This window comes from Myotis yumanensis, unplaced genomic scaffold (genome assembly GCF_028538775.1).
Source record: "Myotis yumanensis isolate MYYU_CA2020_CCGP unplaced genomic scaffold, mMyoYum1.0.hap1 SCAF_21, whole genome shotgun sequence".
NCBI classification, from domain to species: Eukaryota; Metazoa; Chordata; class Mammalia; order Chiroptera; family Vespertilionidae; genus Myotis; species Myotis yumanensis.
Genome location: NW_027223772.1, coordinates 3,444,040 through 3,516,128, shown reverse-complemented (window position 1 = coordinate 3,516,128; position 72,089 = coordinate 3,444,040). Strand labels below are relative to the sequence as shown.

Below are 72,089 nucleotides of genomic sequence, written 5' to 3'. Positions count from 1 at the left end.
AAAAGGTTATACCAGTATTAAGAAACACAGAACTTTAGGACTGAAAGATATATTCCATGTCATCAAATCTATCTACACATTCATTATTTAAACCATGTCCCCCAAATTGTCACTCTACAATATCAGTTCCATGTAGTACCCCTATTTCCAGTGAGATCCCTCGCTATGTATTAACTCACTACATCTATTCTGTCTTTGGATATCTATAACTGTTCTACTTAGAGTGAAACCAATTCCTTTTGATTAATCCCTAACCATATCTTTTGAACTTAGATTTAACTAATTTTATGGTTGAAAGGAACACAAAATAATATTTTTTCTGCCATAGTTTCTAGAAGGATAAATGTTCTCCTAAAACAGAGATGGCATGGTTTTATTGTCCTATAGGAGTGGCTTTAACAGGGAATTTGGTTTTGGTATCTGCCTCCTGATAGAAACTATGGTCCCTGTTCACTAGATTAAATCCTTGTCATTGGCAAACACTCCCCAATTTGCTTGCTAATATTAAGAGACAAGTCATGTCCTTCAGTTACCTGGGGATCACTTTTGCAGCTAACTCATTCTGGCAGGTGCCATGGTTGTCCATTCATTCTGCGTAGAGCCAGCTGTTCTGTTTGAGTGTAATGGAGGCATTCCCATGGCCACAGCAGGTGACTGGTAAGACATATAAGGAAGTATTTTCAGACCAAGAAATGAGTCCATCTCTCTCATGGTTTCAGTGGGTACTCCTCAAACTCCATCAAGCCCTTGATTAAATGCTTGGCTCTATCAGTCCAAAGCTGAGACAAATTTTTGTGAAAACATCTTACAGATATGTTCTTTCTATCTGCTACAACGGGGATCTGGGATGGTCTTTCATTCTAGAAGGACTACTGGTTAATTGAGTCAATAAATTTTAATAGGAAGGATAGCAACTCTACTACCTTTTTGTTTAAAAAATAAAACCCACAAGTAGATTTTGTTCATCCCATTCAATCTTTTTAAATGTAAATCCTCACCCACTCACACAAATGCCAGTGGCATGCAAAACTGCAGGCCTGCCTTAGCTCCCACTCTCTGGTGTTCATCTCTGCCATCTCCCTGTCATAATTTCCAACAAATTTCTTCCACTTACTCTCATCCTTTCTGTATTATGAATCCATTTTTGGATTGGTTTGGGCCTCATTCGTCTCCTGGTCTCTTTTGGACAAGTTTCTACTTTAGCTCTTTCTCTAAGTATTTGACCTCTGGCCCTCTGGATTAGAATCACCACTTATAAGGCACATGCTCATTCACTGCCCTTGCCAGAGTGAGGCATTTGACAGGACCTCAATCTGTTACAGGAAATAGTAGTTATGTAGCTTTTGGTAAGCAAATGGTATGATCACATGAGCTACTATTGTACTGGGCTGAAGAAAATACCATTGTTCCCTAGGGGCATAAGATCTTACCTGTATGTTTTTGGGTTAATTAACTGGGGGAAACTAACATCATAATAAATTGCAAAGTCTCATTGAACGCTTATCTTGTAATAGTATAGACTCAGAAAGTTAATGTTTTTAAATCCTCTCCCGAGGATATATTTTCCATTGAATTTTCTTTTTTAGAGAGAGTGGAAGGGGTGGAAGGAGAGAAACATAGATGTGAGAGAAACACATTGGTTGGTTGCCTTCGGCATACAACCTGACAGGGGCCGGGGATAGAGCCTGCAACCCAGGTATGTGCCCTCAACTGGGATTCGAACCCATGATCCTTTGGTGCACAGGATGGTATTCTAACCACTGAGAAACACTGGCCAGGGCTTTCCATTGATTTTTAGAGGGAGTAGAAGGGAGGGAGGGGGAGAGAGAGAAGGACAGAAACATCGATGTGAGAGAAACACATAGATTGGTTGCCACCCACATGCACCCCAACAGGGCTGGGAACAGAAATACAACCCAGGTACGTGCCCTTCACTGGGAATCAAACCTGAGACCCTTAGTTGCACAGGGTGATGCTCTATCACTGAGCCACACTGGCTAGGGCTCAGTAAATAATTTTATACATTATCTCATTGAAGACTTATGAATTAAATTTAGTGGTGAATATTATTAGCCCCATTTACTAAAGACAAAACTGAGGTTCAGGGAAGTAAGATAATTTGCCTGGGGGCACACTTTTAAGTAAAGAAATTTGGATTTAATATCAGGCTTGTATTCTTAACTACCTCCTCTCCATGAAATAGGGAGAAATTGGAATGGAAATAGAGTCATTTCAACTGCACAGAAATGTGTCTAAGAGTGGGATTGCTGATGTTGCATATGAAATGGTAGACTGTGGAGGAGGATTGGGATCTAGGAAGTGATAGAGTTAGACAAAGCCTGTAAACTTTTCAGTCCTTTGAATTGAAATGTAGGCCTTAAGTTATAATATAGATTGAAGTAGACCAGAGAACCTTGAAACATGTTTATAGAAGAGTATAACCATCTTCATGCATCTGTCTCAGCACTAACAATATAAGATGTTAAAAATCTGTTTATAAATCTGCTTCCTTCACTAGATTCTAAGCTCGTGGAAAAGTGCATATAGTATATAGAGACAGTTAATATATGTCTATAAAACTACATAGAAAGGAATTGCACTTTATTCTTTGTTGACTCTTTGCTTATTTCCACATTGTTTCCCCTAATTTTCATTTATAAAGTTTCTTCAAATTTCCAGTGTGCTCTAAATGAAACCAAGGTATGGGATCTCTTTATCTTTCTTAGCCCAGTACATAAAAAGAGGGAGAAGCATATTTTTGAATTTGCATTTCATGGTTGTAATGGTCTTGGCGGGAGAATCTAGCAGGAAGATCAATCACAGGAGAATGGAGGCAATATGCTCTGATGGCCCCTAGAGACAGACAGAATCTTTGTCCAAAATACTGTAGGTATCCTTCTGCAATAAGAATTTGGAAGGAGGAATTCAGCCATTCACCTGTATAGTTAGAAAGCTGTTAGAACCTTAATGACTTTATGTTCTTTAAGGTAACCAATTTATTGTATTGTTGTGACACTTTATTTGTTTTTACAGTTGACACATGGTTAAAATTAACCATAGACTGAAAGGATTCAGGTAGAACACTATTAAAAATACATTTAACCCATATTTAATTAAATCTATGATGCCATTGCTTGAAAGACACATATGATAGCTAATTTCTTTTGTACACATCATTTAAAAAATTATTAAAATTTTTTTAAAATTACAGTAGTTGACATACAATATTATATTACTTTCCGGTATATACCCCAGTGATTAGACATTACATAACTTACTAAGTGAGCTTTCCGATAAATATAGTACCCATCTGACACTACACATAGTTATTAAAATACCAGAGGCCCGGTGCATGAAATTTGTGCACTCAGGGAGGTCCCTCAGCCTGGCCTGTGCCCTCTCACAGTCCGGGAGCCCTTGGAGGATGTCCGACTGCTGGCGTGGGGAGTGGGGAGTGGGCCTAAGCCGGCAGTCGGACATCCTTAGTGCTGCTGTGGAAGTGGGAGAGGCTCTCACCACCGCTGTTACGCTTGTCAGCTGTGAGACTGGCTTCTGGCTGAGTGGCACTTCCCCTGTGGGAGCGCACTTACCATCAAAGGGAAGCTCCTGCTTTGAGCGTCTGACCCCTGGTGGTCAGTGAGCATCATAGCAACTGGTTGTTCTGTTTGGTTGATTTGCATATTAACCTTTTATTATATAGAACTAGAGGCCCGGTGCATGAAATTCGTGCACTGGGGGATGGGGTTCCCTCAGCCAAGCCTGCCCCTCAGTCTGGGAGCCCTCAGTGGATGTCCTACTGATGGCCACAGTCTGGCAGCAGAGGCTCGGTGCAGCCGTCCCCATGTGTGTGTGTGTGTGTGTGTGTGTGTGTGTGTGTGTGTATGTGTGTGTGTCTGCTGGGGGCCTGCCCCCAGCCCCGCCACATAGGCTCCGAGCAGTTGCCAGGTGTGTGTGTCCACTGGTGGTCTGCTCCCAACCACATTGGAAGCTCAGAGTAGGCGCTGTGTGTGTGTGTGTGTGTGTGTGTGTGTGCGCGTCTGCTGGAGGCCTACCACCAGCCACACCCTGAAGGCTTCAAGCAGGCGCCCCTCTCTGTTGATCACTCAGGCTCCTGGCCTCCACTGCATGTTGTACTCTCCCCTGAGCTGTGGCCAGGGTGGGGCGCCCTTCCCTACTGTGGGATCCCCAGGGCTACCTAAGGAAAGGCACACAGGGGGGCTGGCTGCAGGCCGCCCTTTCCTGCTCCATGATCACTGCTGCATCCCGCGGGCAGGTGCACACAGGGGCTGGCTGCAGACTGCCCTTTCCTGCTCCGTGATCGTGGCTGCGATCCCACGGGCAGGTGCACACAGGGAAAGGCTGCAGGCCGCCCTTTCCTGCTCCGTGATCGCGGCTGCAATCCCACGGGCAGGCGCACACAGGGGCTGGCTGCAGACCGCCCTTTCCTGCTCTGTGATCGCGGCTGCAATCCCACGGGCAGGTGCACACAGGGGCTGGCTGCAGACTGCCCTTTCCTGCTCTGTGATCGCGGCTGCAATCCCACGGGCAGGTGCACACAGGGGCTGGCTGCAGACTGCCCTTTCCTGCTCCGTGATCGCGGCTGTGATCCCACGGGCAGGTGTACACAGGGGAATGCGGGTCCAGGGCAATCCGCCAGCCCCGGTCTGCCAGTGGGAGCGGTTTTGGGGTGATCGCCTGCACTCACGCCCCCAACCCTCGGGGGCGTGACTGCGGGCATACACCGCAGCCACCCCGCCAGCCTGGGTCTGCCCACGGGAATGCGGGTTCTGGGTTACCCGCCAGTCCTGGTCTGCCAGCGGGAGCGATCAGGCAGGTTGGGGCCTGAGTGGGGGCGATTGCAGCAGCCGCCTCCCCAGCCCTAGTCTGCCAGGGGAGCAGGTTGGGGACCTCTGCCTCCCCAGCCTTGGTCTGCTGGCAGCAGCGGGTCTGGGGGTTGTGACTTCGGGAGGAAGCTGAAGCCGTCAGGCCAGTCCCGGTCTGCTGGTGGGAGAGCCGGTTGGGGTCTTGGCCAGTAGGGGACAGCTGCGGTCACGCCCCACCAGCCCTGGGTTGGGTCACCAGCCATCCAGGTCACAGATAGCAGGCCTGGATGGCGGAGGGGCAGGCAAGATGGCGCTGCCCCATCCTGCTGGCAATATGCAAATTAGCCGCCATCTTGGTTGGCGGTTAACCGCCATATTTGCTGACAGCTAATTTGCATATTACCCATGATTAGCCAATGGGAAGGGTAGCGGTCGTACGCCAATTACCATGTTTCTCTTTTATTAGTGTAGATTATTGACTATATTCCTTATACTGTACTTTACATCCCCATGATTATTCTGTAACAATCAATTTGTACTTCTCATCCCTTCACCTTTTTCACCCATCCTCTCAAACCCCCCCTCTCATCTGACAACTGCCAAAATGTATTCTGTATCTATGAGTCTGTTTCTGCTTTCCTTCTTTTTTTAAAAATAAATATTTATTGTTCAGATTATTACAGTTCCTATTTTCTCCTCCCATAGCTCCCCTCCACCCAGTTCCTCCCCCCCCACCCTCTGCCCTTACCTCCCCCACCACCACCACTGTCCTCATCCATAGGTATACGATTTTTGTCCAGTCTCTTCGCACACCCCCCACACCCCTTTACCCCCTGAGAATTGTCAGTCCCCTCCCTTTCTATGCCCCTGATTCTATTATATTCACCAGTTTATTCTGTTCATCAGATTTTTTTATTCACTTGATTTTTAGATTCACTTGTTGATAGATATGTATTTGTTGTTCATAATTTTTATCTTTACCTTTTTCTTCTTCCTCTTCTTAAAGGATACCTTTCAGCATTTCATATAATACTGGTTTGGTAGTGATGAACTTCTTCAGCTTTTTCTTATCAGTGAAGCTCTTTATCTGACCTTCAATTCTGAATGATAGCTTTGCTGGGTAAAGTAATCTTGGTTGTAGGTTCTTGCTATTCATCACTTTGAATATTTCTTGCCACTCTCTTCTGGCCTGCATAGTTTCTGTTGAGAAATCAGCTGACAGTTGTATGGGTACTCCCTTGTAAGTAACTGACTTTTTTTCTCTTGCTGCTTTTAAGATTTTCTCTTTGTCTTTTGCCTTTGGTATTTTAATTATGTCTTGGTGTGGTCCTCTTTGGATTCCTTTTGTTTGGAGTTCCCTGTGCTTCCTGGACTTATAAGTCTATTTCTTTCACCAGATAGAGGAAGTTTTCTATCATTATTTCTTCAAATAGGTTTGCAATATCTTGCTCTCTCTCTTCTTCTGGCACCCTTATAATTCAGATGTTGGGACGGTTGAAGTTATCCCAGAGGCTCCTTACACTACTTGATATTTTTGGATTCTTTTCTCTTTTTGCTTTTCCGGGTGGGTGTTTTCTGTTTCTTTGTATTTCAAATCTTTGATTTGACTCTTGGGATCCTCTTGTCTGCTGTTGGATCTCTGTATATTATTCTTTATTTCAGTCAGTGTATGCTTAATTTCTAGTTGGTCCTTTTTCATATCCTCGAGGGTCTCACTAAATTTATTGGCGGTTTCCTGAAAATTCTTGAAAAACCTTATAACTGTGGTTTTGAACTCTATATCCAGTCATTTGCTTTCTTCCATTTCTGTCATTTGTGATCTGTTTCTTTGTCTCTGCATTTTTTATGCTTCCCTGTGTTGATAGAGTGGTTTTGTGTGCTAGGTGTCCTTTAGGGCCCAGTGGCTCAGTCTCCCCAATTACCTGGGGTGGACACTCTTGGTGCACCCCCTTGTGGGCTTTGTGCACAGTCTTGTTGTAGTTAAGCCTTGATTGTTGTAGGTATCACTGGGAGGAATTGACCTCCAGGCCAATTTGCAGTGAGAATCAGCTGTGTCTACAGTGGGAAACTTCTGTGCTGAAGACAACCTTCTGGGGCAAGACTTGCTTCAGTGGGGCTTTGGTGCTTACTGAGTCTGCCACTGAGTGTGTCCCTTATGGATCTGAGGAGTTGTAATCTGGATGGTCCCACTCTGACCACTGGGTACACAGGCTCTTGGATCTCTAGGGAGGTGCTAATTTAGCCTCTGCCTGAGGCTACCCAGCAGGAGCTATGGAGAGATCTGCAGGTTCCTCTTCCTTGTTTGGGTTTTGGAGGTGCCCAGATGAGGCCCAGCTGTGAAGCAATGCCAGCTGCTGTGGGGCCTTGGGCCTTCTTTTGGAAGTTCTGGGTCTTTCTGACCCAGCTGCAGTTTGTTAGGTAATTTTAGATCTCAAAGGGCCAGCCCATTCATATGCAAAAGCCTCTGCACACAGCTTGGGTGGGGCAGGGTCTCAGGGAATCAACAGGGTGGAGCAAACAGCTATGGCTGATCCTCAGTCCTACCCTAAGAGGTCCCGCATCTCAGTGTCCTGGTAATTGCTGCAAGCACCTCTTAGAGAAAGCTGCCCTTGAGTTCCGCCTGCTGCCAGACAGTCCATTTTCTCCCAGTATGAGTCTGGGTCTCCACAGACTCGCCCGGAACTGGAGTCAGGGCCGTAGGGAGCTTGTGCCTCCGTCCCAATTGCAAAAGACACTGGTGTCCTCCATTGCCAGCCCCTTTCTGACTGTGCTCGAGCCTCTGTACCTCTCCACTTTATTTCTGCACCTCCTCTGAGTCTCAGTGTGCTTTTCTCTTTCCTTCTAGTTGTAGAATTTCCACTCAGCCAGCCTTCCTGTGGTTCTGGATGATGTCTGTTTTGTCTTTTAGTTGTATTTTTGAAGTGGTTGTGCGAGGCAGCAATTTCAGGTGTATACCTATGCTGCCATCTTGGTTTCTCTCTCTTCTTTCCTTCTTCATTTATTTTGTTTTTTAGATTCATTTGATGATGGATATGAATTTATTGCCATTTTGTTGTTCATATTTTATCTTTTTTCTTCTTAAAAAAGTCTCTTTAACATTTCATATAATACTAGTTTAGTGGCGATGAACTACTTTAGTTTTTTTTGTTTGGGAAGCTCTTTATATGTCATTCGATTCTAAATAATAGCTTTGCTTTGTAGAGTAATCTTGGTTGTAGGGTCTTTCTTTTCATCACTTTGAATATTTTTCTTTTTCCTGTTCTGTCTGGGTGTTTCTTGCTTCCTTATATTCCAAATCACTGATTTGATTTTCTACCCTACTATTGATTTCCTGTAAATTACTCTTCGTTTCAGTTAGTGTATTCTTCATTTCTGATTGGTCCTTTTTTTATGCTCTTGACTTTTCACTAAGTTCATTGATTGTCCTTATAACCAGTGTTTTGAACTCTGCATCTAGTAGATTATTTTTCTCTGTTTTGTTTAGTTATTTTTCTCAAGTTTTGTTCATTCATTTGGGACATGTTTCTTTGTCTCCTCATTTGGCAGCCTTCCTGTCTTTGTTTATATGTATTAGGTAGAGCTGTTATATCTTCTGGGTTTCGTAGAGTGGCCTAATGTAGTAGGTGTCCTGTAGGATCCAGTGGCACAGACTCCCTATTCATCCATGCTGAGCCAAAACTGGATATAGCTTCATCTACTTCTGACATTTTTCTTTCTTAGGTTCTATAAAACACTATGATCATTCTATTCTTAATGTGCCCCATAGGGCCAGGAAGCCAAGCCATCCAGCTGCCATCAGGCCTGCCTGCAGTATCTGCTGAGTTAGGTGAATCCCTCTCCTGTAGCAACTCCACCTGAGCCCATGCTCCAGGCTTTCAGGCCCATCTCAGTAGCCCTCCTACCCGTTGCGGCCCAGAGTGTGTGGGGGTTCCGCAGGGACGCAGAGGCATCCTTACTGCTCCCCTTCTACTCTTACCAACCGCCAGTGATGGTAGGGCATTGGCCTGACGCTCCAGCACCAGCCATCTTCAGGGCTTCCAAGCAGGATACCAGGCTTTCTTCGTGGCATTCTTACTGGCTTCAAGTCTTTAGAGCTCAGACAGGGCTCTTTAAAACATGATACTCCAGTCAAAGTTTTCCGTTAATAAAACCACTATTAGGAACCGGTCTTATTGAATCTATGCAAAGAAATGTATTGCCATGACTTATTTAGCATTGCCAAATTTCGGAGGAATTACATAAGGAGAAAAACATACTGATCTACTCTAATATTTTCTGACTTTCCTTGCCAATTCCTTTGAACAAAACAGTAATTGTTGGCATTAAACTTTCTTTCTATGCATAACCATGCCTCAGACCTTCTATTCTAAACAGGCTTTTTTCAGACTACCCCTGACGTGGGCATGGTCACGAAGGCCTGCAAGCAATATACAGGCTGCCAACTGTTAGCTGTCTCTCAACAGAGACCAAAACCTGATGGGCACCATTCCCTGCCCAGTTGGGTACCTGCACTCTTGGCAGCTAGGCACCTTTTACTTTTGGTGGTCACCCCACACAGCTCCCTTCCAGGATAGCCAACATACATTTAAACCTGCAAGAGAATCAAAGGACAATATAACATATCAATACAATGAAACATGATATTGGCATCATGGCCGCTTCAGGCAGCCAAATCCTACTAAAGACTATTCTTGACCTTCCTATAAATTGTCCTTGTCTCTTTGGAGCCATGTCCATGAAGATGCAGACATAATCTAAGTCTATTACACAGTATTGTGGGGGCTCCAGGTAGCAGGAGTGATCGCGAGCAATGTTACCAGCATCAGGCAGGTTGAGCACACCGTAGCAGGTTGCATTGATCTTGATCGACGCTCCATTTGGTGACGAAGTCTTCCCGGATCAGCACCACGGTATAGGGTGTAGGGACCCTTCTAACGTGGCTCCAGGGTCTCCATGTGGTGTCTTTTGACGTAGACCAAGTCTCCTGGTCTGTGCTGATGAGGAGTTGGGGTTGGGCCAGTCTCCTGGGTGGCACCGAGGCGTAGCCAAATGTCCTTGTGTGCCTTCTGGAGCCCTCTCAAGGAAAGAGATAGTTCTTGCAGCAAGAAAGTCAGCTTTAAGGTTAGGAATGATAGGGGGTGGCCTGCTAAACATGATAGGAGAGCCACTCAGTCCCCGCCAGTTTCCATGGTTCCTTTTTACCTGCCCTGAACTTTGGGGTCTATAAGCACAATGTAATTTCCAATTTGCCCCAATAGCCCTGGTTATTACCTGCGTTGCCCTTTGTGGCAGAGCAGTAACCAGGCCTCTTTCAAGGGAGTGTGCTAGGAGGGGGATCAGCCCCTCCTTTGCTAGCAGCAACAGGTACCAAACCCTTTCAGTACATTTGACCAGCTTCATTCCCGCCCATCTTTACAGATTCCAAGGCCCATTGTCTTCCTTTAATCAGTACTGGCCTGTATTATCTAATTCAGCACAGGCAGGGTGAAGGGCCCATTAAATCTTTGCCTTGAGGAACTGTGAGCCCCACCCTTAAATGTCCCAATCAGACTAGAAAAGCCACAAATACCTTTTAAATCTACCCCAGAATTCCAAAATCCCAACTCAGCACAGAATGTCACATAGCAAATCAAAGTTCCCAGCAAACAGACAGAGGTGTTTACAAACATCAAATACACATTTATACTTACACATTTTCAGTGAACAAGTATCTTTACAGTCTTGGGCTCTTGAGCAGATAACAGGAACACCTCCCAAGTCCCCTGATGGGGGCCTGACAGGAACAGATGTGGGGGCCTTTCCCACATCCCAGGACAGGATTTTTGACCTATGTCTCATTCAGATAGAAACAGTTTTCATCATAAACGAATAAACAAATCCAAAACCAGAAACCAAGAAAACCAAGGCCAGAAATACCCTCTGATGTTTCAGGGGTACCACAGAAGGAGAAGTTAGGCAGTGTCCAGCCCTTCTCACAATCCACCACCAGTGACCAGTTCCAGCTTACTGGCCTAACATTTCTTTTTTTTTTTCCATCACACCAAAGCCATGCTTTCCAGTTAGCTAGAACTTTTAGCCTTAATTTTTAGGTGACATGTAAATAATTAACATTCCTCAGATTAACAATACATTCAAATTTAACAACAAGGATACATGACAGATCAATTTACAGAAGCAGAGACAGCATGCAATCCAAACCACAGCTGTGGGTATTATCTAGAACCTGGGTTAAACTTAGGCATATCCTGGGTCTCCTGAACACCGAGTTGCAAGTTAGCTGGAGCCCTCCCGACCCTGGGACAGCTGCACTGTCCCTCCCAGGCAAAGGAAAAATATGCCCTTGAAGATTAGCATGAAACCACAGTCTCTATCTGACTTTAGAAATTGGATCACTGCTATCAGTCCCTTTTAAAGACTTTGACATAACCTTTCATTGTCCTTAGTTTAAGGAAAGCAGGGTTTTCTAGATTTAAGAGATTAGCTTAAAAATAAATCCGCAAAGCAAGCACACTTGCAGCCCCATAAAACTTTGCCTTAAAGCTCCACCCCTGACTAAATCAGAGGGAGGGGCCTTTGCTGTTTCAAGATGGCAGCCCCCAGGGGAGCAGCAAACCATGCGGCCAACATGGCGGCTGCCAAGTCATGCAGCCCAAAATGGTGGCTGTACCAATAAGCAAAGGCATTTAGTTACCACAATAACACAATTTTTCCCAATTCAATCCGAACATTTCTTTGTCAGGTTCATCTCTGCCATTTTTAAGGCCAAAACAGTCTCGGGTTTTTATTCTGTACACAGCAAAAGGTCAAGTTCAGCTCAAAACTATGCACACTTATTTTTAAACTGGCCTTTTCCCTTATCACGTGCACAGAAATCCTGGATGCACTTTAAAACTTTTACATTTAACTTCTATCATCTAGCTGGGGCGATCTCCACAGGAAGGGCCCAGCTCCCATCCAGAGTCGCAGCCACTGCCGGCCCCCCGGGTGTCCGGGCCTCCCCCCGGACCCAACACCGCCGGGGGCCTCGCTGCTCCCGCCTCCCCCGAGCAACACGCCGGCCTCGCCCCCGGGCTCCGCCCGGCTCCGCTCGCTCGCCACAAGCCCGGGGGCCGACGCCCACCCGCCCAACCGAAGTCGTGGAGCCACACAAAGGACGGGAGAGGGCAGGCCCCCTCCCTCCACACTCACACACTTTCACCAAACATTCACTCAGAGTTTAAACAATAACAACTTCCCAACTCCTGAGGCAGCTCTACATCCTCCCCCAATCTCCTTGAACTGATCAATCACAATACCCAAAGGAGCAGTCTGAGTCCGTCCCATAACATCCGTCCAATAAGTCCACAGAAAACAGAAAAACACAGACACAGACCAACAGGGCCCCAAAGAACAGCCTTCCAACTCCATGGAAGCAACTAGACGATGGTATTATGCCAAACCTGCGGGAGCGACCCGCCTCGTCTCAAATCCGCAAGAGGAAACCACATCCCTCGTGAGGAGAATACACATTCCTCAAATCCATGAGAATACACATTCCTCGTGGGGAGCAGAACGTCTTCTAACTCTCCCCCGCCTGTGGTCTTTCACAGCGCATCCGCCTAGACCCCTCAGGCACAGATTCCAGAAGTGAGCTCACACAGGACAGATAAAGAACAAGTCCCTGAACAGAGGCAGTAGAAAACTGCCTAGGAATGCTTCTCTTCTACCTTTTTTAAAAGATAGGCCAGATTCGAACCTTTAGCCAGTCCGAGTTTTGATGGTGAGTACCATCTAGAAGCCATTCCTCCAGATACAGGCCAAGTCCCTTAGAGATATCACACAGAACAGAATACACAACACACAGACACTTACTGCGGCCAAGCAGACTCTAAGGACTGGGGGGTCCCTACATGGTCTTGGGAACCCTGGGCGAGCCCCCAAATATTATGCCCAGATTTCAAGATCCCTAAGAAACCAACATCAGGGAGCCAGCCAGTCCAATGCAAAAGCATAAGAGTCTGTATTTCAAGCTAGCTTGAGCTCCCCGTCCACCAGACTGACTGACACAATGGCAAGCCAACTGGCCGAGAGACAGAACCCCGCGTAGAGACGGGTTTTATAGGGGGGGTTGGAGTAAGGGGAGGAGAAAGGACTGTGCTCTGCCGATTGGCCAGGTGCAAGTCGCTGTCTTGCTCCTGGGTGTGGCTAGCAGAGTCTTAGACTTCCGGGAAGAAGCTCCTTGCCAAGCACGTGGCCAAGGTAAGATGGAGGACGTAGCCCTTACCCTGGGGCAAGATGGAGGGCGTAGCCCTTACCCTGGGGCAAGATGGAGAACCTAGCCCTCGCCCTTTCATTCCAACCAGTTGGAAAGTATTCAACATTGCAAGTCAAAAATGCAAGTTAAAAGTTAATATTTTCATACATTAACACCAATTTTTAGAAAGAGCCCTAACTGGTTTGGCTCAGTGGATAGAGCTTTGGCCTGCAGACTGATAGGTCCCGGGTTCAATTCCGGTCAAGGGCATTTACCTTGTTTACAGGAGGCAGCTGATCAATGTTTCTAACTCTCTATTCCTCTCCCTTCCTCTCTATAAAAAATCAATGAAATATATCTTAAAAAAAGAAAGAAAGAAAGGTTTCAGTGTGTGGGTGACCTTTTCAGCTGTTCCCATATTCCAGGGAATGGATTAATCAGAACAAGAAAAGGATGTTGATATCCTTTGATCAATTTATTTTGGGGGTACAAAATGCCATAGGGAAATGCAATTTTTTCTTTAGCTGCTTATAGCTTCATTATTCTGAAGCGTGACAAAATGTCAACAAAATAAACACCAGCCTTTGAATATTACTTAAATTGAGAAAATACAATGAAACACTAGTGCCAAGTGCCTTCAGAAGCGAAAAGGAATCATACCTAGGAATTAGTGTTAACGGGAAGGACAACGAAGCACATGACCCTATTCCTGTATAATTCCCTAGGAAACCTTTTCAAAAACTGTCCAGGTGCTGATGATAATGAGATTTTTCCCTAAATTCTCTTTGTTACAATGATATTTGTGCCATAAATAAAAATTGAAGAGCAATGAAATTGGAGAATCAAAAACTACAGGTTTAGCAGTGCGTTTGTATACTGACAAAGGCTAAAAACTAGTCTCAATAAGGCAGATGGAAAGCTCCATCATCCGGCTTTTGTGCAGGAAAAAACAACAAACTTCAACAACACGGCAAACACAAGCACAAGGAGGAAATGCGGCGCGTGAGTTCCGGCACGGCCTCCGGAAACGCCTCACTGCGTCTGCGACGAGGCCGGAAATGACGCAAAATCGCGACGCCGGCGCCCGCCCCGGCGGCCGGGGTGAGGTTTAGGTGCTGTCTTCAGAGACAGCGGGCTTTCCGATGGTTCCAGCTCAAGCATCATGACGGGGAAGAAGTCTTCCCGGGAGAAGCGGCGCAAAAGGAGCGGCCAGGAGGCGGCGGCGGCGCTCGCGGCGCCGGACCTGGTGGCCTCGCTGGGCGGCAGCGACGGCGCCGGCGGCGGGAACGCCGGCTTCCCTGGGAGCGGCGCCGGCGGGGGCAGCGGCCCGGAGCGCGGCGAGCGCCGGAAGCGGCGGAGCACGGACTCGGCCTCCGGGGTGCCGGGCTCGGCGCCGCAGGTGCGTGCTCGCCTTTCTCGCCCTGCGTTTGGGGAGGATGCGGGTGACCGTCGGGGAGCGCCGGCTCCCGTGCGCGCTGGCCGCGGAGGTTCCGCCGCGCGGAGGGGCGTGTCCCCACGGCCCGGTGCGCCCCGCGCTCCCACGTTTCAAACTTCAGGTCCCTGAATTTGCGGGTGACAAACTGATTGTGCTTTTGGCTCCCTTCACCCCTGTGTTCTCCCGTCTCCCTAAAAAGTACGAGTAGAGAGCCAGCCTTTACCGCCCGTGCCAGCCTTGCTTTGCCTCTCTTCACAGCTTCACCTTTAACAGGTGGCGATGAACTCCGCACTGCAAGACGGGGAAACTGAGTCAGAGGTTAAGGACGTCTGCCCAGTCACAGTTGGTTACCAGCGTCTAGAATTGTGTCCAGTGTCTGACTACGTAAAGGACATGTTCTTTTTTTAAAGTAACATTTAATTTATATTTTATTTCTTTGAATATATTTTTATTGATTTTAGAGAGGAAGGAAGAGGGGGAGGGAGATAGAAACATCAATAATGAGAGAATCATTGATTAGCTGCCTCCTGCAGCCCCCACTGGGGATCAAGCTCTGCAGCCCGGGCATGTGCCCTTGGCCAGAATCGAACCTGGGACCCTTCAGTCCGCAGGCCCATGCTCTAAAGGACATGTTCTTTATGTTCCATCGACCTGCCAAGATACCGCTGTTTTTAAGAAAATCGTTTCCTTAATAGTATATTATAAAGTGTGCACAAATACATACTTAAAACTTATACAACACAGATATAAAGGGGAAAGCGTGGCAGGCGCTCTTTAAGCCTCCCTCCCCATTAATAGTTTGATACCCAGTCTCTTTATTAATTCTTACCAGACGTGTGTACTTAAATTTCTACATATAAGCCTTATTGTGACATCGCCCCCATTGAATTGGATAATACGGCTGCATTGTTGGGATGAGGGGCCTTTATATATGCAATTGCTTCTTTTTTAATGGCTGCCCGATATTTCATTGTGTCTTTATTGATGAATATTTAGGTGTTCAGTTTTCTTGCTGTTGCAGAGATGATACAAAAGTGAACACCCTTGTACATGTGTCATGTGCAAGAATTACTTTTACTTTAGATTGGAGTCTCAGAAGTGAAATTGCTGGGTACCTCTTCTGGACATTTTATAATGAATAGAATCATATTGCATGTGGTCTTTGGTGACTGGCTTCTTTCAGTTAGCATGTTTTTTCAAAGTTCATACATGTTGATACTCATATCAGTACTTCCTTTTTATGGCTGAATAATATCACATTTGGTTATTCCATTCGTCACTTAATGGACATTTGGATTGCTTCCACCTTTTGGCTATCCTATACAATAATCCTATATAATAAAAGGCTAATGTGCAAATCGACTGAACAGCAGAACAATCGGTTGCTATGATGCACACTGACTACCAGGGGGCAGACGCTCAACGCAAGAGCTGCCCCCTGGTGGTCAGTGCGCTCCCACAGGGGGAGCGCAGCAGTGGTGGCTGGAGCTTCTCCCACCTCCACAGCAGCGCTAAGGATGTCCAGTTGACGGCTTAGGCCTGCGCCCCCCCCCCCCGCTCCTGGACTTTGTGCACCAGGCCTCTAGTCTATGAATAACGCTGCTATGAACATTTGTGTACGAGTTCGTTCTTTTTTAGTGGGGACATTTGTAATATTCTACCAATATGTATATTTGCCATAGGTTTTGGAGTATAAATATGATTGGGTTAAGGAAATTTCAATTCCTAGTTCCATGAGGATTATAGAGTTTTATCCAATGCTTTTATGGCATTCTGTTGAGATGATTACATAGTTTTCCTTCAGTAATAAGATAATGTAATTTTATTGATGTATTAACTAATATTGAACTATCCTTGCAGTCTTCGAGATATCTACTAGTATTTGGTTTGTTGGTTTGGTTGTACTTGGCTTGAATTCAGTATTTTTACTTTTAATTCAGTCTATGTTCCTAAGTTAAAGCAGCCTGTGGGTTTTATTTTTCTTGTTATCTTCTCTGGTTTTGGTATCAAAATTCTGCTTGCCTCATGGATTGAGTTGAGAGCCTTTCCTTTTTTGTCCAAACTTGACTATTGACCTATACAGCTTACATCAATCTGTGTCTAGTAGGTTTTTTTTTCTCTCTTAACTCTTATTTTCCAAATTCTATGATAGTTACAGATGTATTTAATTTTCCCACATTCTCTAGATTCAATTTTGGATATCTTAAAATAGTTTCCATATCTTTAGTATTCTGTATCATGATGCTCAGACCAATAATGCTAAGTTGTAAACATTTGCATACAGAGCTAAACCCTATTTCTAAGAAGTAAGTGTATTTGTGAAGGAAAAAAAGAAATTATGTTAGTCATATAGATAACATTTCAGAATTCCAAGAGTGCCATTATATTTATTGTGTTTTGAGTTCCTATTTATTTATGTTTTTATTAGTAACAGTTTATGGAAATATTCACAGACCATACAATCTCCTCATTTCAAGTATGCAGCTCAGTTGTTTTGAGCAGTTGTGCAGTCATCACTACGTTCAATGTGAAAATATTTTTTACCCTCCCCCCAAAAAACAACACCCTATGTGTACATCTTAGCTGTTTCAAAGACGCACCCTCACCTTGTTCCCTCTCTAGGCAACTACTTATCTACTTTCTATCTCTATAGATTTATTGATTTTCCTGTTCTGGGCATTTTATAATGAATAGAGTCATATTGCATGTGGTCTTTGGTGACTGGCTTCTTTCACTTAGCTTGTTTTTTCAAAGTTCATACATGTTGATACTCATATCAGTACTTCCTTTTTATGGCTGAATAATATCACATTTGGTTATTCCATTCGTCACTTAAGGACATTTGGATTGCTGCCACCTTTTGGCTATTATAAATAACGCTGGTATGAACATTTGTGTACATGTTTTTTTGCATAAGTTTTTGTGCAGACGTGGTTACATTTATTTTGGATATATATCTAGGAATGGAATTGCTGGGTCACACAGCAACTTCTTGAGGAATTGCCAAACTGTTTTCCAAAGTGGCTGCACCATTTTATATTCCTACCAGCAATGTGTGAGGGTTCTAGTTTCTCTACATTCTTACTAACATTTGAAATATTTTGTAAGCCATTAGAACCAGAGTTGACCTCCTTTACTTTTTCAGTCTAATTATAGTATCCTTCTAAGTAGGCTTTTTAAAAAACCACTTATTATTATTTTTAATTTTAATTTTTTTTTTGTTAATCCTTACCCAAGAATGTTTTTTCCATTGATTTTTATAGAGAGTGGAAGGGAGGGAGACAAAGAAAGATCAGTGTGAGAGAGACACATTGTTCGGTTGTTTCCTGCAACCCAGGTACATGCCCTTGACCAGGAATCGAACTAGTGACTTTCTGGTGTGCATGTTGATGCTCTAACCACTTAGCATACTGGCCAGGGCTAGAAACAGATTTTTAAACAATTTCATTGGAAAAGAAAAAGAAGAAATCTACCTGAGCTACATAATTTGGATTTTCCAAGGAAAATGACTTTTGAATTGCTATCTGCATTTGTTAGTCTTGGAAGGATAGTGTGTGTGTGGTATGCGAAATGGGGGTAGGGTAGATTGTTGTAGGCAGAAGAACAGTATGTACAGAAGTCCTGCCTGTATGAGGTGAAGGGAGAACAGGTTATATTTGCGTAATTCAAAGAAGTTTGTTGTTTTTGAAACACAAAGAATGAGCAGGAAGGACTATCTAGACTAGACCATATTACCCTAAAAGCAGTGGGAAATCATTCAAAGGTTATAAATAGGAAAGATGAGTATTATGTACATTTTATAAAATCCATTCTGGTAACATACAAAACAGACTGGAGAGACCTCAGATTATGTTCAGCAAATACACTCAAGTGGCTAGTGAAGTAATCTGGGCAAAAGGTAATGGTACCTTGGACCAGGATTGTGGCAGTAGATTTGGAGAGACTGGATAGATTTGACAGAAGTGTCTTAAATTACTTGGCTACTTTGACTATGATTAAATTTTATGATAGTTTTAAAAGTGATAATAGCTCCCGGTAAGCAGTAATACATTACTGTATAATTGTGATTTGTAATATTTTTGCTGTTATCCTGTTTTCTATATCAATTTAAGAATAATGACAAGACATACATAAAACTTTTGGATGAATGGCCAACTGAAGGATTATTCCAATTATTTAGAAGACTAAAATTGTAGGAAATCATTCAATATTGAGTATATTTATGTGTCCTAAGATATTATCTCTTTATTTAATATAAACTTAATGAGATAATTGTGGTGTGGAGAGTAAGTTCAGAGAATACTGAGCAAATAATTTTTCTTTCCTATGGTTTTAGATAAATAATCTATGTAAACCAAGAATTTTGAAATATTTCATGAAGAATTTATTAAATGAATATGTGTGACGTTATGTACATATTCCATACACTGTAAGTAGTAGTATTTAATGGTTCTTGAATTTCCTTTAATTTTAGGAAGCCAAATATCTTTTACCAACTTTGGAAAAAGAATTATTCTTGGCAGAGCACAGTGATCTTGAAGAAGGTGGTCTGGACCTGACTGTGTCATTAAAACCAGTTAGTTTCTACATATCAGACAAAAAAGAAATGCTTCAGCAGTGCTTCTGTATCATCGGAGAGAAGAAGTTACAGAAAATGCTGCCTGACGTGTTAAAGGTACTTCATTACATGTGTTACCAGACTATATACATATAAAGAAATTACACACCTTTTTGTAGCAGTTGGCTTACTTAATGCAAATTATAATTGGATGTTTTCAACTAAAACAAGCTATTTAAAAACATATAGAAAAGGGAGTTTATATAAATGGCTTTGTGTATGTAAAAATTTGCCAAGAAAAAAAAAATGGGTGAATTTAGTGTGCTTAGGTAAGGAATTTATTGACCTTCTGGAAATAATTCTATTAAATGCAGGCATTGTTAGTAATTAAGTTAGAGGTATAATGATTCTTTCTGGTGCTTCAATGGGAAGGCAGAGGAAGGCTGGGGGAAGGGTAAGAGATCAACCCAAAGGACTTGTATGCATACATATAAGCATAACCAATGGACACAGCCACCAGGGGGGTGAGGGCATGTGCCGGGAGTGTGGGGGAGGCCAGGGGGAGGTCAATGGGGGGAAAAGGAGACTATTTGTAACACTTTAAATAAACAAACAAAAAAAGATAATATATTGCTGTGTAACAATATTCAATAATGTTTGGTAGTGGCTTATATTTTATTAACCATTTGAGTCCCAAGCAGCGCAATTGCGCTGCTTGGTATTTCTCGACATAAAATAAAACAAGCGCTATCACGCTGTTTGGGTCTTTTCGTACTCATTTAGAGAAAGCGCGGTTGCGCTGTTTGGGATTCTTCGACAGTGTTTTTTCAATACCCCCTGGGACTCAAACGAATCGTATGTTTTCTCGACATAAAATCTCAGCAGCGCAATCGCGCTGCTTGGGACTCAAACGGTTAAATTTACAAATGTTTTCATGTATTTGTTTCTGAAAATTTTTCAGAATAATACTTGCTATTCTAATTTTAGAGTTGTAGAATTAGGGTTTGGACAAGTTAGGCTCAAAATCATATATGTAAGATAGAGAGCCAGGATTTGAATATTTAAACCTTTAGAAGAATTACCTGACATAACTAGAATGCTGTTGATAATATCTGGGCTCCTGATTACTCTTTGGTTTGTTTTTTCCTGATAGCATGACTGTAAATTCTCATCAAGTTTGATAAATTATAATGTTCACATGTTAACTGTCAGTTTTTCAGATTTCATCCCAGGAAAGGATTTATGTGGCTTTTAATGTGTTTTATTGTGAAGTTTTGCTAACTGGACTTTTTAGTGATTGCTGCTTCCTAGTTTACATTGCCATTATATTACATAAATGCATTTTTAAAAATGTCATTGTTTTTTAGAACTGTTCAGTAGAAGAAATTAAAAAATTATGCCAAGAACAGTTAGAACTCCTATCTGAAAAAAAAATATTGAAGATTCTTGAGGGTAAGAATACATATTTCTCCATTCTGATAACTTTTTAGTTAATACTATATTCAGAATAAATCCTGAGGTGTTCTTTTTCTTACTTGAATATTACTTTAATTTTATTATTGGGTAATCATTGAAAAGTGTTTTTACTTCTGTTTGTTCAGAGAAATATAGTTTACATACCAAAATAACATTTCAAGAATAGACTTTAATGTACGTGTGGTTTTTCCATCTCAAGAGTATAGGTAAGAGCATAAGTTTGTATACAATAATAAAATGAAATAAAAAATGTTTACCCAAAATACTATAAAATTGGTTTTTGAGAAAGCAAAGTTTTTTCCTAAAATATTTTATTTTCTGCTTTATAATCTCATTGTTCTTAGTTACCTATAAATTTTAAAGTTCTTTGTTCTTCATCATGTTTAAAGATGACACTTTTTATGTAATGATTAAAATTAAATTATTGTGACATTTTATAAGCGTGCTTTCAATAGTTTGTTTCATTTATAAGGTGACAATGGTATGGACTCTGATATGGAAGAGGAGGCAGATGATGGCTCGAAGAAGGGATCTGATTTAGTCAGTCAGTAAGTTAAAACTTTTTCATTTTGAAGTGTTTTTGTTACTCCTTTGGTGAGTTGTTACCTGAAGAATGATTATTTTTCTGTGTATTATATAATTAAACAGTGTAGAAAGATTGATTTACTTTACTTGTAATGATTGGTTTCTTTTGGTATATATAAGGATGAAGTTTATTGCTGTCAGGATTAAGGTGATTTTTTTAAATAGCTACTCAAGATACAGAACAACAGCAATGTCAACTTGAAGCAGAATCACATCTCTCATTTGGAATTTGAATAGTGATACCCACTATTTGTTAAGTACTTACTCTATCAGTCATTATGTTAATGACTTGGAACATTATTTCACTGAATTCTTCTTCATACCTATTAACATTAGGCAATAATAGCCTCATCTCACAGATACGATAATCAGGTGGTTTATTTTATATAGATATGTATAATTGGATTATCTATCATAATAAAAGCATAATATGCTAATGAGACTGGATGTCCTGGACAACCTTCCAGACGACCTTCCAGACGAAGCCGGGGCTGTGAGGGAAGCCCAGGCCCCGGGTGCCAGCGGGAAGCCGGTGTCAGCAGCTGGGGGAAGGAAGGCCTACTCTTGCATGAAATTCGTGCATCAGGCCTCTAGTTATGATATAAAATCCCTAAAGTTTTGGAACACTGACTAATCAAGAAATAGCATGCTAATTTTTTTTTCTAGATAATTCTGCTCTGTCACTACTAATTTTAGCATCTGTTGATGATTTTTGACTAAAGCAATTATTTTTTGGTAAATGCCAAAGACTGACTTGTATCTCTCTTTGCAAAGGTAGTGGCACAAATAAGAGTTTACCAGTGGCAGTAGCATAAATAAGTAGTACATAGTTAATCTGAAATCTTGAGTATTTTGTCATCTCTAATAGAATATTACAGGGCGAGTATCACCAAAAAAGGACAATTTCATTTCCTGTTATAACTTCTAGCCTCCAGAACTGTAAGAAATAAATTTCTGTTGTGTAAGCCGGTGGCAGCCCTACCAAACTAATTTTACACATATACACATTTCTGGTGAAATTTCCTACCCAAACTTTTTATTTTGGAAAAATTTTAAACTTACATGAAAGTTGAAAGATTGATATAATGAATATCCATATACTCTCCACCTAGATTCATCAACAGTAACATTTTCTGTTTTTGCTTACTCTTTGTATATTTCTCATTTTTCCTCTCAGAGCCATTCGTATTAGTTTGCTAGGACTTCTGTAGCAAATTCCATAGACTGGCTGGCTTAAACAACAGAAATTTACTTTCTCACAGTTTTAGAGGCCTGAAGTTCAAGATCAAGGTACTGGCATGGTTCCTTTCTTCTGAGGCCTCTCCCCTTGGCTAGCAGATAGCCATCTTCTTTCTGCCTCTTCACATGGATGTCCTGTGTGTGTGCGGCCCTGCCTGATATCTCTCCCTGTGCCCCAATCTCTTATAAGGATATCAATCAGGTTGGATTAGGGCCCACCATGATGCCTTATTTTAGTTTAATTACCACTGTAAAGGGTGTGTCTCCAAAACAGTCACCTTCTGAGGTACTAAGGTCAGAGCTTGACTATTGAAATTTTGAGGTGGAGGGAAACACAGTTCAGCCCATAAACCATTTAAAAATAAGTTGTAGATGTCATAAAATTTCATGCCTAAACAACTCAGTATGCACTTCCTAAAAATAAGGACAGTCTCCCACAAGATCATCACTCATAAGAAAATAAACACTAATTAAAATAATGTCATCGAATGTATTGTCATGTAAAACTTCCCCAATTACTAAAAAAATTATTTTATAGTAGATTTATTTATTTTAATTAATTAAGTGGTTGATTCTGGTCCAGGATCCATTTAGAGTTCATATGTTCCATTTGACTGTTAATATCAATATCACAAAGCTGAGTTTAAAGGAAAGATTTAGTAGATACATTTTGTGGCTAGTCCAGGAACTTAGTACGAATCTTAAAGGAATTAGAAAATTAACAAACCAAAAGGAAATTGGGAAATGAAACATGAAGGTAAACATTAAAACTAAAGAAATAGAAAACAGAAAGGATAAACAAACCCATTAACTTGGTCTTTATAAAAACTGGAACATAGATAATCTCCTCTTGGATCTAGTTAAGGCAGCAGTTTTCAGCCAGTGTGCCGCAAGAAATTTTAAAGCATGAGATACCTGACTACTTAGTCAGGGGCACAGACCTCTTTTCCCTTAGATTGTCAAATAAAACTGCTAACACACAATGACAACATCTAACACAACAATAGCCGTTCAGTGTGAATGAGTCAAAATTATACCTATTTTTTTGGTCAGAATTTTAGTAATTAGTTTATGTGTATCATGAGATGTAAAGAGGTTAAAAATTGCTGAGTTAAGGAAATAAGTTGAGAGCAATTTAATTGAGATCAGGAAGGAAGAAGGAGACATGGGTGAATCTAACTAGTTCACCTTAAGTAAGCAAATGTCTAAGTTTATAAAACAATATATAGGTATTCTAAAATCTTTAGTGTCAGTGATTTTGTAGTGTTTTAAAATTTTTAGGTATTGTGACAAGATTTGCAAATGTTACAGATTATGACAGTTGCTTAACAAAAATAACAATTTTAAGTTAATACTGTGATATGGAGGTCTGGGTTTAGGTGTTATCTCCATTTGTAGATGTGCTGCTGGAAAAGAAGTTTTATTGTAGCTAAAATAGCACTAAAAATGAGAACAGGTATTAACTTGGCCTATAATGCGAGGTGATTATGCTCTTAGGAATATGTTTATAATGAAATTTAAGTCTTGAATAGCGCAATAAAATAATCAGGATTGAAGTTTTATGTATAAAGAATAAAAATACAAACACTTTAGGGAAATCTTAGCAATATTTTAGAATTGCTCTAATAACTTTTTATGAATTTTAAATTAATATGCTTTTAGTAAGTGATACTGAGGGAGATGTCAGTAGAAGTAAAGCTGTATTTCCCAACAGATAATAAGCAGTGTTGAGATAATGTCACAGTTCTAGAAGATACAGAAATTTTAAAATCCGGGTTCTCAAAATAAAGCACACTGCAGAGCAGAGTGTCCTGAAACCATTGTTCCTAGTCACTGCTACTTTCTTAGCAGAGGATGGATATGTTCTAAAATATTCAATCAATGGCAATTTTGGATGGTTAACTTTTTAAAAAATTAGATATTCCTAAATAGGTCTTAGGAATTTTAAGTAACACATATAAATTGAACCATTTCATGTTCACTAGGCTATTTAAATAGCAAATAAAATTTCACAGGGAATTGTTTTGTGAAGTGAAAAAATTTTGGGTAGGGATTATTTTTAAATCTCCATTTAATTATCCATTTTGTAAAGCTGAAATGTCAGTGCTTTTGCTTAAAATGGCATGCATGAGTATTCTTAAAATATAAGTGGTTGAAAAGAGCAAGTTGATGTCATTTAAAACAAGTTACTACTTACAATGTGCTGGTTATTAGTTACAATATACTAGATTTTAATGATTTGTAATAGTTATGTTTCTTAAGTGGTCTACAAGTTATTCCACCATTTAAAATGAGTAGCTTGCTGTTTACTGCTGTTTATAGTAAGTTTAGGCACTTTAGAGATGTTAAAATAAAAGAACAGCATAGTTCATTAAGATGTTTATTCTTGAAAATAAAGGGCTATTCCTCTGGCTTGATCATTGTCTGACTGAGAGCAAGAACTAGGATTTGGGTTTATGACCACTGTTCTATTGCTGAACCTGGCAGTAATACGTGGTTATTAAAAAGCCTGTGATTAACACTGCACTAGTTTTTCTATTGAGCTATCATGATACAGCTGCTTGCCACCTTTTGTTTTTAATAAGGATAAAACCTCCATGTTCTCTTTGATGAGTTAGGGCTGTCCAAGGGGTTCAGCTCAGCTATCTGTAGAGTACTAAGAATTTGGTTTGTTTCCACAAGTAACATATATTACTTGAATATCTTCAAGTGAGAGATTTAAATACTAGAGGCCCGGTGAACAAAAATTTGTGCACTCGGTGGGGGGGGGTGGGGGGGTCCCTCAGCCCGGCCTGTGCCCTCTTGCAGTCTGGGACCCCTCAGGAGATAACGACCTGCTGGCTTAGGCCTGCTCCTGGGTGGCAGAGGGCAGGCCCAATCCCTAGGTGCAGCCCCTGGTTGGGCTCAGAGCAGGGCTGATTGGGGAGTTGGGAGGCCGCCGCCCCCTGTCATGCACAGAGCAGGACGGATTGGGAGATTGCGATGCCACCCTCAGTCACGCTCAGGGTGGGGCCGATTGGGGGGTTGGGGCACCACCTCCTGTCACACTCAAGGCAGGGTCGATGGGGAGGTTGCGGCGCCACCCCCTGTCATGCACAGAGCAGGGCCAATCAGGGGGTTGGGGAGCTCCCCCCTGTCATGCACAGAGCAGGGCCAACAGGGGGTTGAGGAGCTCCCCCCTGTCACGCACAGAGCAGGGCCCATCAGGGGGTTGGGGAGCTTCCCCCTGTCACGCACAGAGTAGGGCCGATAGGGGAGTTAGGGCACTCCCCCCCCCCGCCCCATCACACACAGAGCAGGGCCGATCAGGGGGTTGGGGCGCCGCCACTGTCACACTCAGGGCAGAGCCAATGGGGAGGTTATGGCTCTACCTCATCACACACAGAGCAGGGCCCGTGTGGGGGGGGGGGGGGGGGAGGGTTGGGGCGCCACACCGTGTCACACACAGAGCAGGGCCCATCAGAGGGTTGGGGCGCCTTCCCCTGTCACAAACAGCAGGGCGGATAGGGAGGTTGTGGCCCCGCCCCCTGTCACACACAGAGCTGCAGGGCGATCAGGGGGTTTGGGCGCTGCCCCCTGTCACGCTGATCCCGGTGCTGGGAGCTATATTACCCTTTTACTATATAGGATAGAGGCCTGGGGGCCAGCTGGTTTGCCCTGAAGGGTGTCCTGGATCAGGGTGGGGGTCCCCATTGGGGTGCCTGGCCAGCCTGGATGAGGGGATGATGGCTGTTTGCAGCTGGTCACACACCCTGCAGGGTGGGGGTCCCCACTGGGGTGCCTGGCCAGTCTGGGTGAGGTGCTGAGGGCTGCTTTCAGGCTGGCAGTTGTTGACTGAAGCTTCCAACAGCTCCTTTTTTTTCTCTTTTTTTATTTTATTCTGGGCCAGCTTTAGCTCTGGCTCTAGCTCTGAGGCTTAGTATCTGGTTTGCTTGCTGTTCTATAATCGAAACAATGTATAACTTCAGCTCTGAGATCCCAGCAGGCTGAAACCTGGTTTCTGGAGTTTTGTTTAGCTTCTTATTTGCAACATAGTACATAGTTGCTTAGAGTTGCAACTCAGAGGCCGGCAGGTCAGGCAGGGAACGTTGGAGTCTGCAGTCACTGGAGCAACCAAGCCTCATGTTCGCTTCCAGCTGCCTGGCTGCCGGCTGCCATCTTGGCTGACAGTTAATTTGCATAAGGATATGCTGATTAGCCAATGGGAAGGGTAGCGGTCGTACGCCAATTACCATGTTTCTCTTTTATTAGTGTAGATAAGTAACTTTCAAAGGGGCTATGGCTTTCAGCCAAGTGCTAAACTCACAGTAACTGTCAATGAATTTTGGAACAAACTGCTATTATTAAACTTCAGTGGAATAAAATAAAGTTACTGTGCTCTGGAAAATTGGATTAATGGGTAGAATAAGTCTACAGTACTGATTTAAGTAAGCATTTTTATCAGTGGATACAAAAATAGGCCTCAGGTAGACCCGACACCTGGGCTTGCTGGGAATGATACACTTGAGAAATTCACCCTGGGATTCACCCAGCTCACTTACCCACTCTGGAATTTATGGTGTTTTGTACTAGTTATTTATTTGTTTGTTCGTTTGTTTAACTCTATTAGGGAAATTTTCAATGTACGATGAAACCTTGCATATCTATCATCCACCCACTATGTCCCTTCTCATATTCTATCCTCCCAATTTCTGCCAAATTGATAACTTTGAAGCAAATCTTGACCTACTTAGTTTAAATGTTAAGCAGATAGGAATCTCTGGAACAGTGATGGCGAACCTTTTGAACTCGGCGTGTCAGCATTTTGAAAAACCCTAACTTAACTCTGGTGCCATGTCACATATAGAAATTTTTTGATATTTGCAACCATAGCAAAACAAAGATTTATATTTTTGATATTTATTTTATATATTTAAATGCCATTTAACAAAGAAAAATCAACCAAAAAAATGAGTTTGCGTGTCACCTCTGACACGCATGTCATAGGTTCGCCATCACTGCTCTAGAACATCCCTTAGAAGGGACGGGAGTGAGCTTCTCCGGTTTTAGATGGGATCTCCGTGCTCCCAGGGGGACTTTGAGGGACTGAGGAAGCATTGTTTTGTAACTGCCCCCGCCCAACACACACACACAAAGTTTGTATGCTTTATATTACAGAAACCTGATTTTGAAAATATCTCATCATTTTTCTGTCAGGGTATTGTTTCATCTTGCTGCTCAAGCACTGGGTTGGATGTTAGCTGGCATTTTTCCTTTTTTTCTGCTATTCCCTCATCACTTTTTGAAGTTGACATTTTTTTAAACACTTACCTGACTCATTGTAGTAATTGCCCTTACTGTTTCACTTGAAAAATAAATTCACTAATGTTCACAACGCACTAAACTTGTTAATTCTCTAACCCTCCTGTGTACTTCTCTCACCTTTTCAACTGTTTGCTTACCAAGAGTCACTCATGTTTGTTTCCAATTCAATTATCTTAGTTGCATAATTTTAGTTAAATGTATGGACTGATGAAGTATCTGTGTAACAGAGGAAAGTTGAATGATTTGGAAAAACTCAAAGAGGCGTTTCTAAAAAGTTGTCACTTAGCTGTGGGATAAGCAACAATAAAATTTGGAGGCACATAGTATAAATACAGAGGGCTATTTTTTTGAACTCATATTTTTGCAATTTACATAAGCCCAAACTGGAAATGGCTTATGTGAGTAGGTTGAGACTGAGTTTTTTTCTATGGATTCATATTAAAAGTAAGGCTGTGGCCCAGTCGGCTTGACTTAGTGGTTGAGCGCCCACTTATGAACCAGTAGTCACAGTTTGATTTCAGGTCAGGGCACATGCCCACGTTGCAGGCTTGATCCCCAGTGTGGGGCGTGCAGGAGACAGCTGATTAATGATTCTCTCTCATCATTGATGTTTCTATCTCTCCCTCTCCCTTCCTCTCTGAAATCAATAAAATATGCGCGTGCGCGCGCGCGCACACACACACAATTTATTTTAAAAAATTAAAATGGAAAGAATCTGGCTAGTTTGGTCCTGTTTCTTTATCCTTCTGTTTAGGTATCCTCCCAGTATTTATCATTAACAAAAAATTGACTTTCTTTTTCTGTTTAGAAAATTTTTTTTAAACCTGTAGTAATTCACATGTGGTTCTTAAGTTCTGCAAATCTCCTCAGTGTATTATTCTGAGTTAAAAAAACAAATTCATTGAGTCATAGAAAGGATCAAGAGTGGAACTATATTTGAGGTAAAATAAAGAAATTTGGACTGATACTGGTTTGAGCACTTAAATTCCAGAGATCAGTATAGGATTCACTTATATTTCAAGGCCAAGATTGTAAATTAAGCTTCTTTAAGAAGGAGCAGTGCAGGTTAGAGAAGGGAATTAGAAAAATAAAAAATGAGGTTTTTTGGGTTTTTTCTTAATGGAAAGAGGTACAAAATATCATTGCAAGATTCTTAACCCAAACCAGAATTTCTCTCTCTCACTTCTCTCTCCAGTTGTTATAAAATTCTTATGTAGTTTTAAACTGTTTTATTAAAATATCACTTAAATATAATTTTTTTTTAGTTTTCCTAACTCTAACACCTAGTTTGTCTTACCATCTAGAGGTAAATTTTATAAAATTTTTCATAAAACTAGCAAAGAAATACTTCATATGTACATGTAGCTTTCTTATACTTTAAGACATTTCCTTTTTTTGTATATATATCTTGCCTTTCACGCTTTTTGACGAAGATCTTTAAATTGTATTAGAGAAATCTGAATGTTGTATATAATTGTAATTTTAAAGTCTGCATCTTGGAAAAATTAACTAGATTTTAAAGTTCCAAACTATTTTCTGAAATTTTTTTCAACTTCAGATAATACTGGTATAAAATCATCTACTGTTTCACTTTTTTGACACAAGGTGGTGCACTGGACTTACTGTCTGAAATTCTATTGATGAGTTTCTTCAACAGCCTTAAGATAAAACAGAACATTGTAAAAGTTCATTTTGGGCACTAAAGGAAATTATTTATAAAAGCAGAGAATTTTTATAGAGGGATTTAGTTTTATTTGATGGGAATCCAAGGGACTTTCACAGAGAAAATAAAATAATGTATAAAATAATTCATTTTGCTGCACTATTAAAACCTTTGTTTGGAAATAATTTCAGTCTTATTAAAATGTCATGAAGATAAGACTACTACAAGAAACATTCATATACTCTATCTAGGTTTACCTATCATTAACATTTTATCCTATTTGCACACCTTCTCTTTATATAGGTGTGTTTTTTCCTGAAATATTTGAGACTAAGTTACATACTTTCTCCTAAATACTACAGTGTGCTTTTCCTAAGGATGTTGGTATTCTGTTTTATATAACCACAATATAGTGTAACTGTAGTTAATTCAACTTCAGTATTTCAACATTGGTACAGTACTTTTATCCAATCTACCATTGGTATTTTAATTTGTCATTTGACTTAGTAAATGTCCTTTACAATGTTTTCCCCCTCTAGTTCAGTAGTCTCATATCAAATATAATGATTAATTTTTATGATTCTTTATTCTCCTTCATCCTGGGATGTTTCCATAGTCTCTCTTTGTCTTTTATAACATTGATCTTTAATCAGTGTTTTCATTTTGGGTTATACATTCTCAGCTAGAATATTGCATGGGTGATGTGTCCTTCTTAGTGTATTTCATATGCTCATGGTTTTTTTTTAATGGTAATGTTACAGTATGTTTTTGTTCAAATCACTTTTTGTAAATTCAGTTGTATATGTTTAGAAGAAGAATTCAGTGTCCATCATGACTGTGTAAGAACAAACATTTCCTCTTAAAGGAAGATATGTAGATTAATGCTTTCATTAGGTAAAATCTAATTTGACTATAAGGTTTGAGGTAGTACATTTTAACTTTATTCTTTAGAAAGTTCTTAATCCTAACTAATAATAGACAAACATAGTAATTGACTGTACCTTCACTACGCCTCCCATCGGCTAATCAGCACGATATGCAAATTAACCACCAATGAAGATGGCGGCTAATTTGCGTACTGCAGGCAGGGTGGGACAGCGCAGCCGCCAGCGCAAGAGCCGCCATCTAGGCCCCTGTGTGTGACCCCAGAAGCTGCCTGCCTGCCGCCAGTGATTGGATCCGATCCAGGGCCGCAGGCCTGCCCCAGAAGCCCCAGAAGCCGGTGCTCAGGGCGAGATGGGTGTCCCCTGCCCAGGCCTGAGACCTCTGGCGGAGGCGTCAGGCCTGGGCGAGGGGCCGATCTGGCGATTGGAGGGGTCCGGGGTCCCCTGCCCAGACCTGACGCCTCTGGCCGAGGTGTCAGGCTTGGGCAAGGGGCAGATCCGGCGATGGGAGAGTGATGGGGGTCATGCCTCTGGCCGAGGTGTCAGACCTGGGCGAGGGCGGAGCCGGTGATCGGGGGGAGGTGGGGGTCCCCTGCCCAGGCCTGAAGCCTGGGCCAGAGGTGTCAGGCCTGGGCTGGGGGGGTCAAGCCGGTGATTGGTGTGAACTACAGAGTAAACACCTTTTCTGACCGCTCACTGTCTAAGCTCCCTGTATGCCACTGGTAATATTCTTAGTAACTTAGGTAATAATAATCCAAAAAGATGATCTAGGGTTTTTCACCACACTTCTGGCGAAAAAAACGAAGGTCCGCTGCTGGAGGGCTAAGAAATGTCATATCCTGCCCTAACCGGTTTGGCTCAGTGGATAATGCCTTGGCCTGCCGATGGCAGGGTCTGGGTTCAGTTCTGACCAAGGGCATATACCTAGGTTGCAGGCTCCTCTCTGGCCAGGGCCCAGGTCAGGACTCATGCAGGAGGCAACCAATCAAAGCGGTCCTCTCACTTTGATGTTTCTCTCTGTCTTTCCCTTTCTCTTCCACAGTCTCTAAAAATCAATGGAAACATATCCTCAGGTGAGGATAGAAAAAAATAATAAAGAAATTATTATATGAAAGACACATATTGAAAATGCCTAAAGAAAGTTGACATTTTTCATGGTGAAGGGACTGGAGTCCGTGTTGATGAAAAAACCTTGCTGGTTGCGGTGACTGGCAGTGGCTGCAGCAGTGGGGTGATGGGGCTGGTGCCTTCCCCTAATCAGCCCGGTCACCTCCCACAAAGGGAGGCCAGACTACGGTTTAGGCCCACTCCCCAAGGGGAGCAGGGAGCGGGCCTAAGCTGTCACTAGGACATCCCCTGAGGGCTCCCAGTATGTGAGAGGGGGCAGGCTGGGCTGAGGGACACCCCCCCCTCCCCCCATGCACGAATCGTGCACTGGGCCCCTAGTCTATATATATAAAAGCCTAAGCGACTAAATGACCAAACAACCAGTCACTGTGACACACACTGACCACCAGGGGGCAGACGCTAAACGTAGGAGCTGCCCCCTGGTGGTCATGTGTTCCCACAGCCAATCTCTCAGGCCCCCTCCCCCTCCCCGGCCAACCTCCCGTGGCCCCCGATTGGCCCCGCTGGCCAGCCAGTCCAAGGGACCCCACCCATGCACAAATTCATGCACTGGGCCTCTAGTGTAGTATATTGGCATTCACTCTGCCCTGGGTTGCCAAGGAATATTATTGATACCCTTGTTGAGTTCTGCCAGTCATTCTGATGAAAGAATAAAATCTGGCATTAGACAGAAAGAAATACAGAAAACAAACAGTTATCACAGTTAAAATCTCTCAGATGATAATACCAAATTCAAATTATTTTGTAGTCCCTATTTGAGTTTGTGCTTGTATTAGAGTTTTAATATGTAACAAACATGTAAGTTCTAATTATGTTGATTGGAAAGAATATTACAAACTTCTCAACGAAATTATTATGTCTTTATCTTTTGGTTATTTAAGGAATTTGTTGTTACTACATAGATAGTTTGAGTAGGAAAATTTCCTGAATACTTTTAGTGTATTAGTTTTAGGGTGTGTATGTATAAAAATTCTTAGAAGGTAGTGGGTATTTATTTTAAAGAAAATAGCCATTTTGAATATATGAAATTCATTAATTTGACTTTTCTGAAAACTATTTGTAGTATCAATATTAAGATGATATAATACCCTCTAAGAAGGAACACTAGTTTAGTTTGCAGCTCTGTTGCAGAACATGGTGAATCAAAACTTTTTTATGGCATGATCTTACACTTAATCTATATGTATTTTCCATTTGGATTATAAAATTAGGTGAATATAAAATAATTTGAATTCCAGAGTACCCATTAAACTAGCAGTTGAACTTGATAAATTATTGGATTCATCTTCGACTTATTTCTTCATTAGCTACTGTGCAGGGTATTAGAAGGGAAACAACGTTATCTCATCATTCCTTTCAGGTTTGCCCCTTGATTTCACAGAGAAGTATACTGCTTAAATTGGTGGTAGTTTAGAGCTGCTATTTCTGACCCTTGTATACATGTTTCTGAGTTGCCAGAGTACACTAAATCAGCGGTTGCCAACCTTTTGGACCTCACGGACCATTGCCGGAAGCAGGAAAGAAACAGTCGCTGCAGGAAAGAAACATCTGCATAGCATATGTTTCAAGGGACCTGGCATATATAGCATATTGTTCTTAATATGCTATATATGCATATTAAGGGACCTGGCATATAAAGCATATTGTTCTTAATATGTTTGCTCTCCTTAGCGCCATGTGTTTTAACCAAGGTCACCTCTCTGAGAAAGGTTGTTTCCCCAGGTGGGGATTTTTCCCTGAGGTTAGGGAGGGGCTACAACCCCTTAACTAAGTGCCAGGCGGGTAGTTAATCACTTTAACTACAAACAATCATGCTTAAACTACATAATCTTTACTCTCTGGAATGGAGATAAGAAACGCCCTAACCTTTGCAATAGAAATTGACAGGATTAAAATCAACTGGTATAAATACAGATGTAACAAGACAATAAAAACCAGAACTTGGCCAGAACTTCCGCTGGAGTTCCAAACCAGAACTTCACTGGAGATCCTGTCCAGAACTTGGCTGGAGTTCCTGGCTAGAGATCCTGGCTAGGCTGCTGATTAACTGAACGCTGTCTCCGTGTCATTCCTTCTTCGCCGACTCCGTCCACACCTTTGGGGACCCCTGGACCTGCTGGGGTTGGACCCCAGCAGACCATCAGTGTTCCGTGGACCACCAGTTAGCGACCGCTGGGGTGATGGGGCTGGTGCCTTCCCCTAATCAGCCCGGTCACCTCCCACAAAGGGAGGCCAGACTACTGAATGGTACCCTGGGGGTGTAGAAAATTCAGTGTGCCTTTACAAGTGTCTAACTTAATTCTTGGATATTGAGCTGTAAATATTATTTGATTGACTGTAATTTTAACAATTGTTTTTATTTATTTTTATTCCTCAGACAAGACATCTGTATAGATTCTTCTTCATCCCTAAAAGAGAACAAGCAACCTGAAGGTCTGGAATTAAAACAAGGTATGAATCAAGTACTTAATTTTTATATAGCATTTACCTGAAGATTATAAGCACTAATAATACATTTTCAGCTCACCTTATTTTACAGATAGATGACAGAAAAGTTTATTTGATTCAGGATCAAAAGAGTAAAGAATACATCCTTTATTTCATGAATCCTTCAGCCCCAGAGTGGTTCTGCCTTAGTGATGTGTAGTTACAGAGGCCACCAGAAAGTTGTCGTCTTAAATAGTTTTAATTTGATGGTCTCTATTACATATCCTTAGTTGTAGATATCAGAGATATGTTAACTGGTAGCTGTGGGTTGTATGTGGAAAAAAAGAAATCTTATGGGATAACTTACTCACTTTTTTTTGCAGAGATGTCTTCTCCTTGTTTACTTTCTTCCTTATTTATTGTTTTCTATAAGTCGGTATTTTTTGACATTACCATTTACCAGAAGTAAGGTGGCAGTTTGGTTTATTTGAGCCAAGTAGATAATATGGCTAATCTTTTAGATATATATTTTTCGTTTGTTTCTTCACATCCTCAATGGGAAAATTGAAAGTAAAAATAAAATTTTATTACTCAAAAATCACATTTTTCCTTTTTCCTGCTAAAAATACTTCAGAGCAGTGCTAACCTTTTGCAGCCAAGAGGATTGTAATATTTATGATGTAAGCAACTAATCTTTGATAACTTAGAATAGTTTTTTTAAAAACTTGAGTTATAAGAACATTTCATGGAGAGAATCAGGTTATCAATTTATTTAGGCAGAATTTGTTTTAACTGTGGTCTGTTACTAATGCTTAATTAACAAATTGAAAAGGTGTTGGATAATGAATTTTGTGATTCTTTCCATTTATATATAGAGAGAACAAAGCCTAGATATTCTGTAATTCTAACTTAAGTACTGTTGAGTTTATAAATATTTCTGATTGACCTTGAGAATACCATTGCTTTTCAGAAGTCCTCTTTTTGTTAGCCAGACGAAATTATGTCTTTGTATTCTGACTACTTCCAAGCACCCCCCACAGACATAAACTCAGATTCATAGTTTTCATTTACATTTATTTGCCATATATAAATAATGCAAAGCACACATCACTTTCATAAAATGTAGTCATAGTCTTATAGCTCTTGCACCATTTATCTGTGTAATTGGACAACATTGCCGTTGCTTCTGCCTTTGTTTTTACTCTGCATCAGATGAGCAGGCAGTGTGGAGGTTATGCTGCTAGACCATCTGTGGAGAGAAGAATGTCATATAAAGGAAAGAAAAAAAATGGAGTGGTCAGGCTGATTCTAGGGAAGAAAGAATGGAGACCTCGTTGTACAAAGTAGCCAGTGCCGCCCTCTAAGGGAAGATGTTTTTCTGCTCCCATGTTCAAGCACCTGGAGTCATTAGAACTCCCTTCCCAGTGTCAGCAGCCTGTTTTGCTTTGGTTTTCTTATGGTAACTTCAGTCATTTGAAACCCAACCATGGAGACAGAGAGGGAGAGAAAAGGACTCAGAGTAGCCAGATACCACAAAGCTTTTATGCATAGGAGGTTTTATAGGCCACTTCGGTTCTCACAGGCATCAGAACTGTCAAAAACACACGATCATCAGTAAGTGACAGTAAGCAGAGGTGAAAAAACCTTGAGATCAGAGCACATTAGTTCCATATGCAATACAATTCATATTGTGACCAAATCTGTAGGAAATGGTTAAACTGAATTTCAATTCTTTTTTAAAGGAAGCAGGGAAATAAGTCTTCTAGAAAAATGTCTACAAAAATGATTAAAATATAAAATGTTTTATTGTGTAATGGGATAAACATAAATTACCTAGACGATTCAATTATGTAGAGCTTGTCCCAGATAAATATTTGTATAGCTGAAATCTGAACCAGCTAATAAGTAACTTGCTTGGAAATAGAAATTCTGGTAGGCTCAATACAGATTATTGCCTTTTTTCTAAATGAATTAATGTGGCCTATTTTTAATATGCAAAACTTTCAAAATTGATTTAATATTTTCTCTAACTTTTTTTGCACAGCTAGCTATTCTTGCTCACAGTGAGCTCAATAAAAACAATATAATGCTTTTTGTGAATGCATTGTCATTTTATTTAATGGTTTAGCTGTTTAAGAAAATTCATTGAAGCTTGCTTACTAAAGTAACCCTTTGTTCAGTAGACCAAAATGTAAAGCAGCATTGAATTTTCCCTTTGCTCTTTCAGAGTAAAATAAATCTTACTGTACGACCTATTAATGGTGTATGAAGCTGACAGGTTATTTAAATTACATTTTCATTTTTTTTCAGCTTCTAAAATATTCAAATATTGTTAAATATTAACTATGAATTACTTAAATTGAAATTGGCATTTCTTTGTTTAGTACTGGTTTTATTGATTTTGTTGATAGGAAATAACATTTATAAAACTGGTTTTGCTAAAGATGGGTATAGATTATACCCTGACTTCTGTCACATTTTAATAAAGGGTTAATATCTGAAGATTCACCTTCCATGTGCAAACATTATTGAAATATAAATATAATCTACTGGGGATTGATTGGTATTGTAGTAAAATAGAAATTCTGTTGAGGTTATTTTCCTGAGTCATTCATTTTTAGCAAGAGGGCAGTTGTAAAAGAAACACCAGATATAGTTTTGCTTTTTGAGTTTAGCATAGCTATGTTTGTATACACATGCACATATACATATGCATGCCTGAGATCTTACGTTAATTTCTGGAGGATTTCAAGGCTTGTATTATTGAAAAGATTTTGTTCAGCTTTTAAAATAATAATGGTTTATATAAATTTCCTAAATTAGTTATTTGTGTTGTCATTAAAATAAAAACTGCTGTTTGTTAAAGGTAGAAAATATTTTTAAAATATCAAATCTCTGCTAATATTAATGAGTTTTTCTACTATTTATCTAAATAAACTTGCTTAAGACATTCAGTAATATTAAAATAATGATCTATATTCAGATTGTTGCTATAAAGTTTACAATTGGGGAATATGTGTAATTTTGAAAATTATTCTCCTTTGTAACTTCAAGAATTAAGCTCTTGTCCTTGGAAGTTGTTAGGGTAAAGCTTTTTTTTTTTATCCTGACCCAAGGATACTTTCCCATTGATTTTTTTTTTTTTTTTAAGAGAGTGGAAGAGAGAGAGTGAGGGTAGAGAGAGAGAGAGAAAGAAAAAACAAAAACAAAACATAATTGTGAAAGAGATACATTGATTGGTTGCCTCCTGCATGCACCAGGACCGGAGCATGGGATCCAGCTTGCAACCCACATGTGTGCCCTTCATTGGGAATCAAATTGGAGACCGTTTGGTATGTGGGCTAACACTATAATCGCTGAGCCACATCGGCCAGGGCAGGATACATTTTTTTTTTTATTATACATGAGAAATACCCAAGTTAAACGTGGGTATTTAGTTTGAAGATAAGTTGAAATCACTTGAAAATATTTGAAGGTCTGCTAAATGGAAGAGTGATTAGGTTTGACCTATATTGTTTTCGAGAATAAAAATAGGGCCAGCAGATAAAGTTATCATTTGAATATTTCAAATAATCACAAGTAACAGCAAATGCAGTGGGCTGCCTTCTGAAATACATTCCTGTTGCTGAAGGTGTTTGAAAACAGGCTATAATAAACGGCCACTTGGTGACACTGTTGTAGAGCTGACTCTGTAAATGTCTGGCTGTTTGGCCTTGATCTTGAAGTTCTTTTCGAGCTGTCAGATTCTGTAAACGCCAGTGCCTAGTGCAGTGTCTTCACTTGGGAAGAGTGCGTAATAACTGGTTTCTTAAATTGTTTAATGGAAGCAGGATGAAATACACAATTTCTTTCTAACTCTGCATTTTGTTATTCTATTAGAGGAAAAGATACTTGATTTAAAATGTCTTTAAATTATATGATGGTTCCTTGGAATGCATACATGTGAGTATAATCATAAAAATAAATATGCAACCATATGGCATATAAAATTATCGAAATCAATAAGGCGTGTACTACATCTTATTCTGAATCTTTTACATTAGTTTTCTCAGGCAGAGTTTTGTTGTGCTTAGGCTCAGATCTGGCCACTTTTTCTTTTTTATTCAGATAACATTGGTTTTTAACAGCAATTTTCAACCTTTTTCATCTCATGGCACACATATATTAATTACTAAAATTCTGCAGCACACGAAATAGATTATTTTTTCCCCCCGATCTCACAGAAGAAAAAGGTATAATTTTCATTCATTCACATTAGACAGCTATTGTTGTGTTGGCTGTTGTCATTTTTTTATTTGACAATCTAAGGGACAAGAGGTCAGTGTCCCTGACTAAATAGTCAGGTATTGCATGCTTTAAAAATTCTTGCAGCTCACTGATTGAAAATCTCTTGTTTTATAACATTTTGTAAGTTTCAGATATACAGCATTATAATTTGACATATTAGTTTTTTTAAAAAATGTAGTTGCCTCATGCAATTATATTTTGGCCTTCTATTTCACGAGTTAGTGAATTATCTTTGAGAATTATCTTCTTAATAAGAGCTTTAAGAAATTGAAAGTTAGACTTTTAATAAGGAAAAAATGCATCCAGCAGGTATGGTTCAGTGGTTGAGCATCAGCCCATGAATCAGGAGGTCATGGTTCAATTCCTGGTCAGGGTACATGCCTGGATTGTGGGCTCGATCCCCAGTGAGGGGCACTTGCAGGAGGCAGCTGTGTCTCTCTGTCGATGTTTCTCTCTATCCCTCTCCCTTCATCTCTCAATTAAAAATTATATATATATTTTTAAAAGGGGGTAAAATAACATTAACGTTGTTTAGTAAAGGTATTAAATATAAAACTACATGAGACCATTTGAATCCTTAAAGTGAGGGATAAATGGAAAAACCCAATTAATTTTCGTTCTTGTTGGTGCTGTTATTGTTGTTCTAAGGCAGTACTGACTAGGGGAGGCAAAACTGAGTAAGTAGAGGGACTAGAATAAAAAGAAATGAACTTGCAGTTTTAATGTTGAATTTTGCTAAAAAGAACTTCACAGCCAATAGCTCAAAGAATAAATACATTTATATAAAATGTAAAAGGTAGAGAAAAATGCCACCAGAGAGACTTTTATTGCTTTGTAAAAGAAGAGAATAAAGATAATCAGCTAATTAAGCAGCATTGGTAGGCCAAGAGTTTTCCATGCCTACCATGTACGTACTGCCGAGTAACTGTCTGGATTGGCAGATGTTTTGTGCTGCCTCTTCCTTTGTAAGTCTAAATTGCAGGCATGAGCGCTAGAAAGCTGAGGGAGACTGGGAAGAAAGTGTTACAGGGCTGCCTGGTGTTGGAAGGAGAGAAGCATATGTACCACTGGTAAAGTTTGAGTCTAATTCCTTTCTTCCTAACCCTAGCTGCCTGCATTCTGTGAATGCAGCTTCTCAAAAGGAGTTAACTTCTTTAAAGGATTTCAAACACTGTTCTGGGAAAATGCTGCCCAGTTCGGCAGTTGGTGAAGCAGAGTGGTGTAACCATCAGTGCAACTTAAGAATTTACATTTCTTTTCTCATTCCTTTGAGCTTTTCACAAGTTATTACCAACAATGACACCCAATGGGATCATCCCTCCTTTTATTTTTATTTTTTTAAGATTTTTAATTGATTTTTAGAGAGAGAGGAAGGGAGGGAGAGAAACATCAAAGTGAGAGAGAGACATAAATCCTGTCTCCTGAACCGCTTTCCTGGGATCAAGTCCACAACCTGGACATGTGCTCTGACCCAGAATTGAACTGGCAACCCTTAGGGTGCATAGGACGATGCCCAACCAGTTGAACTACACTGTCCAGAATCTCCCTGTGTTTTTAAATTTAATTTAATATTTTCCAACTCTCTGCTTTTTAATTTGTCTCTTTCTATGAGTAGTAGGTAAAGGAAAGGGTGAAAATTACATTTTCTATGGCTGATTAGCCCACACTGTTTTTGTACCCTTTGAAAGCCCCTCTGTTGCAATTAAATATGATACTTTCTAGATTTAAAAAATAATGAATTAACTGGCAAGGCTTTTAGATGCATAATGCCTTGCGTGTTTTGTCAAGAATGAAATTACAAATAATTTGATTCAGTATTTTGAGAGAAATGTTAATTTTCATGTGTTTTTTAATTATACCCATTTTAAACATTCTATTTCACAGGCTCCTAGACATACTCTTAGGGCAGCTGCTTTGGCGGTCACAAACTCCAAACCTTCATCAGATGTTTGGATCCCCTCTGAATCCTCTGTGCTTTTATCTAGTTCATTGGGAAAAGTACCTTCATGTGTAGAAGTGCTCCTACCAAAGGAAAGATAGTCAACATTAGGCTTGCAATCAGATTTTGTTATCAGTTCCTTTTACACATCCCCCACCATTAGTCTATGATTTAATTAGCAGTTTTGGTTGCCACAGCTTACAGATAACAGACTTTAATTTTTTAAAAATTATTATTTCTTAGTTGTTTGAAATAGCTTTAGAGTGTCTATATATTCACTCACTCACCACCTCTTCTCCAAGTTTCCCTTATAATATCTTGCATTAATGTGGAAAATTTGTTATAATTGATGAGTCAGTATTAAAACATTGTTATTAACTAAAGTCCGTTGTTTACATTAGGGGTCATTCCTAGGGTTTTATATTCTATGACTTCTGATAACTATAATAACATGTATCCACCATTACAGTACCATTAGAGTATAGTTCCTCCTCTTCATCCTTCCCCCGGACTCCTGGCAACCACCCATCTTTTACTGTCTAGTTTTGTCTTTTCTGGATATCATACTGCTAGAATCACAGAGGATGTAGTCTTTTTACAATGGCTTCTTTCACTTGTCAATGTGCATTTGAGGTCCTTCCATGTCTTTTTGTGATTTAATAGCTCATTTCTTTTGTTGCTAAATAATTTTCCATTGTCTGGATGTACTGCACTTTGTTTATCCGCTGACCTATTGAAGGACATCTTGTTTGCTTCCAAGTCATGAATAAAAGCTGCTACAATCATTTGTAGGCAGGTTTTTGTGTGGACATAATTGTAACTCTGGGTAAATACCAAGTTTAGTTTTGTAAGACACAGATTGTCTTTCAAAGTGCCACACCATTTTACATTCCCGCCAACAATGAATGAATTCCTGTTCCAAATTCTTGCTAGCATTTGGTGCTCCATTGTTTTGTATTTTGGCTGTTGTTATAGGTGTGTAATGGTATCTAGTTTTATTTTGTAACACTCTAATGGCATATAATGTTGATTTTCTTCTCATATGCTTTGCCATCCATATATCTTATTTGGTGACTTGTCTCGTCAGATCTTTCCCCTATTTTTAAATTGGGATGTTTGTTTTCTAATTGTTGAGTTTCAAGAGTTCTTCTATAGTTTGGATTTCATTCCTTTATCAGATGTGTTTTGCAGATATTTTCTCTCAGTCTGTGGCTTGTCTTTTCATTCTCTTATTATTTATTCATATTTACACATACTTTGTAGGTCTATGTATCTTACATATTGTATTTCAGGGGTCCTCAAACTACGGCCCGTGGGCTTGTATTTGTTCCTGTTTTGTTTTTTTACTTCAAAATAAGATATGTGCAGTGTGCATAGGAATTTGTTCATAGTTTTTTTTTTAAACTATAGTCCGGCCCTCCAACGGTCTGAGGGACAGTGAACTGGCCCCCTGTTTAAAAAGTTTGAGGACCCCTGTTGAATTTATTCAGGTGGCTTTAAGAGACCTATGAGAAGAAGATATACTCAGCCTGAACCAACATTCTAATCTGTGAAGCTTGTGGTCATTCTGATTCTGTGAAGATCTGGGAGGCAGAATAGAATGTTTAAGTGCGTAGATTTTCAAAATATACTCAGGTTTGACTTTGCTTCTGCCATTTTAGTTTGTGAACGAAGTTACTTAAACTCTCTGCCCCTCAGTTTCCTCATTTATGAAATGGGGATAATAATTATGAGTGTCTAATATTATCTTGGCATAAAAGTTATAGAGAAGCGCTTAGTAATAGTAAGTGCTCAATAAATATTAGCTCTTGTAATTATTTCTACCATCATTATTGTTGTCATTAAGGCTTTCTGCTTCATCCCCTCCGTATCATCCTGGCTATCTAATTGGTAAAATTGTTTCTATATTGAATTATAGTCTGCATTTATGTAGCTTTTACTTATTGGTCCTTTTGTGTCCTTTGGATTATGAAAAATACCTCTTCTGAATGATGTCTCTTTGACTTTTGAAGCTGATCCATTCTATTAACAGAATTTCTTCATTGATCAACCTGTTTTGTAAATAAGTTTTCCTTATAAGGAAGTTAAGAAAGTTAACATTTTGGGGATCATAACTTTTAAAATATATTAGAATTTAAAAGATAAATAAATTGAAGGTATAAATGAGCACTCAGAGTTGTAAATGACACCTGGATTTGAGTGATGTCCAGTGCCCAAGTGGCTGAGAGCTAAAATCTGCATTTATATTCACTTGTCATCAGATATAGAAGTCTTATAACAAATGCATTTTTAAAAATTATGGTGTACTGACTTTATTAATTATAATCCTCTTGATGAAAACGTATTTTATCTTAGAAAATGGCCTTAGGCATTCTCTTTTAATTTATTGGTTTAGAACAAAGTGTTTGAAAAAGCATATGAAAAGATTTGGGATAATTGCAATGTACATGGGGTCCAGCTTACTGATGATTTTTTCCTTTTTTTTGTAGTTTATAAAGCAAAGTATTTTAAACTCTTTCTAGAATGGAGTTTTGCTTCAATAATAAGCAGTACCCTATCCCCAAAGGGTTTCCAATGTCAGTTTTCAATTTGTAATGTAGAAGCTTCACTGTGGTGTAAAGTTTTACGATATTTTATTTAGGAAAAAAGATCACAGAACTCCATATAATGGTATAAATTTCCCAATGCTTACATGTTTTAAATTGGAATGAAAAACACATTAAAGTTTACATTAAATTATATCTGTTTTCAAAGTGGAGGAGTCAGTGGGATGGGGGATTATAGAATATGTTTGGGACTCCATGGTAGGAGGTGTGGGTCAAAGAAGCCCGTTAAGCATAAATAGAAAGGAAATTTTGACTAAGGCGATTAGATTACATGGTTCTTTCCCACTTTTTTTGTTTGTTACAGGTAAAGGGGAAGATAGTGATGTTCTCAGTATAAATGCAGATGCTTATGACAGCGACATAGAAGGCCCATGCAATGAAGAGGCAGCTGCTCCTGAGGTCCCAGAAAATACAGTCCAGGGTGAAGCTGGTCAGATAGATGATCTGGAGAAAGACATTGAGAAAAGTGTGAATGAGATTCTGGGACTGGCAGAGTCTAGCCCAAAGGAGCCCAAAGCAGCTACCCTAACTGTTCCTCCACCAGAAGATGTTCAGCCTTCTGCACAGCAGCTGGAGCTACTAGAACTTGAGATGAGGGCAAGAGCCATTAAAGCCCTGATGAAAGCTGGTGATATAAAAAAGCCAACCTAATTATTTAATTTGAACCTGAATTTTAGGTGTGTTTGAACAAAGCCACATGGTATGACTTTGTATCTGAAATTTATTTGGGTCTTACATGATATTTCTCATGTTACCCTTGTTAGATAAACTCAGTCTAGACCTAAAATTCCTATGGCTATTTTTGTTGATGTTACTTTTATATTATATATGTGTTATTGTTTTATGAGTTCATGACAAATATTGTTAGATAATTGGATACTTTGTTAGATAAGTATTTTAGCTTGTCTGCAGATTAATATCTGAAAAGCCATTAACAGAGTCATGGTAATTTTTTTCTTAATTTTTAAATATTTTGGTACCAAGCCTAAAAGCTTAAGAAAAATTGACTAAGCATGTTGCTCTTAAGACCACCTATATTTTGCAATGAAATATTAAATTAGTGCTCCTAGATTTGTTAACAATTTAAGAATTTTAGTTATGCTCATATGCACCTTGAAAATATGTATTATCTTGAAGATATATACCTTCTATGGTTGTGGATTTACTAGTAAAAACAGAGTAACATTTTTTATTCTAAGGCTTAGAGATCTGAAATGTCTGAGAAAAACTTATTTAATAAAGAAAAAAAGGACTTAATGTAAGTCAGTTTTTAATAATGTAGAGTAGTTGCCCAGCTTTAGTTCCAATAGACAAGCCATTCTGACAGGTATTTGATTTTTATTGGACACTTTGTTGAACTGTTTTTCTTCACTAAAAAGGGAACACGTTTTCATTTTCATTCCAAGGTATAGGGAAGAGGAGAATATTTTATCATAGAGATGTTCGTCTGTTGTTTTTGCTTGATGATCTGATGTGCTATAATTCCATGAATTAAAAATAATAAAGACTGTCATTCTGAATTTGAAGACTTTTGATACTTTTCCAAAAGCAAAATTAATTTCAGGAAGCTTTGATAAGTCGATGTTATAATTAATCTAATTTTGTATAGTTTTTGTAAATAACTAATAGTTATGGATGCATTTTGCCCCATCACTAATTGTAGTTGTTTGATACCAAAATACATTTAGGTAGAGACGCTTAACTTAAAATAAATTGTTTTTTTTTTCCCTAAAATATAAATCTCGAACTGTTGTTTTTATAGTTGCTCACAATTATAATGTATTTTATGTATAAGCCATGCTTTCCAAATATTCTATGAGGATTTTCCTCAGACACTAAACTTTCAGGGGTTGTGTTTTATAGCTGGCTTAATTATATATATACTAGAGGCCCGGTGCACGAAATTTTGCATGGGCGCAGTCCCTAGGCCAGGCCGGCCATAGAAGTGCGAGCATCTGGCGTGGAAGGGTAGGTTCCAGCTGACCTCTGGCTTCTGGGCAGCACCTGGGCCCCCGCTAGCACCTGCCTTGGCCTGGCGCTGCCCACTCACCTGCTCTACCAGCCTGCTGAGGTCCTGCTCTCGTCGGGGCCTATCGGGGCCAGCAGCGCCTCCACTGCTGCCTGCTGCCAGCACCGCATCACCAACGCCCACCATGTTCCGCGCTGCCCCAGCAGTCAGACGCCTGGTCTCCTGGTCGAATGACCACCTGAGGGAACAATTTGCATATTAGGCTCTTATTATATAGGATTTTAGAAGGTGACTTATAGAAATAGGGAGTATTTATGGAACATTGGAGTTGCAGTTATAAATTCTTTTTGTTGTTCCTGAACAACAAATAACTTTGTCATGTTTTTTTTTTTTTGTTTCTCCTTGAATCTTTCTGATGAAGCGGAGACCTGCATCATTTGAAAAGCTTCTCTTAGGCTGGTAAATGTGAATATGGTTTAAGTAGTGGTTTAAATATGGTTTCTTGTAGCTAACTGCTTTAAGAAAAAAAAAAGCATTGATTATAGTAACATTTTCTGTCAACTTACACTAAAGTTAAAATGATAAAATACTGCATAATAAACTGTAACAATGCTGCTACTAATTATAAAATGCAGTTGATGATGTGTGTGATTAAACATATGGGAGTAGGAAAAGGTCTGAGTGTTGTGTAGCTGATTAAAGTCACCACCTTCAGCATTATGTGTGCTCTATTCAGCGTGCAGGCGGGTTAGAGGACATTTGAGTAGAGTTGGTATGTGTGAGGTGGAATGAGCTGAGCAAATTAGAGGTTACTTAGAGTCCTACTTAGAAAAGCAACTTTTTATCTTACTCTTTTTTAATGTTGAAAGACAGAGCTTTTTGAAAATGAATGGCTTTAGAGAACAGGGATAAGTTTGCTCTAGACATGCCTAAGTAATGAGAAAATAACATATATTGATCTGATGCTGTTATTTAAATCATCTGCTCACAGGTATTTATTGATTACCTTTGAGGTGTTTAGTCTTCTTCAGAATCTTAAACTCAAGGATGTTACAGTATAGATTTAAGTGTAGAATAGACTGACTAAAAAAGATATGGGTGCTACTTCCTTTTATATCTCACTAGAGGCCCAGTGCACAAAAATTTGTGCACTCGGGGAGGAGGGGAGGGGGGTCCCCCAGCCCGGCCTGTGCCCTCTCACAGTCTGGGACCCCTCGGGAGATAACGACCTGCTGGCTTAGGCCTGCTCCCGGGTGGCAGAGGGCAGGCCCAATTCCTAAGTGCAGCCCCTGGTCAGGCTCAGAGCAGGGCCGATTGGGGAGTTGGGGCGCCGCCCCATCATGCACAGAGCAGGATGGATCTTGAGGTTGCGATGCCACCCTTAGTCATGCTCAGGGTAGGGCCGATTGGGGGGTTGGGGCACTGCCCCCTGTCACACTCAAGGCAGGGTCGATGGGGAGGTTGCGGCGCCACCTCCTGTCACTCACAGAGCAGGGCCAATCAGGGGGTTGGGGCGCTGCCCCCTATCACGCACAGAGCAGGGCCCATCAGGGGTGTTGGAGCTCTGTACCCTGTCACGCACAGAGCAGGGCCGATCAGGGGGTTGAGGAGCTCCCCGCTGTCACTCACAGAGTAGGGCCGATAGGGGAGTTGGGACAACGCCCCCTGTCACACACAGAGCAGGGTGGATCAGGGTGTTGGGGCACTGCACCCTGTCACACTCAGGGCAGGGCCAATGGGGAGGTTATGGCTCTACCCTGTCACAGAGCAAAGCCCGTGGAGGGGGGTTGGGGCGCCACCCTCTATCACCCACAGAGCAGGGCCGATCAGGGGGTTGGGGCACCACCACTGTCACACTCGGGGCAGGGCCGATGGAGAGGTTATGGCTCTACCCTGTCACACACAGAGCAGGGCCGATCAGAGGGTTGGTGCGCTGCACCCTGTCAAACACAGAGCCGCAGGGCAATCAGGGGATTGGGAAGCTCCCCCCTATCAGGCACAGAGCAGGGCAGATAGGGAGGTTGTGGCCCCGCCCCCTGTCACACACAGAGCCGCAGGGTGATCAGGGGGTTTGGGCGCTGCCCCCTGTCACGCTGATCCCGGTGCCGGGAGCCTCGCTGCTCCGCTGATCTCGGTGCTGGGAGGCATATTACCCTTTTACTATATAGGATAGAGGCCTGGTGCATGGGTGGGAGCTGGCTGGTTTGCCCTGAAGGGTGTCCTGGATCAGGGTGGGGGTCCCCACTGGGGTGCCTGGCCAGTCTGGGTGAGGGGCTGAGGGCTGTTTTCCGGAAGCGAGTGACTGAAGCTCCCAACCGCTCCTTGTTTTCTTTCTTTTTTTTTTTATTCTGGGCCAGCTTTAGCTCTGAGGCCTCGCCGCTGAAAACATCGATACAATGTTGCTAAAGCCTGGCTGAATGAAAGCGGGTTTCTGGGGTTTTGTTTAGCTTCTTATTTGCAACATAGTATATAGTAGCTTAGAGTTGCAGCTGAGAGGCTGGCAGCAGCAGGTGGGGAACGTTGGAGTCCACAGTCACTGAAGCAAGCGAGCCTCATGCTCGCTTCAGTGCCTGGCTGCCGGCCGCCATCTTGGCTGACAGTTAATTTGCATATACTCACTGATTAGCCAATGAAAAGGGTAGCGGTCGTACGCTAATTACCATGTTTCTCTTTTATTAGTGTAGATTCCTCCTTCCTTTGCCAAGGTAAGGAAAATTTCTAGACAATGTTCCATTAATTAAAAGAGAAAAAATTTGGCAGCCTAATTTTCCATTTAAAGCAGTCCATTTAACTAGGAACTTGGCCAAAATCTTGAATGATTGGTGGCAACTGATAATAATGGGGTCCTCTGCACTAGACCTTGGCCCACTTTTTGAGGTTCCTGCTAATTTACACACTAAGATACATCCTAAAAACCTATTACCACATTACCTGTGTAACATACTCATTATGGAAAATCACCTAAACTCCTCAAATCCTTTTGTGGAGCACCATCAATTCCTTAAAACTACCAGACAATATATCCTTTTAAAATATATCTTGTTACCAAAACCTATTTTCAACAAATTATTAGATCCCAGGGCATGATTAGCTATCTGAGTAGAGGTCAAAGTCATTTGAACAGGAATAACAATTTGTGACAAAATACAGTGTAGGGAAAAAGTAGGTTTACAGTTAATTCTATGGAAAATAATACAATAATAATACAAGAAACTTTTGCTTACTCACAACTGTAAACCTACTTTTGCCCCACACTGTATTTATTTTTTAATACTGTTTTCAAGGTAGATAAAGCTCGGGTGAACCCATAATTTGGGCCAAATATAGCTGGCAGCCTAAAAGTTTTAAAATTTCACAGTTCTGTTCCATCATAAAAAGTAGGAAAAGAGAGTTCAGTTATAGGTACTTTTTCCTCTATTGTACCTGTTTAATTCTTAAAAAGTAAAAGACCAATATGCTTTAACTTAAAACTACTAGATTTTATCTTCAAGTACACTCCCTTTTTAAAACAAAAAATACTAATGAATATGTTAGTAGGAACTCAAGTACATTTCCTTGATATTTAATCATTTTGAAAAGCATTGTGATGCAGCTCTGGCTCCTGGCTCAGTTGGCTGGAGCATCCTCCTGTACACAAAAAGGTTGGGGGTTTGATCCCTGGTCAGAGTGCATGCCATCAATGGATGTTTCTCCTTCTCTCCCTTCCTCTCTAAAATCAATAAAAATTAAATTAAAAAAAAAGCATTTTGATACAGTAAAAAGAGTGGAGTTAAATGAAAAGCGTGAGAGTTAAGAGCAGAAGGTTCTGATTCTGTCTAAACCTGCTGTGTAACCTTGGATGGAAATATGCCCAGTAGGTGTGGCTCAGTGGTTGAATGTCCACCTATGAACCAGGAGGTTGCACTTAGATTCCTGGTCAGGGCACATGCCCGGGTTGTCTGGACTGGTTGGTGTGACTCCCATGGCTCCGTTCTATCCATACACTTAATTGAAACTCTGAATGTTTCAGGGTGGACGTCATTGTCCTGAATTTTCCAGCATGGCACTGGTGCCTCCAACTTTCACCAAATCTGTTGAGAAGTCATTTGTTATTTTGATTCTGTTTACTTATATGTGTCCTGTTTGTTTCTTTGGAAGCTGTTAGGAGCTTATTATTCCCAGTATTCTGAAATTTGTTGATGATGTGTCAGAGGACGGATTTTTTTTTAAAGATACTACTCCTGCTCCCCTTTTTCCTGCCTTATACCCTGGCCATGTGAAAACCCTGCCAGGTAAGTGCAGGGGAGCCTACACTAGAAATGATCAGATTCACCTTTTCTCCAGGCTTCGTCCTAGTCCTCAAATCAGAAACTGTTGGATGGATCTTTTTTCCTTCATTGAAGATGTACTCTTTCAGGGGCAAATTTTTATGTCATTTGGTTCTGGGAAGTTTTTAAACATTGCTTCTTGGATGAGTTCCCTCTACTGTTACTCTGATCTCTATTTCTATTTCTGGAACTCCTTTTATTAAGATATTGATATGTAGGCCTGGTGCAGGCTGGGCTGAGGAATGTCCCTCACCCCGTGCACAAATTTTGTGCACTGAGCCTCTAGTCCTATATAATAAAGAGCTAATGTGCTAATTAGACTGGACGGCGGAACAACCTTCCAGAACGACCAGTGGACGGGGGCGGGGGGGGGGCGGGGCTGCGAGGCAGCCGGGGCCACAAGGGCCAAGCCCCTTGCATGAATTTCATGCACTGGGCCTCTAGTATACAAATAATAATGTATTGTATATCAAGGAGAACTAATTTATATGTAAATATCTTACTGAATTATTTACAAATTATTTTGTTAATTATGACAAGACTTTCTTAAGTTTTTTAAGTTATTTTTTTTTTTAAATTTTAAAACCAATGCTTGTTTATTCTACTTGGTAGGAGCAGTTGTTAGCCTGAAGGCAAAATAAGTTAATTCTGCTCCCTAATAGCAAAGGAGTGTAGCATCATTAGATATAATAGTTCATGTCAGTTTAAGGATTTTTTAAAAATCTATTAAGACTAAAACTCATTTATATAAAAAAAAATGGTATTATAGATTCAAAGGACCAGTATTTTAACATTATTTTAAAACTCTTTAGAAGTTTTGAAAGATTGGTTTTTTTCTTTGAACAGCTTATACTTATTTGTCACTCTTCCGTTTTAGTATATCTTCTCAGTCTGGAACCCATTTTCTCAGAGTCCAAAAGAGAACTGACTACATGTTTTGGTAGGTAACTGATTTTTCCCTCTAAATACATTTGAGGTAGGATTTTCTTTTTCTTTTTGGTTAATCCTCCCCTGAGGATATTTTTCCATTGAATTTTAGAGAGAGTGGAAGGGAAAGGGAGAGATATATAGAGAGAAACATTTATGTGAAAGAAACACATTGATTGGTTGCCTCCTGTACATGCCCTGACCCGGGCCAGGGATCCAGCCTGCAACCGAGGTATGTGCCCTTGACTGGAATCGAACCTGGGACCCTTCAGTCTGAGGGCCGATGCTCTATCCACTGAGCCAAACTGGCAAGGGCTGATGTAGGATTTTTAATAAGAATCTATCTTTAACCATGGCCAGTTGGCTTGGTTGGAGTGTCATCCCATACACCAAAAAGGTTGTGGTTTTGATTCCCGGTCAGGGCACATGCCTAGGTTTCAGGTTCAATCTTGGCTTGGGGTATGGTAGGAGGCAAACTATTGATGTTTCTCTCTCACATCAATGTTTCTCTTTATCACCCTCTCCCTTCCTCTCTCTAAAATCAGTAGATATGTCATAGGGTGAGGATAAAACATATTTTTTAATTCTATCTTTAGTGTAATTAAAATCACCACCTTAATAGAAATAGGGCATTATTTCCTATCACATTTATTAGTCTATTATAACATGCTCACAAAATAAACAAGGAAAGACACAAATGAAAACCCTCTGTCTGAGATGAGATTCAGAACGTATCAGTACATACTACCACCTAAAGTTTTCCACTCTGTCCTTTGAAGTAGCTGATAACTATAAAATAACCTTTGGGGTATTAAACACCTGTGTAATAGCTTATCTGTGGGATTTTTCTATTAGTAGACATGGCAGAAGAGAATATAATATCAAAAACACTAAGATATCAAATTAAAATCTGATTATGAAGTCCTTTGGCCTATTCATGGATATATAAACCTTCATGTTTATTTAAAAGTGTTTATTATGTTTATCTTATTTACAGCCAGATTTAAATATTAAAATACTGCATTTGTTGGGACAAGTTTCATGTTTTATACTTCTTGCCATTCACATTAAAAATGTAAATGGAATACTTACACATTCTGAAGCGTGCAAAAAGGTTTTAGCTGCACAGTAGGTTAATCATGCTGCTGCTGTAGTCACAGGAGAAAGAACCATAGACAATTACTGTAAATACGGCAGGGAGAGGAAACTGGAGGACATGTAATCATCCCTGCTTGATTTTTAAATACGTATTCATACAATTGGCTATTCTGTTTTAAATATATCTTTAGATGCCATCTTTCCTCACAGAATCTGTAGATCCTTTGTCAGAAGTTAATGTGAATTTTAACCTATGGCAAAAAATCAGTCTTAAATAACTTACTCTTTTCCGTGTTGAGTGAATGAATCATTCCATCCTGGTATAAAACATGGTTATGTCAACATATAACAACTGTAAGAACTCGGTTTTCATATTTCCATCTGTGTGTTAGTGTTAATTGATGTTGTTAAATAGCGTGCTAGCCTTTAGTGAAGGACGGGCATTTTGCTAATAGCTTTTGGGCCCTAAAATGAATCTGTATTAGGTGCATTGATTGGAATTCGGGAGTCTTTAAATTATGGTTCTTCCTCACGTGTTTAAATGTTGTGAGTTGTCTGTCTCTTTATAGCATTAAATTATTGAGATGACATTGGTCAGTTACATTATATAAATTTCATGTATACAACTTGATTATCCAACAGCTGTATTCTCATTGTGCACTCACCACCTGTAGTCCAGTCTTTTTCTGTCACCATATATTTGATCCCCTTTATCCCTTTCATCCTCTTCCCACTCCCTCTTCTACTCTGGTAACCACTGTTCTGCTGTCAGTCTATGAGTTTGTTTGTTCATTTGTTGCTTTTTGTTTTATATCCCACGTATGAGTGAAATCATATGGTTCTTGTTCTTTTCTGTCTGACTTATTTCACTTTTTTAGTCTGATACTGTAACAATCCATCCATGTTGTCCCAATGGCAGTATTTCATCAATTTCTATGGCAGAGCAGTGTTCCATTGTGTGTGTGTGTGTGTGTGTGTGTGTGTGTGTGTGTGTGTGTGTGTACTACATCTTTATCCAATCATCTTTCAAAGGACACTTCGTTTATTCTATATGTTGGCTAATATGAATAATGAATGTTGTAATGAACATAGGAGGTACATATATCTTTACAAATCAATGTTTTCAAAATTTGGGGGTAGATATCTGGAAGAGGCAATGCTGGGTCATATGGCATCTCTCTTAATTATTTGAGGAGCCTCCATGCTGTTTTCCATAATAGCTATGCCCGTTCACATTCCCACCAGCAGTGTGCAAGGCTTCCCTTTTCTCCACTCCTCTCCATCACTTCTGATTCTTGTCTTGGTGATAATAGCCATTCTCACAAGTGTGAGGTGCAGTCTCATTCAGATTTGGATTTGCGTTTTTCTTATAAATAGTGATGTTGAGCATCTTTTCATATATCTATTGGCCATCTGTGTTTTCCTTGGGAAAGTGTCTGTTCAGGTCCTCTGCCCATTTTTAATGAGATTTGTGTTTTCCTGTTGTGTTATATGAGTTCTTTACATATTTTGGATATTAGCTTCTTATTGGTGGTATCATTTACAAATGTATTTTCCGATTTGGTTGATTGCCTTTTGTTTTGTTGATGGTGTCTTTTGCTGTGCAGAAACTTTTTAGTTTGATGTCGTCCCATTTATTTATTTTTGCTTTTATTTTCCTTTCCATTAGGATCAAGTTCACTAAAACCTCTCTGAGAACAAGGTCCTTAAGTTTAGTGTCTTTGTTTTCTTCTACATGTTTTTATTGTTTCAGGTCTTATTTTCAAGTCTGTAGTCCATTTTGAGTTAATTTTTGTGTATGATGTCAGCAGTTTGGTGTCATTCTTTTGCATATGTTTTCCAGCTCCGTTTATTGAAAAGGCTTTCCTTCCTCCATTACATGTTTTTTGGCTTTTTTGTCAAACATTAGTTGTCCATATATGTGTGAGTTTATTTCTGGGCTCTCAATTCTGTTTCATTGGTCTGTGTGTCTGCCAATACCATACTGTTTTGATTATTGTAGCTTTGTAGTATAGTTTGAAGTCAGGGATTGTGATGCTTCTGGCCTTCCCTACCACCCTCACCCCCGCCCCCTCAGCATTACTTTGACTATTCAGGGTCTTTTATGGTTCCATACAAATTTGAGAAATTTTTGTTCTATTTCTTTGAAAAATGCCACTGGGATTTTGATGGAGCTTGCATGAAATATGTATATTGCTTTAGGTAATATAGCCGTTTTAGCAATGTTGATTCTCCCAATCCGTGAACATATACTATCTTTCCATTTATTTGTGTCTTCAATTTCTTTCAACAATGTCTTATAGTTTTCAGTGTACAGATTCTTCACTTTATTTGTTAAGTGTATTCCTAGGTATTTTGTCCTTTTTGTTACAATTGTAAACAAGATTGTTCTTTTCTTTTCTGATATTTTATTGTTAGTATACAGAAATTCAGTGAGTTATCAATTATAAGCACATATTATAAATTAGTTTTAAATTGTTTGCCTTTATTAGCTGAATATTATCAGAAAATAGAGTTAAATGGTAGGAAAATGAGGTTTATATATAGAACTATGGAACTACCAAGTGGATAGGAAACAGGGGTGAGGCTCCCCACATTAGCTTGGTTGATATGTCTACTTTAAACCAGCCCTACCTGACCAACTTTTTTTTTTCCCCTAAATATATTCTTAATTGATTTCAGAGAGGGAGAGAGAGATAGAAACATCAATGATGAGAGAGAATCATAGGTTCGCTGTCTCCTGCAAGTCCCACATTGGGGATTGAGTCTGCAACCCAGCTTGTGCCCTGACCAAGAATCGAACCCTGGTTCCTAGGTCAATGCTTAACCATTGGGGCACACTGGCTGGGCCTGATCAACTTTTTTTTTTAAGGCTAAAATTATCCTTTTTCCTTTTTTAAAATTTTTTTGCCCTTTATTGATTAAGATATTACAAATATGTCCTTATCCCCACAGTGTCCCCTCATCCCCCCAATCCTTCCCTCACCCTCACCCCCTATTGTCCACATCCATCACTTATCCTTATATGCATGCATACAAGTCCTTTGGTTGATCTCTCCCCCTCACCCCCACCCTCCCCTACCTTCCCTCTGAGTTTTGAGCATCTGATCAATGCCTCTCTGTCTCTACATCTGTTTTTGTTTATCAGTTTATGTTGTTCATTATAATCCACAAATGAGTGAGAGCATGTGATATTTATCTTTCTCTGACTGACTTATTTCACTTAGCATAATGCTCTACAGCTCCATTCATGCTGTTGCAAATGGTAGGAGTTATTTCCTTTTTACAGCAGCATAGTATTCCATTGTGTATATGTCCCACAGTTTTTTAATCCATTCATCTGCTGATGGTCACTTAGGCTGATTCCAAATCTTAGCTATGGTGAATTGTGCTGCTATGAACATAGGGATGCATATATCCTTTTGGATTGGTGTTTCTGGTTTCTTGGGATATATTCCTAGAAGTGGGATCACTGGGTCAAATGGAAGTTCCATTTTTAGTTTTTTGAGGAAACTCCATACTTTCTCCACAGTGGCTGCACCAGTTTGCATTCCCACCAGCAGTGAACGAGGGTTCCTTTTTCTCCCCATTCTCACCAGCATTTGTCATTTGTAGATTTGTTGATGATAGCCATTCTGACAGGTGTGAGATGATACCTCATTGTCGTTTTGATTTGCATCTCTCAGATGATTAGTGACTTTGAGCATGTTTTCATATGACTCTCAGCCTTATGTATGTCCTCTTTCAAAAAGTGTCTATTTAGGTCCTTTGCCCATTTTTTAATTGGGTTGTTTATCTTCCTTTTGTTAAGTTGTATGAGTTCCCTGTAAGTGTTGGAGATTAGGCCCTTATCAGATATGACGTTGGCAAATATGTTCTCCCATGCAGTGGGTTTTCTTGTTGTTTTGTTGATGGTTTCTTTTGCTGTGCAGAAGCTTTTTATTTTGATACTAGAGGCCCGGTGCACAAAAATTTGTGCACTGGGGGGGGGGTGTGTCCCTCAGCCTGGCCTGTGCCCTCTTGCAGTCTGGGACCCCTCAGGAGATAATGACCTGCTGGCTTAGGCCTGCTCCTGGGTGGCAGAGGGCAGGCCCAATCCCTAGGTGCAGCGCCTGGTTGGGCTCAGAGCAGGGCCGATTGGGGAGTTGGGGCGCCGCCCCGTCATGCACAGAGCAGGGCGGATGGGGAGGTTGCGATGCCACCCCTAGTCACGTTCAGGGTAGGGCCGATTGGGGGGTTGGGGCACTGCCCCGTCACACTCAAGGCAGGGTCGATGGGGAGGTTGTGGCGCCACACCCCACCATGCAAAGAGCAGGGCCGATCAGGGGGTTGGGGCGCTGCCCCCTGTCACACACAGAGCAGGGCCCATCAGGGGTTTGGGGAGCTCCCCCCTGTCACGCACAGAGCAGGGCTGATCAGGGGGTTGAGGAGCTCCCCCCTGTTACGCACAGAGCAGGGCCAATAGGGGAGTTGGGGCACCACCCCCTGTCACACACAGAGCAGGGTCCGTGGGGGCGGGGCAGTTGGGGTGCCACACCCTGTCACACACAGAGCAGGGCCGATCAGGAGGTTGGGGCGCCGCCACTGTCACACTCAGGGCAGGGCCGATGGGGAGGTATGGCTCTACCCCATCTCACATAGAGCAGGGCCCGTGGGGGGGCGTTGGGGCGCTGCCCCCTGTCACACACAGAGCCGCAGGGCAATCAGGGGGTTGGGGCGCCGCCCTCTATCACCCACAGAGCAGGGCTGATCAGGGTTGGGGCGCTGCCCCCTGTCACACACAGAGCTGCAGGGCAATCGGGGTTGGGGCGCCACCCTCTATCACCCACAGAGCCACAGGGCAATCGGGGTTGGGGCGCTGCCCCCTGTCACACACAGAGCTGCAGAGTGATCAGGGGGTTTGGGCGCTGCCCCCTGTCACGCTGATCCCGGTGCCGGGAGGCCTCGCGGCTCCGCTGATCCCGCCCGGCAGGGTCACAGATCCGGGTCCCAGACCGCAGACAGCCTTGCCTGCTGCCGCCTGCCTTCAGTATGCAAATTAGCCGCCATCTTGTTGCTTCAGGGTGGGGTCCCCACTGGGGTGCCTGGCCAGTCTGGGTGAGGGGCTGAGGGCCGTTTTCAGGCTGGCGGGCGACTGGAGCTCCAAACCTCTCCTTTTTTTCTTTTTTTTTTATTCTGGCATTTATTTACCTTCTATGGCTGTCACTGGAGCTGAGAGCCGGCTTTCTCTCTGAGGCTCGGCTGAAAGCAGGTTTCTGGCCTTTGTTTTCTGTATTCGAAACAATGTTGCGACTCCAGCTCTGAGATCCCGGCTGACTGACAGGAGGTTTCTGGGCTTTTGTTTATCTTCTGTAAATGTTACTATGTTTCCAACTGAAGCTCAGAGGCCGGCGGGGAACTGTTGGAGTTCTCTGTCACTGAAGGAAGCAAGCCTCCCTGTTCGCATCAGCTGCCTGGCTGCCGGCCGCCATCTTGGCTGACAGTTACTTTGTATATATTCACTGATTAGCCAATGGGAAGGGTAGCGGTCGTACGCTAATTACCATGTTTCTCTTTTATTAGTGTAGATAGTCCCATTTGTTTATTTTCCCTTTAGTTTCCATTGCCCTAGGAGCTGTGTTGGTGAGGAAATTCCTTTGGCATATATCTGAGATTTTGCTACCTGTGGATTCCTCTAATATTTTTATGGTTTCCCATCTTATGTTTAAGTCCTTTATCCATTTTGAGTTTATTTTTGTGTATGGTGTAAGTTGGTGGTCTAGTTTCATTTTTTTGCATGTGTCTGACCAAATTTCCCAGCACCATTTATTGAAGAGACTGTCTTGACTCCATTGTGAGTTCTTGCCTCCTTTGTCAAATATTAATTGAGCATAGTGTTTTGGGTCGATTTCTGGGTTCTCTATTTTATTCCATTGGTCTATATGTTTGTTCTTGTGCCAGTATCAGGCAGTTTTGAGAACAGTGGCTTTGTAATACAGCTTGATATCTGGTATTGAAATCCCTCCTACTTTGTTCTTCTTTCTCAGGATCACAGCAGCTATTCGGGTTGTTTTTTTTTTTAATTCCAGATGAATTTTTGGAGAGTTCGTTCTAGGTCTGTGAAATGTGTGGTTGGTATTTTAATGGGGAGTGCATTGCTTTGGGTAGTATGGACATTTTGATGATGTTGATTCTTCCAGTTCATGAACACGGTATGTTCTTCCATCTGTTTATGTCTTCCCCTATCTCTTTTTTCAATGTCCTGTAGTTTTCTGGGTAGAGGTCTTTTACCTCCTTAGTTAAATTTATTCCTAGGTGTCTTAATTTTTTTGGTGCAATGGTAAATGGGATTGTTTTTTTTAAATTTCTCTTTCTGTAAGTTCACTATTGGCATATAAAAATGCCATAGATTTCTGGGTGTTAGTTTTGTATCCTGCTACATTGCCAAATTCATTTATTAGGTCTAGTAAATTTTTGATGGAGTCTTTAGGGTTTTCTAAGTGCAGTATCATGTCATCTGCGAATAATGACAATTTTACTTCTTCTTTTCCAATTTGGATGCCTTTTATTTCTTCTTCTTGTCTGATGGCTTTGGCTAGCACTTCCAGTACTATGTCGAACAGGAATGGTGAAAGTGGGCATCCCTGTCTTGTTCCTGTTCTTAGGGGAAATGGTTTTAGTTTTTGCCCATTGAGTATGATGTTGGTTGTGGGTTTGTCATATATGGCTTTTATTATGTTGAGGTATGATCCCTCTATTCCCACTTTGCTGAGAGTTTTTATCAAGAAAGGGTGTTGGACTTTGTCAAATGCTTATTCTGCATCAATCAATGTGACCAACGTTTTTAGTAAATCTTTTTGGTCTTTTTTTCCCTTTCTTCTTCCACCTCACTGTTAACTCTTTCCTTTGCTCTTCTTCCATTTTCCTGTCCTGCACTTCCTTCCCTAATTATTATTTGAGATAAAGTTTTTTATTCTTTGTTGTATTCTGAACCTGTACACTTAAAAATTTTTTTGAATGTCAAAAGTACGTTGTTTAAAAACCTGTTTTTCATTTTTAGTGTAGATAATGGAAAAATTTATAAGAGTAAACCAGAGAAATAGAATTTCTGATTGAAGGGGCTATTAAAGGTCTAGTTCAAAATGCCAACATGTTGAGTGTTTATTGCATATGACTTTGCAAAAAATTTATTATTGAATTAGTATTTTTCATTACAAGAAAAGATTAAAGTTTTATAATATGCCACTTCCTTTCATCATTCCCCATAATAATTGCACATTCCACTCAAATATGAATTCTCTTCCTTTAGATGATTTGGAGTTCAGAGTTTTTTTGAAAGAGCTTTGTTTCCTAATTCCTAATATTTTTCTTTCTCATTTGCAGCATTATACGTGTATTGCAGATAACTTGGACAAAAGAGGAGGTATAGAGAAGAATTCCAGTATGTAGATTTAACCTCTAACTTTCTTTCCTTTTTTCTAATACTTATTATCTGTTGATAAATTAGGAGTACACACAGGCGTATGCACCCGGGCGCGTGTACACACACACACACACACACACACACACACACACACACACGAGATACTCAGTTTTGGCAAGACTATAAAGAGGAGAAAGGTAAAAAGCAAACAATGCAGAGGAAAAGCATTTGCACAAATATGAAAAACATTGGTTGATATATTTATGATATCATGATCTAGTATGTATAATCAAGAAATTATAAAGTGTCAGTATCTTAGAATTGTGTATGAACTGTGGTCGCTGATTACTTAAGCTCAGAGGATGCGGAGGGTGGGATATGTGCGGAGGAAGCACCACCAATAGGGAGAAATGACAGCTCGCGTGAGAGAAGTGATAGTGGCGTGGTCCTTGGAGACTGTTCAGTGCAGAGGCAAATAGTATCACAACAGGAGTTTTGTTTGCTCCAAGTACGACACTTCCGTGTGGTAATTGATGTGTCTAATGATGAACCAGTCTGCAAGTAACGCGTGCAATTGTGTGCAAAGACGTTTCATTGTAGAATGTGTAAAAAAAAAAGTTGTTTTGGTGTGAGGAGGGTGGGCGGCTTCTTTTCTTGAGTTACTGAATAAATGAGGCACCATCTTCAGACATTTGAACATGTCTGTTATATGCACTTACATTTTATTTGAGTCCTAGTTGCAGTCAAACTCTTTGTTTGCTGGAAAATGTGTCGTTTCTGTTCACTGAAACAATAGAATAAAGGAAGTGGACCTGTGTACTCTGTGGTAGATGGATAGCCACTTAATGTTATTCGAAGCATACGATATGTTTATCACTGAGAGCTGAAATTAGCCCTGAACTAGTGGGCTGTGTTTGACATTTTAAAGGTATAAACTTAGTGAGAAACAGAATTAAGGATAGCAGGCTTTTATGCTTGGCAGGTCTAGGTGGCGCATTTACTTGACATACGTTGCTTATATTACTCTCTTGGCAGATTCGCCAAATATCATGGTTTTTTTTTATGGCAATACTTTTATATGAACAAGTTTTTTTGTTTTTGTTTTTTTTTAAGGTTGATTGCAGTTAAATGGTGAGAATCTTGTGGTACGGTCAAAACAAAATATATGCTCTGTATGTGACAAATGTTAGTATTATAACTTATCTGAGATGGTTCAGTTGCGCTGCAGTCAAGAAATGGAACTTTTTGTTCACCATGAGTTTGCCGCCTCTGGCTTCCTCACAATTCAGAGCAGTGTTGCAATGAACACTTTTCTGAGTGCCCTGTTTGAAATGTTTGTGTTTGTATGATCCTGAGAGGAGAGCTCCCAAATTATATTTCCATATCTAGTCCCTGTAAGCATTTAAATTTGACTTATCAAAGCAATGAATAATCTTTCATTTGTGGCAGAATGTTTAATAAACAGCACCGAAGTGACATCATGGAAACACAAGAAGCTTAAGATGTTCTGTTAATGTTTTAAATCTGTATCTTTTTTTTTTAAATTTAAGGTGGGGGGTAGGAAAGAAAAGAGAACTTCAGATTTTTATGTTTAATCGAACAAACAGCATGTGCTGACAAGTAATAAATAACAGCAGTCCAAAGTGACTAAATAAATTGCTTTCCACAAGCAATGATTCATCTTCTGTCTTTCATTGCCATCAGGCTGGGAGACAGCTTCTTTTTGTCAGCTTATCGGGAAAAATTTGATAGTATAATACTCCTGTTTCTGTTCCCGCAATAGAAGCTCATTATCTTCTATAGTAGCTGCATTTTAAAATATTTAAATACAATAATTAAGTCTCATTTGGTTGTTCATTTACCTAAAACTTTGTGAAGCTCTAATTGCTCAGTCTTTTTGGTGTTTTGCAATATTCTGGTAAAATCACTCCTCCTAATTTTTTCATCTTGATAAACAGTTCTTGAACACGCATATGGAATGCATACTCCGCTGTTGTCTGGTGTTCTATAAATGTCAATCAGGTCAGGTTGCTCAATAGTGTTGTTCAAATCTATATTCTGACTGATTTTCTGCCTATATTTCTTTACTTACTGAGAGAGGGTATTATCGTTTTTGCAGCATAACAAATTACCAAAAATTGGGCTTAAGACAGCACACATTTATTGTCTCACAGTTTTCATGAGTCAGGAACCTGGGGAGGATGTAGTCGGTCCTTTGCTCAGGGTCTCAGAAGAATGCAATCAAGGTGTCAGCTGGGGCTGTGGTCTCCTCTGAGGCTTGGCAGCCTTCCAAGCCCAGGTGGTTGTTGGCAAAATTCACTTCCATGCAGCTGTAGAACCCGTGGCAGCCTGTTTTCCCAAAGAGTCTCTGACTTCTTCCATCTTTAACCTCCAGATCCCATGTTGAAGGGCCCACCTGATTAGGTCAGACCTGCTCAGGATAATTGTCTTAATTAACTCAACTGACAAGTGATCTCATTGGTGCAAAATCCTTCATTTTTGCCATATAACATAATGTAACCACAGGAATGAAACATCATATATTCGAGTCTTGTCTAGGAATTATACAGGGCATCAATAGCAAGGCTGAGAATTTTGGGGGTGCTCTTAAAATTCTGGCAACCACATAGGAGTATTAAAATCTCCAGCAATAATTTGTGAATTTGTTTATTTCTCCTTGTCATGCTGTCATTTTTGCTTCAAGTATTTTGAAACTTGTTACTAGGTGCATTGATGTCTAAGGTTGTTACATCTTCTTTAAAAATTGATCTCTTTATCATAATGAAATAACAGTATTTTCCCCAGTAATGCTCTTTGCTTTGAAATCGTTCTTTTTCCTGTTTGTAATATAACAACTTCTGCTTTCTGATTTTCTTCTTACTTTTAATCCTCACCCAAGGATCTGTTTTTCATTGATTCTAGAGAGAGAAAGGAAGGGAGAGGGAGAAAGAGAAACATCGATCAGTTGCCGCCCATATGCACTCTGACTGGGGATGGAACATGAAACCTGGGGATGTGGCCAGACAGGAATTGAGCCCTCCATCTTTCAGTGCACAGGATGATCCCCTAACCAACTGAGCCTCGCCGGCCAGGGCCACTTCTGCTTGGAATATTAATGTTGATTGCATGTAGCATTATTATATTTAAAATTGTTTTTCTTGAAAAAAATATGTTGAAAAAAGTATTTTGATTCGTGTTAGTATGGTATATCTTTTCCAGTCTTTTCATCTATTTGTGTCTTTAGATTTATGTTTCTTGTAGGCAGAAGATGGCCAGGTCTTCCTTTTCTATTCAGTTTTACAATCTTGACCTTTTATTTATTTGTTAGATTTTCTTTACAGTGTATTTGTACGTAGCATAGCATTTGTAACACTGTCTCTCACCTTTTATAAACCTTTTGCAATGTATTTTTATCATTTATTTTGACAGCTTTGTTGATATGTAATTTACAGACCTTAAAGTTCACCCTTTTAGAGTATACAGTTCAGAGGTTTTTATAGAGTTGCACATCCACCAACACTGTCTGATTCCAGAACATTTTCATCATCCCCAAAAGAAACTTCATACCCATTGGCAGTGACTCCCAGGCCCACCTTCCCCTGGTAACCACTGATATACTCTCAGTCTATGAATTTGCCTACTCTGGATATTTCATATAAATGGAATCATACAAGACATGGCTGTTTGTACCTGTCTTTTTTTATATTTTATTGATTTTTTACAGAGAGGAAGGGAGAGGGATAGAGAGTTAGAAACATTGATGAGAGAGAAACATTGATCAGCTGCCTCCTGCACACTCCCTATTGGGGATGTGCCTGCAACCAAGGTACATGCCCTTGACCGGAATCGAACCTGGGACCCTTGAGTCCGCAGGCTGATGCTCTATCCACTGAGCAAAACCAGTTAGGACTGTCTTTTTTGTTTATAAGGTTCATCCATGTTGTAACATATGTCAGTACTTCCTTCTTTTTTATGGCCAAATAATTTTCCATTGTGTGGATACATCACATTTTGTTTATCCATTCATTGGTTGACTATTGGGTTATTTCCATTTTTGGGCTACTGTGAATAATGCTGCTATGAACATTCACACACAGGTTTTTGAATGGACACTCACTTTCATTTCTCTGGCAGTGGAATTGCTAGGTATATGTTTAGATTTTTGATGAACTTACAGACTTGCCAAAATTACTGTATCGTTTGGCATTTCTACCAGCAATGTATCAGGGTTCCAATTCCCTTGCCATCACTTGTTATTGTTTGTCTTTTTTCTTTCAGCATTTTATTTTATTCTTTTAATCTCACTTGAGGATATTTTTACATTGATTTTTAGAGAGAGTGGAAAAGAGAGGGAAAGACAGAGAAACATCGATGTGAGAGAACACATCGATTGGTTGCCTCCTGCACACACCCTGACCAGGGCCCGGGCCAGGAAGGAGCCTGCAGCCCAGCCAAGATACGTGCCCTCAACTGGAATAGAACCCGGGACCCCTCAATCTGCAGGCCGATGCTCTAGCCACTGAGCCAAACCGGCTAGGGCTCTTTCAGTATTTAAACATGTTGCTTCCCTGGGTTCTCATTGGCTTGTTTCCAGTGAGAAATCTCCTGTCATCATTGTCCCTCTGCACATAACGTCTTTCTCTGACTGCTCTTACAGTTTTCCTTATTACTGATTTTGAGCAATTTGATTGAAATGTGATTTTGTTTCTAGTTTTCTTTGTTTCTTGTGCTTCAGGATTCATTGGTATTTTGGATTTGTGAGTTTATTTTTATCAAATCTGGGAAATTTTAAGTGATAATTTTTTCAAATATTTATTATTGCTCCTTTTTTTCTTTTGGAGACTCCACTGATGCATGTATAATAGTGTACTTCAAATTTTTAATCAAAGCTCACTGATGCTCTGTTCATTTTTTAAAATTCTCTTTTCTCTCTGTCTTTCAAACTCACCGATCTTTTATTCTGCAATATCTAACCTGCTGTTAACATCATATAATACATTTTTTATATTAAACATTGTAATTTTCAATTTAAGAAGTTGAATTTGTGTCTTTTTAGATCTTCCATGTCTTTGTTTAACATTTTGAACATATAAAAATAGTTATAATAACTTTTTTGTAGATAGTGCAACATTTATTTTTTACTTTATTTTTCAATCACAGTTTACATTCGATATTAGTTGTATCAGTTTCAGGTGTACAGCATAGTGCTTAGACAATCATAGACGTTACCAAGTCCCCAGCTGTTTCCAGTACCACCTGGCAGCATGCACAGTTATATAATCACTTTTATTTATTTATTTATTTATTTATTTATTTTAATTTAAATTCTTTATTGTTTAAAGTATTACATAAGTCTCCTTTCCCCCCATTGATCTCTCCCCAGCCACCTCCACCTCCCAGCACATGCCCTTATACTCTCCTCCCTTCCCTTCCCCACTTCCCAGTCTATGTCCATTGGTAAGCTCACACGCATGCATACAAGTCCTTTGGTTGATCTCTTACCCTCTCACCCCCCACTTTCCCTCATAGGTTGGACAGTCTGATGCTTCTATGACTCTGGTTCTATTTTTGTTCATCAGTTTATCTTGTTCATTATATTCCACAAATGAGTGAGATCATGTGATATTTATCTTTCTCTGACTGGCTGATTTCGCTTAGCATATTGCTCTCTAGCTCCATCCATGCTGTTGTAAATGGTAAGAATTCCTTCTTTTTTACCGCAGCGTAGAATTCTATTGTGTAGATGTACCATAGTTTTCTAATCCACTCATCTGCTGATGGGCACTTAGTCTGTTTCCAAATCTTAGCTATGGTGAATTGTGTTGCTATGAACAATAGGGGTGCATATATCCTTTCTGATTAGTGTTTCTGGTTTCTTGGGATATAGTCCTAGAAGTGGGGTTACTGGGTCAAATGGGAGTTCCAGTTTTAATTTTTTTGAGGAAATGGCATACTGTTTTCCACAGTGGCTGCACTGGTCTGCATTCCCACCAGTAGTTATATAATAACTTTTAAAAAGTCATTTTCTGCTTATTCTCTGTCAGTTCTGGGTTAGTTTCAATTGATGGAACTTTCCGCTAATGACGGGTCACATTTTCCAGTGTCCCTAGAGGCCAGTTTTGATTGCATGGCACGCGCTGTGACTTTCACTTTGTTGGGTGCTGGATATTTGTATTCATCTAAATAGTCTTGAGTCTTTTTACAGAGACACAGCTGAGTTATTTGTAAATAATTGGATCCTTCCCATTCTCGCCTTTAAGAATTGTTAGGTCCGACTGGAACATGCTCATTCTAGGGCACGTTCGTTCCCACCACTGATGGAACACCCTCTGTGCACTCAGTGCCCCGTGAATCCCGAGGCTGCCCGTGGCGGTTGGAGCAGGCCCTCCTCCCAGCCTTGTGTGGGTGCTGGGCGCTCGTACCTCCTGCCCTGGTGCTGGTTCTGTCCTGACCTTGGCAGCTTCCTCACGTGCATGCCCTGCTCAGTACTCAGCCGCATACCTGTGGGGGCCTCTGCCTTGCTCCCGAGTTCTCGCTCGTCTCGGCTGTAGAGTGCACCTCACAGTTTGTCTTCAATGAAGATTTTTCTGTGGCTGGTTTATGTTGACTTCTGTTCTTTTTAAAAACACACACATATTTTTATCGATTTCAGAGAGGAAGGAAGAGGGAGAGAGAGAGAAACATCAATGATGAGAGGGAATCATTGATTGGCTGCCTCCTGCACACCCCCTACTGGCGATCAGCCCACAACCCAGGCCTGTGCCCTTGACCAGAATCGAACCCGGGACCCTTCAGTCAGCGGGCCGACGCTCTATCCACTGAGCCAAACTAGCCAGGGCCTGACTTCTGTTCTTTAGGGTGTCTTTCAAATCTTGATAAATTTGGGTCAAAACATACTCTCTTTCAGGAGATCTTAAGCCTTGTCTGATTACTGTCTGATTCTGGAGACATACTCATTTCTGTGTTTTGAAGAGGTAGAGAAGTAAAATGTCAATTCGCCTCTCCATGGGCTGTTATGCAAGAGGGAGCTTGCTCTCCTCAGAGCATCAGTGAGCAGGACTGTCAGCTGGTCGTTGTTTGCGTCCCTTCATTTCCTTTAACAGCCTGAGTTCCAATTTAGATTGTCATTTTTCCCCCTCTTAACTATTTCCTCATAAGCAGATAATGAATGTTGCTGGTAAATTTTTAAGAATCTCTTTAAGGCCTTCTTCATTTACAATGAAATACTGTGTTGTCATCTACTTTTCTTAGTATTAGAGGCAATGGATTTTAAAAAGAGTTGAAATCATGTTAACTTCAAGCTTTACTTAAGTGGCAAAGAAGAATTATTAGGGAATAAATGTTCAATTCTATGAATAACTATTTTCTGGTTGTAAAATAATTTTTATTTATATAATGCTTAATAGAAAGGCAGATGGTTAATAACTCCTATCTGCAACTATGAAAGTAAAAAAAAGTTTGTTTTAAAATTTTTTTTTATCCAATGGTTATGTGGGCAATTAATCTGTTGCTATTTTCCCATTTGGAACCGATTTAAAATGGTATAATAATATTTAGACACAATTTCTCAGCCATGGAAAATAGTTTCTTATTTTGCTCTGTTCTTGGAAATGCTGAACTATTGAAATAGTTCTTTTCTGTAGAGTGTGGTCCTTCCTTTTATCCAGGGACAGATTTTGTGGCAAATCATTGAGTCAGCAGCTATTTTGAGTCTAACAGAAAGAGATAAAGTTCCTAAGAATTTATTACATATGTGTCTTGCCACTGAGTGAGCAACAAAACTGCCTACCCATCAGTGCTGTCTGGTTGCGAATCTCTGAAACATGGTGCCACAGTCCTCATAAATAATAGAGTAACAGGATCGCGGGAATGTGACAGAGATCAGTCTCTAGATGGATGAGTTAGTCTATAAGCAAATAGCTACTCAACCTCTTTTGACTTTTAAAAAGGCTCTGTGTGTTTGCTTATCCAGACCCTGGATTTCAGGGAGTCCCTAGAGATCGAGAAATGCCTGCAGACTCACCGGTGAGAGCAACGGAGGACTGGTGTGTGCAGGGACATAGTAATGCCAGGGGAGACACTCCTCGCCTGCTTCTGCAGACTCTGCTCTTCAGCTTGTCCTCATGGAGATGTGCCTTGGCTGTCTCATGAGTTGAATTTGACCTTGATGTCGTGGGGTGAGAAAGCATAGATATCATCAGTGATCTGGGAAAACCTGCCAGTAATATGTTGGGGTGGCCTAGTTTTATTTTTGACAGATTTATGAGGCTGGATTATGCAGTGCTTTTGTTATTGATATTTATATTATTTATATTTATATGCATATATACATATATACCTGTATATATAAATATCAGTTTATTTATTGATTTCACACATTGAACTTGTCTGAAAGCATAACCTTAGTAGCCAAAGACATTTCCCGCCCTTGCCATGCTTCTCTGGCATCTACCACGGGGCTGTAAACTTGCAGCTGATTGATAGGTATGTTGCCTAATAACCTGTCTCCCTATTTGGAATCGGCCATCATTCCCTAACTCTGTACATGAATGAGATGATCTAAAGGCGAGTGAACATGAATCCAAGCAAACCTCTGTCCATCTCTGAGGTGAGGGATGGGGTGGCAGGAGATGCCTGGAGATGGTCTCTGAGGTGCCAGCAGTTATCATCGTAGATATAGACTGGCCAGGATGGTTAGATGTTTGAGAACAGAGTCTAAAAAATTAGGTCATGTCCTGGCTGGTGTGGCTCAGTTATGTGGGCATCATCTGTGCACCAAAAGGTCGCCCGTTGGACTCCCTATCAGGGCACGTGCCTGGAAGGCAGGTTGGGTCCCTGGTCAGGAGCCTGCAGGAGGCAGCCCATCAATGTTTTGCTTTCATATCAATGTTCCTCTCTCTTGCTCTCCCCTCCTCCCTCTCTAAAAATCAATAAAAAGTCTTAAGAAAAAAAAAGAAAAAGAAAAAGAAAAAGCCTGTGACTAAAATAAAGTCACATTTTTAATAATCTTTGTACAGTTGTGTGCCTCATTGCCTTTAACATTTGGACAAGCAGGTATTTTTTTTTAAAGGATTTTTGTTAAGAATGCATTGACTGGGTTTCGACAAACACATAGACACATCTAACCTATCAAGATACGGAATACAGAAAGTTCTCTCATTTCCCTTCTCAGTGAATCCCTTCCCCAAGCCCCAGAGGCAACCCCAGTTCTGGATTTTTTCCACTGCAGATTAACTTTGCATATTCTAGCATCGTGTAAATGAAGTCATACAATGTACACTCTTTTGTGTAAGACTTCCTTAATTAAAAAAATAAATAAATAAATAAATAAATAAATAATCAATGTTAAAAAAAAGACTTCCTTTGCTCTGAGTAATATTTGGGAGATTTATCTACGTTCTCTCCTGTATCAGCAATTTGTTCTTTGGTATTACTAGTTGCACTGCTTACTACCATTTATTGACCTGCTCTCTGGATGGTCTCTGGGACTCTCTTGTTTTGGGCTGTATGAATAAAGTAGCTAGGAATATCACAAGTCTTTTTCTGTGGATGCATTTTCACTTTTATTGGTACAATACCTTTGCATGGAGCTGCTGGTCATAGGGTAGATATATCTTTCATTTTAAAAGAAACTCCTGACCTTTTCCTGGCATGGTTGTGTCATTTTATCCTGCCGGGAACCAGGCTGCCCCACCTCATCCTCTGATTGGCGGTGTTAGTTTGTTTAACTGTGGATGTTCTGGTTAGTGTGCAGTGGTGTCCCCTTGTGATTTAAATTTGCATTTCCCGATGACAGTGACATTGAGCACTTTTTCATGTGCTTATTGGCCATTTGTGTAAATATAAGTACTCTTCAAATCTTTTGCCCATCTTAAATTGGGTTGTCTTTCTGTTGTTGAATTGTCACCGTTCTTTGTATATTCTGGACAACAGTTCTTTATCAGATACGTGTTTTGCCAATGTTTCCTCCAGGTCTATGGCTTGGCTATCCATTTTTTTTAAATGGTGTGTTTTGATGAGTAAATGTTTTTAATTTTGATAAAACCTAATTATTTTCTTTTATGGTTATTGCTTTCTTTGACCTAAGAAATCTTGGCTACCTATAAGTCATGAACATATTCTCCTATACTCTCTTTTGAAAGCCTTGTAGTTTCACCTTTTATATTTGGGATATTTATTTTGTCTTTTCACTAATTTTAACCATGTTTCAAGAATACACCTTCTAAGCAATGTAAAATGCCCAGTTAAAGTATACTTTTATATATGAACAAATCAGTGAAGTTAATCAGGTTGAGAGAAACCTATTAGATCTTTCCTGAGAAAGTGTGTGCAAATACAGAATTACTGAAAGACCAAACCCTTTTCCATGTTCATGTTTTGTTTTCTAGCATATGGTTTAAGAATAATAAAGGATTCATTGATTCAAGAGCAACCTTGACTTACAGAGGTGGTTTAAACATGCATCGTTCAGTTAAAGGAAAATTGACCTTTCTGTGCGTTTGTATGTATCGGTGAACAGCAGGGAGAGAGGAGTAGCACCCACACCTCCAGCTTCAGTGTGCCCGCACATGGAATTTGAGAGGAAAGTGAGGATAGAAACCACATCCTCCTTGATTGCTCAGCAGGAAGAACTTTACTTCTCATGTTCCCAAGTTGTCCTTATATTGGTGGCGGTGAAAATGGCGCCAGGTGTTGAAACGATGGAATCTGACCGGACTTCAGTTCAAATCTCGGTACTTGAGTCCTGGCTAAGAAAGAATTCAGAGTCAAGACTCAAACTATAAGCAAGAGTTTATTTAGAAAGTCACAGAGGAAAAAGACGTGAGCCATAGAAGAAATGTGTTCAGGAAACAAATTACACAGACAGAAGAGGCCCCTGCATCTGAAGAGAGGGGGGGGTGGTAATGGTAAGGTGTGGGCGTGCTCCCCAGGGGTAGAGCACACCGAGTTCTCCGTCCTTAGGGCTTTCCAGGGCAGGGCCTTTAGGGGAGATCTCAGGGAAGGGTCTCAGTAGAATATTCATCAGCGCTCCAGGCGTGTTCTTTAGGGGTCTTGGTCTCTACTGAACGGTGGGTGCCTGGGCAGGGCTTCACTAGTCAATGCAGCTGGTCCTGAGGTCAGCCAGGACATCACTTGTCTGGTTTCGCTATGTTACCAGGCCTGGAACGGAAACACTCCTGAGGCCTAGACGTTATCCCCAGGGGTTAATGCTCAAGGGAGTGGGGCTGAAAGGGCGCCCAGGGGCGTCACTTGAGGCCGTTCTTTGGCTCCTTGTTCCTCCTCCAAGGGGGTTTACGGCACAACTAGTGACATGCCAGGAGAGGAAAGGTGGGGAGGGGGGCGAAACACCCCTCCCCCCCAGTGATATGCTAGTGGAGGAAAGGTTACCCTGAGGGCAAGGACTTGGTTTTCCCAGTTTTGCCAGCTGCTGAGCACCCAGGGCTTTCTGCCTGGTGACCTTCTGGCCCTGGCCCATTGTCCTTGCTCTGCTCATATCTGTCTAACTGCCCACCACACTTCCACTTGTTCTCTTCTGTCTCACACATCAGACATGATAGAGGGTGGCTGGCCACACTGCTTCGGGGAAAGAGTGCAGCTTGTGTTCCTTTGCACGGCCTGGCTCCCAGCTCCTCATGGGCAGAGGCATCTGGCACCCAGGTTAATGAACAGGCCATCTGATAGTCTAGCTAACACTGGGCGTGGCTCACTTAAACTCTCATGTAACATTTGCTCCGAAATGGGTTTTCTGAAGCTTTCCACTTAAATAACTGTGGGTTAACTTTTCGTGGGGCCAACATAGTGGAAACTAAGCAGAATGTATAACCCCGGACTGTTGGGCAGCCTTGCATTGTCATGGTTCTGCCTTAATTCACTGCATATTACTTCCTTTGTAATTTGCAACCAAACCATTCACTTTTCTGAACTATTCACCTTTTAACGTCTGGAAATGCTTAAAGCATTTGGCCATTTGTTCATTTTTGTTTAAGCCATACACCCAAACAGGGTAAGAATATATTTGCCAAAGCAAAGCATACTGCTCTAAGAGATCAGGCCCGTGCTTTCAAAACGTTTTTCTAACTTAGACAAGCCATCGAATGCTAGTGGTTGTGTTTCTACGCAATTCTATTGGTGATAACATTCCATGTTATGATGCCCCCCCGCAAAAGTTATTTTTTTATGAACTTAAAAAAGTTTCTAATATAAAGGTTATATTATCAACAAATGCTGGTTTGAAAGAACCAAATAGGATTGTGAAGATTACCCTTCTTGAACAATGCCTTAAATGTTTATCTCCTTACTCGTTCCTCATTGCTTTCTTTCTCAAGACATTATGGTTTATTGTGTCTCCAGCAGGTACCTTCCATGTGATTTACACAGTGAATGGCCCTGCTTTCCGAGCAAGTTAATGATATAATATCCCCATTTATATTCAGAGCAGTCAACACTTTCTAGCTCTCAGAATAATAAAAGCACCTGCATTTAATATACATGGAAGAATGGGAAGGCGAATAGCAGATAAGGCACAATCAAGTAAGTGTAATCAGATAAAATATCACAATATTATAGTAGATCAGCATCTGGTAATGACTTGAATTTTGAAAGACTGACAAACAGCATGGCCTAAAGCAGCCAGGCGTGCCTCATTCAGAGCGCCTCTTCCCAGAGCTGATTGCTCCTCTCTGTTTTCCGGCAGATTAAACAGGTAGGGTTTCTTATTTTAACTCTTGTTGAGCTGCGTTGTGCCGCTGGAAAAACACTGGCAGTGTCCCTGCTGAGCCCAGATCTCGGGAACAAACAGAAAGGACGCATCTCAAAGTAAAACCTTGCATCGCCCAGCAGTTCCCTCAGATTGAACCAAATCAATTTTATTTAACAAAAGAAAGCTGGCAGCGATGGGCAGAGCTCTCATTTTCATCTCTGTACTTGCCTGTATGGTGTTGACATTTTCTTCTTTTTCCTTTTTTTTTTAAAGCAGGAGAAAACAATTTATTAGAAACTGATTTGTCTCTCAGACCTCGCTGTCTGTATTGGCCTTGCCTGAGCCCTAATGTCACAGAACCATCTGGTGTCCCGTGGAAAGCTTCGGGTTTGCAAAAGTCAGAGCTGAACAAACCTGGTTTGTCTAGTGTGGAATTTAGCAGTTTCTTTCCCTTTGAAGTTCCTCTGTGTTGGAGGCCAGTGACCTCCCCAGTTAACTCGTTTGCTGGATGGAGACCTGGGGAGTAAGGTGCAGGCTCAGGCCTGCCCAGCCCATGGTCTGCCCAGCATTGGCCTCCCCCGTGGCAGGGCCCCGGCCCCTTCACGCAGGGACCAGGAAGAGCCTGGGCTCCTGTTTGCCGCCTTTGGAGCAGGATGTTGGGTAGACAATGGAATTCACGGCTCCATCTTCCGAGAGGCCTATGTTCACCCTTGTTCCTCAGAGCTTCTGCTTCTGTTTGCTGAATTTAGGGGGCAGCCCTGGACCCTGGCCAAGGGGTGTCTTCTTCAATGAAACTATCATAACTGTGAGTATGAAGCAAATGGAATAACCGTCCATTGCATGTAGGACAACTCTGTTCGTGGAAATGACTCTTTCTGAAGGTCTCCGTCTCTCCACCAGGTTTAGAGAGCTCAGCCTGTGGTACAGAATACCGTAGTCTGGCTGGCTTAGACAGCAGGCATTATTTCTCATCATTCTGGAGGCTGAAAGTGTGAGGTCAGGGTGCAGCATGGCAGGGTTCTGTCGGGGGGCTCTCTTCCTGGCTTCCAGACAGTGGCCACTTCAATGCGGGGTCATGTGACCTCTTTGGAGACAGAGA

The 72,089-nt window shown here is 40.7% G+C and overlaps 1 protein-coding gene across 1 annotated transcript; it reads left to right on the top strand.

The window, feature by feature from the left end:
• Nucleotides 1–14,145: 14,145 nt before the first annotated feature.
• On the top strand, nt 14,146–44,321 carry CAAP1 (caspase activity and apoptosis inhibitor 1). The gene is made up of 6 exons (XM_070400854.1): nt 14,146–14,455; nt 18,966–19,166; nt 20,417–20,501; nt 20,998–21,073; nt 33,706–33,779; nt 42,892–44,321. Exons 1-6 carry the CDS (start codon nt 14,219–14,221, stop codon nt 43,236–43,238), a joined length of 1,020 nt encoding a protein of 339 aa, XP_070256955.1. The 5' UTR covers nt 14,146–14,218; the 3' UTR covers nt 43,239–44,321.
• Nucleotides 44,322–72,089: the final 27,768 nt, after the last annotated feature.

Bases quoted from the DNA above. Each gene is read 5' to 3' on its own strand.
- CAAP1 (XM_070400854.1), top strand. From the start codon at position 14,219: ATGACGGGGAAGAAGTCTTCCCGGGAGAAGCGGCGCAAAAGGAGCGGC. The intron at 19,167-20,416 runs GTACTTCATTAC...ATTGTTTTTTAG, and splicing joins TGCTGCCTGACGTGTTAAAG to AACTGTTCAGTAGAAGAAAT. The intron at 20,502-20,997 runs GTAAGAATACAT...TTCATTTATAAG, and splicing joins AATATTGAAGATTCTTGAGG to GTGACAATGGTATGGACTCT.